The sequence below is a fragment of the Denticeps clupeoides genome, unplaced genomic scaffold, assembly GCF_900700375.1.
Source record: "Denticeps clupeoides unplaced genomic scaffold, fDenClu1.1, whole genome shotgun sequence".
NCBI classification, from domain to species: Eukaryota; Metazoa; Chordata; class Actinopteri; order Clupeiformes; family Denticipitidae; genus Denticeps; species Denticeps clupeoides.
The window spans coordinates 1,126-72,027 of NW_021629769.1; the positions used below are offsets into that span (position 1 = coordinate 1,126).

The window sequence follows — 70,902 nt, forward strand, 5'->3', positions numbered from 1 at the left end:
TCATGGGGACGTCATGGTACGTCATGGGGACGTCATGGGGACGTCATGGGCACGTCATGGTACGTCATGGGGACGTCATGGTACGTCATGGGGACGTCATGGGGACGTCATGGGCACGTCATGGTACGTCATGGGGACGTCATGGGGACGTCATGGGCACGTCATGGGGACGTCATGGGCACGTCATGGTACGTCATGGGGACGTCATGGTACGTCATGGGGACGTCATGGGCACGTTATGGTACGTCATGGTACGTCATGGGGACGTCATGGGTACGTCATGGGCACGTCATGGTACGTCATGGGGACGTCATGTGCACGTCATGGTACGTCATGGGGACGTCATGGGCACGTCATGGTACGTCATGGGCACGTCATGGGGACGTCATGGTACGTCATGGGCACGTCATGGTACAGCATGGGCACAACATGGGGACGTCATGGGGACGCCATGGGAACGTCAGGAGGACATCATGGTACGTCAGGGGCACGTCATGGGAACGTCATGGGGACATCATGGTACGTCATGGGCACGTCATGGTACGTCATGGGCAAGTCATGGGAACGTCATGGGGACGTCATAGGGACGTCATGGTACGTAAGGGGCACGTCATGGCACATCAGGGGAACATCATGGTACGTCATGGGGACGTCATGGGGACGTCATAGGCACGTCATGGGCACGTGATGGTACGTCATGGGCAGGTTATGGTACGTCATGGGCAAGTCATGGTACGTCATGGGCACGTAATGGTACGTCATGGGGACGTCAAGGTACATCATGGGCAAGCCATGGTACGTCATGGGCACGTAATGGTACGTCATGGGGACGTCAAGGTACATCATGGGGACGTCATGGTACGTCATGGGCACGTCATGGGGACGTCTTAGGTACGTCATTGGCACTTCATGGGCACGTTATGGTACGTCATGGGCACGTCATGGGCACGTCATGGTACGTCATGGGGACGTCATGGGCACGTGATGGTACGTCATGGGCAGGTTATGGTACGTCATGGGCAAGTCATGGTACGTCATGGGCACGTAATGGTACGTCATGGGGACGTCATGGTACGTCATGGTACGTCTTAGGTACGTCATGGGCACGTCATGGGGACGTCATGGGGACGTCATAGGGACGTCATGGTACGTCAGGGGCACATCAGGGGCACGTCATGGTACGTCATGGGGACGTCATGGGCACGTGATGGTACGTCATGGGCAGGTTATGGTACGTCATGGGCAAGTCATGGTACGTCATGGGCACGTAATGGTACGTAATGGGGACGTCATGGTACGTCATGGTACGTCTTAGGTACGTCATGGGCACGTCATGGGCACGTCATGGTACGTCATGGGCACGTCATGGGCACGTCATGGGGACGTCATGGTACGTCATGGGCACGTCATGGTACGTCAGGGGCACATCATGGGGACGTCAGAAGCATGTCATAGGGACGTCACAGGGACGTCACCGGACAGCACGGCATGTCACTGGCACATCACGGGCACGTCACTGGCACGTCACGGGGACGTCATGGGGACGTCATGGGCACGTCATGGGCACGTCATGGGGACTTCATGGTACGTCAGGGGCACGTCATGGCACTTCAGGGGGACGTCATGGTACGTCATGGGGACGTCATGGGCATGTCATGGTACGTCATGGGCAAGTCATGGTATGTCATGGGCACGTCAAGTGGACGTCATGGGCACGTCACAGCACGTCACGGGGATGGCATGGTACGGCATGGGCACGACATGGTACGTCATGGGCAAGTCATGGGAACGTCAGGGGGACGTCATGGTACGTCAGGGGCACGTCATGGGGACGTCATGGGGACATCATGGTACGTCATGGGCACGTCATGGTATGTCATGGGCACGTCAAGGGCACGTCATGGGGACGTCATAGGGACGTCATGGTACGTCAGGGGCATGTCATGGCACATCAGGGGTACGTCATGGTACGTCATGGGCACGTCATAGTACGTCATGGGCACGTCATGGTACGTCATGGGGATGTCATGGTACATCATGGGGACGTCATGGGCAGGTTATGGTACGTCATGGGCACGTCATAGTACGTCATGGGCACGTCATGGTACGTCATGGGGATGTCATGGTACATCATGGGGACGTCATGGGTACGTCATGGTACGTCATGGACTTGTTATGGGCACATCCTGGACTCATCTTGAGCACGTCATGGTATGTCATGGTACATCATGGTACGTCATGGGCACGTCATGGGCACATCATGAACTCATCATGAGCACGTCATGGGCATGTCGTGGGCACGTTATGGCATGCTACATGTATATTGTTGCTAGTGGGTTGTTTATTTGCTGGATAGGTTTGTATTAAAGCTCGCTGTCTTTTTACTTTACTCTTTGGTCTTATTTATGTTCTTACTGTGGAAACTGAGCCTCATAATTTTATTTTTCTCTGTCCTTGTATGTGGCATAACTGTAAATTTAAGACGTAAGAAGTTCACTTCAGAAACATTTCTGGAGTTTTATTTTTTGTAGACTAATAAAAATGCAAAAATTTCCCAGAAGCTGCATAAATGCTAAATTACCTTTTTAAAATATATTTTCTGATCTTTCATCTCTGTGTAGGAAGTGGACACCGTGTGATAAAAGATCTGCGATGGGTGGTTTTCCCTTCTGAATGTGTGTTTGTCTTGGTCTGGTGTTCTTTATGTAAGTTCTGTGATTTACTTTATAAATTATTGTATTTATGCATTATTATTTCAGATTTCATTACATTTTTGTTTCCTGTTTTTTTTACAGGTTTCTACTATTATGAGTTTAAAGAGTAAGTGTGAATTTATGAGATAATTACTTATAATTATAAAGTAATGAATACTGGCATGTAGAGGAGCCTGATGGTGGCCATCAGTCTTTAGGACGATGAAGTAAACGTGTTAATTTACTCTGCTGGACACGTACAGTAGGTGTGAGTGAGTGAAAAATTGAGGGTTTAGGGGAAGAGATGAAACAATTTTCTTTCCTTTATTTTCTCCTCAGAATTAAATTAATGGTAAAGAAATTTCAACAGATATGTGGGAGGAAGGTAAGACGCTGGAGAAATTTCGTATCAATCAAGATATTTTAATAAATCTATAAATAATGAGAAATATAATGTTTTTTTTTTACTTTTTATAAAGCGGTCTGAGCAAGTAACAGATCCTCCCAGCAGATCGAACCCTCGTCAGGTAATCACCACTGACTAATCTGGTAAAACTTTACTCTAGCGTAAAAATACAGTGTTTTACTTTGTTTTCATCATCATAAAGCAGGAATCAGATGCAGGTGAAGAGATAGCTCTTCAGCCTTCTTCTCCACAGGTAATCACCCTCACCCTGTTTCAGACTAGAAATTAGTGTCCCCACCAATAATTTGGACATGAGAACTGCCTCTGTCCCCACCAATGTCAGAAGGAAATCTACGTCCTTTATAAATAGTAGAAAGGACATTTCCCACGTCAGCTTGTACTGTTCTTGTGTGATGCAGCAACCTGTGGACGGATCAGGAACACAGACAGACCCCCCTGCACCAGCAGCAGAAGAGACAGATCAGCTTCTCAATCCAAATCAGAGCGAAGAGAAGAACCCTGCAGAGCTGAGAGCCAGAAGGAACATCTAGAGAAGAACCAAGGGAATTCTGTAAAATGTGTGTAGCCAGTGCAGCAACACTGGACTGGATTACAGGTCCATCTAGGTCTGTCTAGAAGTTTGAACTTGATGGATGCTTAAATGTCCTAAAAAGACGTAAATAGAAGGACATTTAAGTACATTTTCTTCACTACTGTAGTTTGTAGTTGATACTAAACTACTGTGAGTTGTCCCTTTCATAGTGAAAAGGTTTTCATGTCCAGCTGGTCTGGTCTGAGCTTTATAGTGGTGGACAGGTTCTTATGTTCAGTCTTGCACGGTTTTCCACGGTTAATTGTTCACATTTGTATTCTGTTGTGTCTTTTTGTGCTCTGTTGAGCTCTGGTGTTCAGCCCTTCGCTGGTGTTGTGTTGTGTGTTGCACCATGGTTCTGGAGGAACGTTCACATTTTACTGTCTACTCTGTAGCTGGTTGATTTCATGTCCATCAGACATTCTTAGAGATTCAGGAGAGGCTGCAGTTCAGGGTTTTAAATGAAGAGGATGGGATGAAGGAGATTCTTACAAATGCTTACATACCCACTAACCATCCTTAACTGCTAATTCTTTAGCATGTTCACAGCTGCTGGAGCCCACAGACACACATACACACTCACACACACTCCACACACACACACTCAGATTGTCCATGGCTTTGGACGGCAGGAGGAAATCGGAGAACCTGGTGGAAAACACGACCTTGGAGGTGTGAGGCCGGTCAACATAAAAAAACGGTGTTGTGTAATTAGCTGATGGTCTCTGTTAAACGGAATTTGTTGTAATGCATGTCGCATTGGACAAGAGCGTCTTATAAATCCCGTAAATGTAAACCCCCCGTCTTCAGTTGCCAGTTTTGACATCAACCTTCATCAAGATCCGTCTCCATTTCCACACCAGACAGGGGTTGGAAATCATTTTATTTCGCTTGATGTCATGATTGTTTCTGTATTTTGCATTTTAAGCACAAATGGAACTTTGTTGAAACTACAAGAAATTTCGTTATTATTAAAATGTTCAGGATTTGTGATAAATTGGTATTTTTTCATAATTGAAGTTGATCATGTTATTTTCATGATCATTAAGAGCTAGTAATGGACCCTTTGTTGTATAATGAGCTTTAAAATATGAATATTAAACTTGTGCCCAGTGTCCAGTGCCCAGGATGATTCACTGGAGACCTCAGCGCCCGAGTTCTCAGTTATGGTCTTTTTATTTGTACAGTAATACCAGTAAACTTCTCTCCATCAAGTGATGTAGTTTGTTTTGTCAGCCTGTGGATAAAAATGGTGAAAAACTGGATTTGAAGGTTTTGTTTCTTCCAGTTTGGATGATCTTTATCTAATAAATGCACGTCTGTTGCATGTTCTGTCAAAATCCAGTTTGTACTAAAATGTTCCTCTACTGTTAATATGATGTCACATGAAACTTCATAATCGGTCATAAACTACAGACTGTGGGCTGAAAACAACCTGACCAACAAGTCCGTACTGCTAGAGAGGTTGTTATGGGAGAGACGTTTTATGATTTCATGACTTTAGTACAGGCCGTGGTTGAGATGGGGGTGCAGTTCAGTAGAAATGGGGCGTTTTTAGGGAAAAGTCCACAGCCACACCCGGTTGTATCCTAGCAAGTTAAACTCTCACCTGTGAACCAGAAGACCCAGAAGTCCAGGTTTAAACCCCACTTACTACCATTGTGTCCCTGAGAGTGTCTCCAGGGGGACTCATCCCTGTCACTGCTGACTGTAAGGTGCTCTGGATAAGGACGTCTGGTAAATACTGTAAATGTAACTGGTGAGTAAGAAGGAGGGAATGAAGGTGAACAACCTCAATCAACATCTGATTGTCTGAGAGGAAGAAACAAGATGAAAAAAGACCCGACCTGAACCCAGGCGTGTGTGTGTGTGTTTTTACCTGACAGCTTTCCAGTAGAACTACATTTCTACAGTCATAATCAGACATTTTCTTCATTGTTCAGGTGCCAACAGGACAGGGAGACGCCCGGATGCCACCTATTGATAGTTTTACTTCAGTGAGGATCATCAGCCCCATAATTTAGAAGGTTGCCGGTTCGAATCCTGACCCGCCAAGGTGCCACTGAGCAAAGCACCGTTCCCACACACTGCTCCCTGGGTGTCTATCACAAATTTCACTGTGTACACCGTGTCCTGTGCTGCTGTATATCACAAGTGACAATCACTTTATTTATTATTTGTTTCTCTGCACCGTTCTTCATATTAGTGTATGTGCTGAAGCTCAGAATGAGTCCATTTACACTTAAACACAAGCTCCGCCCCCCAACAATAATAATCATAATAATAATTATACCTGAGCATTACAGGATGTAATTATTGTTTTTTCTTTATTCCAGTGTGTCCAGTCTTGTTGGTCTTGTTGCATGTTGCCCAGTAACTCCTTAAACTCTGTTCAGATGTTTTAACAGAACTAATAATTATAAAAAAAAAAAATAGTAAAATATATAAATGTAGATATTTTTATTTTGAATAAAGAATGGACACGCCCCCAGTCAACTGATCACTGTGTCCTGTCCTCCACACATGGCATGATGCAGCGGCGCCCCCTGCTGACTGTAACCTGTCAGCAGCCGGCCTGTAGGTGCGAGCAGGGACCTGCTGAAGACCCCAAACGTCCCTCAGTCTGGCAGCAGGTCCCGAAACGAGCCGAAGCCTGAGCCCGAGTGAATTCTGGGTATCTTCTCCATCAGCCTGGACACCGTCCTGCGGCGGAAACAGGCAGGCGCGGCCTCGAGCTGCTGGGCCACGTTGGTGTAGACGCTGTGGAACGCAGCGAGGGTCTCCTCCCAGCTGTCCCGCGCCGAGTTCAGGCCACGGGACAGGCCCTCCCCCTCCTCGCGGCTCACCATGCGGTCGAACTCCAGGTCCTTCTTATTGGCCACAATCACCACGGGCGGAGACCTTTGGGGGAAAAGAGAAATGAGGAGTCTGATTTTCAAATGCAACTCTAATTAAACAAACTGATTAACAGCTCTGGTGGGCGTGGTCTGGTAGAGCAGCCAATCAGATTTCAAGGGTGGCAGGTGGCACCCCCGTGGCCACACCCCCCACTCTTGGTGATGAAGCGCACAGCCACGGCTGGAAGGAGAAGGAAAAACTGCCATTTCATGACAATTCATCTCCTCCTCACCACCACCAGTGTCACTACACTACACGAGAGAGGGGTACTGTGGGGACCCCGGGAACCCAGCAGCACCCAGCAGGTCTCCCATCCAAGGCCAGACCAAGCCCATCCCTGCTTAGCTTTTGTACATTTTCTCACAAATTCCCATTAAGTTCATTCCTGTTCTGCCTCCTGTTGTTCTGCATGATGCTGATGCTCCATCGTGTAATAAAATAAAAATAAAAAAATTCCCAGCCACGCAGTGACCTTTTAAATGACCCGCAGTTCAAAGATCACATGACCACGACCAGAGATTCACACCTACAATTCCTGAAAAAAAAATTCCACGGTGTGACGTTCGTAGGTCTGGGGTCTCAGAAACACAACAAGGGTTTGGAGAGGAGGACGTCCTCTGTTATAAACAGGACCAAACACAGGATACAAACAGTGATTTTATATCCAGTGACCTAACAGGTAGAATAAAACAGCGGACGTAGAATAACTAACCACTCATCAGTACAGCCTAAAGGAAGGGACAGTCCAGCGGGGACAACTCAAACACACACAAAGGTTAACAAAAAAGGCACATAAAGCAAACAGGCTAACAACACAGGGTCTATCACACCACCCAACAAGACACACGCATGAGACCCCCAACGGAGCTCCTTGCAGATCTCTGTGGACCCTGGGGACCTCCAGAAAGAGTAAGAGCCTAGCAGACCCAGGGGACCTGCCAAACACCATCTGAAGTCTCTTTATATAGGTGGTGGTGACGAATAGGCAGATGGTAGGTGGAGCTTGTAGGATTTGACTCCTCCCACGAAGTCAACCTAAAAGAGACAGGACACAAAACACTGCTTACACTGGTACCTGCTCACGTTCCATTCCAGCCTCCTGCTCCAGGGCCAGTGGTGGCCTAGTGTTTAAGGAAGCGGTCCCGTAATCTGAAGGTTGCCGGTTCGAATCCTGATCCACCAAGGTGGCACTGAGAAAAAAGCACCGTCCCCACACACTGGAGACACTTGTCATGGTGCCCACTGCTCACTCAGGGTGATGGTTAAATGCAGAGGACAAATTTCACTATGTGCACCATGTGCTGTGCTGCTATTTATCAAATTTTTTTTCCTTTTCCCAACTTTCTGGCAAAAGCTGAAGCTCCTGCACCATCTTGCGGGCCCATAGTTACGGTATTCGTGTTCTGGACCAAGTCTCGCTGAATCGAGCCACTCACGGATTTTTACATCCGCATCAGAGTCACTCGCCGGATCGTCAGAAATGCTGGACGAGAGCAGATCATCAGGCAGAGCTGGAAAAAACGCTCCACAACTGAACCAGAGAATCCAGAACCCCACAGAACCCCACAGAACCCCACACGGCAATTCAAACCCGGGGCCACACGGACGCAGAAGCAGCGAATTAGTCCACAAATGATACAACACAACACAGCCACGACTCACAAAATGAATCTTGTGCTAAATTTACACATCAGGAGAATCTGGGCGCCGTTATAGATCCTGTAAATACATTAAATCCATGTAAGACGTGTAAAGGTGTTTGTTGTAAATTACATTTACTTTATTACATCGAATATATTCGGTTTGTACAATATTTCGTATGAAAGACCGCTGGGCGGCGCTATAGATCCTGAAACCGAAAGTAACGACAGACGATGTTCGCTCGTTTGTTTCGTTCGTTTTGCTTCATCTACAGACTTTAAGACGGATGAAGACGGATCTACAGGGTTCATCTGACGGGTGTCTGGTGTCTCCAGAAATGAGGTCTCTTCTCCTGGTCTTCATCTCCCTATACGTCGTGGTTGGATCTGAAGGTATCTACAGTCTACATGGCCTTCTTAATACTGAGACTTCTAGTAGATCGAATCTCATCTTGTTTACTCTGTCCGTCCCAGGTCTCCAGGTTGAGGGTCCCTCAGGTCCTCTCCAGGTCCAGCTGGGGGACTCTGTGCTGCTGCCCTGTTCTGTACGGACCCCCGTACCCCTGGAGGAGCTGGAGGTGGAGTGGAGGAGGAGTGACTCTGAGACCCTGGTGCTCCTGTTCCAGGATGGAGAAGAGCGAGGAGAGGAGCCGGAGTTCAGGAACAGAGCTCACTTCTTCACCGAGGAGATCAGCAGAGGAAACTTCTCTCTGTTCCTCACCGACGTTACACCTGCTGATGCTGGAACGTACAGATGTTCAGTTCATACAGAGAAGGAGTCTGGAGACACCACGGCTCTCATTTCTGTTGGTGAGCAGAAACAGATATTTCTCCAGTAAAAGTAGATCTTCTCACTTTAGAAATAGCAATAACTCAAAATTCCAAATCAAAGTGATTTATGGCTAATGTCCTATTATCATTTTAATAACAGGACTAAAATAAATTATAATGTCCAGTAATTAGTCCGTCAGTCAGTTTCCACCTGATGGTCCAGATGAGGGTCGGGGAGAAGAATCTGTTCTTCTGAACGATGTTTTTTTCATACTGACACGTTGTCAGTCATCCTAGTGAAGTTCCCTCAGCTGTTTCCAGCTTCACCTGAAAATGGACATTTTATGATGTTCTCTTGTTAGTATTTCAGCCATTAAAACATGAAATTTTCTTCTCAGTGCGTCTGGTGGTGAGTGGAGGAGCTCGTGCTGTTTCTGCTGGTCTGGGTGAGGATGTGATCCTCAGCTGCTCTGTGGACTCTTCTGAGCAGATTGAGGAGGTGGTCTGGAAGACAGACCAGGACATCATTGTTCTTCAGTACAAAGATGGAGAAGTTCTTCCTGATTCTTCACATGAGAGATATAGAGGCAGAGCTGAGTTCTTCCCTGCAGAAATCCACAAAGGAAACTTCTCTCTGAGGCTGAAGGAGGTCAGGACTGAAGATAAAGGGGACTTCATGTGTGAAGTTCACACCAGTCTCCTGTCGGCCAGCACCACTGTACTTCTGGAGGATCTGGGTACGTTGAAACAAGGCACATTGTGGGAAACCAGACTGTGGTTATGAAAGATTATCCTGAATTTTTAATACCTTCTAAAGTCTGGAGAGCTGATTATTAAATATCATGGCGGCACGGTGCAGGAATCGACACATTTGCACGGCCTCCTACTCAGCAGTTGTGTCTATGGAGCCATTAAAACATGTCTGGAGGTCTAACAGTCAATTTGGCTCATGGTGACATCGTCGTCTTGTTCAGTTCCAAACCCAGAAGAGTGAGAAGATGATTTACCTCCATATTACCCCATCAGGAGATCTGTATGAGATTTTTCACTGTAACTCAGAACAACTTGTTTTGTGGTGTAATACTGAATAATTATTATGCAGTCGTATCAGTTTAGAATTGTTGGAGCTGGTGCTGTAGAACGTGTGTAACGTGTGGAACGTGTCTCCACCAGGTCTCTCCTTGCTCCATGTTCTGATCCTGCTGCTCTGCATCATCGCTGCTCTTCTGGCTCTGAGTCTTTCATCCTTTATGTGTCTGAAGATGAGAGGTTAGTCAGAATCTCTGCCTGTCATTTTATTTCCCACAATTATCTACACAAATGAAAGTGAAGTGAGGAAACACAGTGAGCTGTCAGACTGTTTCTCTGTTGGTCCTCATCATGGGACATATCTTGTCTAGACTGGACAACCATGAGGATAATAATCAGGCTGGACAAGGCTGAGGTCGTTCCGAGGACAGGCGGGACACATTGAAACGAGTGCAGGATTAAAGACACTGAGATGTGTGTTTTTAGGAAGGAGGAGAAGATTCCAGACTTTCGTTCTGGTGAAGACAAAAGCAGGACGCTGGGACGGATGTTGAAAAGACGCGTCTAACAGGGAATAAATAAAGAAAATAAAATGTGTCAAATGTTCTGGGATTTTAGTTTTCATGTAAATTAGCTATTTTTTAACCTAATGACCTGGGAGACCGTGTCCACGTTCTTATGTTCTTGTCCTGCTTCTGAACCTTCTTCTTCAGGTAGAGCTCCAGCTAACCCTGAAGAACTGAATCTTCACTGCCTGTTGGTCTTTGGTCCAAATGTCCTCTTGTTCGCTGCCTTTGTGTTGTGGGGCCTGACTGAAGGTAACGGACGAATCCTGATCAGATCCTGTCTTCACGACCCCATCTGCCGTTCTTCACCTCCATCTTCTCCTGCAGGGTTTCCAGCTGAGGTGGTCTCCTGCTCTGCTCTAGTTCTCAGTCGGTTCGTCCTGCTGTTTACTGTTGCTCTGTATGTAGAGCAGCTTCCTGGTACGTACATCTCACTCCTGCAGTTTGTAGAACAAATTGTATTCTGGGTGTAAAGCACATAGATCTCAGTAATATAAAGTAATATAAAATAATAATTTTAATATTTAATAATAATAATAGTAATAATAACAGTCCTACAGTCACTGGTTGTCTGTGTTAAATTGTATCATGTGTAAATATTTAAAGTGATATTTTTGTGAATATGTGTTCTGCTTGGTTGCTTTTTACAGCATTTCTGCAGAATCTGGTCAAAAAAAGCTTCAACTTTGAAAATTCCATTGTTACAACCGTACTTTTAATAGGTAAATATAAAAGCAGACAATGACACAATTACTGTGAAAATGGGTTCAATCTTAATGTATAAGATCAAGTGTGATGGTGGAGTTGACCAGGTTCAGAAGCTAAACGGGATTTAATGTCACTCACACTGTCCAGAGTCAGGACCAGGTAGGAGACAGGAAGACCCAAACAAATGATGAACTTTACAGAACATGCAGTCATTTACACAGACAGAAGAAATCAGCACTCAGTACCTGCCAAATTAGACTGGTTTTCTGTGGCACGTACAAATAAATTATGCAGTTGTATGAAGTGTGACATATTTAATAAGACAAACCCAGTCTTCCTCCACTGTCTTACACCCATCAGGTTCTCGCTGCAGGTGTAGAAACCATGAAGAGTTTACATTTACATTTACATTTACAGCATTTATCAGACGCCCTTATCCAGAGCGACTTACAATCAGTATTACAGGGACAGTCTCCCTGGAGCAATTTAGGGTTAAGTGTCTTGCTCAGGGACACAATGGTAGTAAGTGGGATTCGAACCCGGGTCTCCTGGTTCATAGGCGAGTGTGTTACCCACTAGGCTACTACCACCCCCATTATTAAGAACATGGAGTAAATGAGGAAGTTAAACAGGTGAACAGGGCAGCAGTGCTGCATGGAGAGTGTGGAACACAAGATGATGACACCCTGGAGCAGCTCAGGGACACAGTGGTAGTAGGTGGAGGTGGGGTCCGGGTCTGTGTCCAGGTCCAGGTTTGGCTCTGGGTCTATGTCCAGATCCAGACCAAGACCCGGATCCTGGTCCAGGTCCAGGTGTCGGTCCAAGTCTGGTCCACGTTTGGTTCTGGGGCTGGATCTGGGTCTTGTTCTGGGTCCAGTTTAGGCAGAGGTGGTCAGGGATTGTTCAAAGAAATCCTTAATGTTCAGAAACTGTCATAACCAATTGACATTAATGATAATTGTATTAATTATAATTAATAATAATTGCATTTGAAGTCAAGTCATTAATTGTTTTTATTAGTAATTTAGTATCTTCTTCTGCCACAGATATTTTCAGAGATATTTGGAGGACAGACAAAGGAAATACAGCAGCACTCACCTTTACTGGCATCATGCTGGGATTTATGTTAAATATGAACGTGAAAGTATTTTTCTGGGGTACGTATTTTTATTAAGATACAGTATATTATAAATGTTAAAATATGATTTAATAAATACAGATACTGTAAATCCCAGAATCCCCGAAACTGTCTTACATTTACAACACGGGTCATGAAGTGAAATATCGATCTGAGATTTCATGAGACTGAGAAAACTGGAACTAATCAGGAATGTTTGGGGCACCAGTTTCATACACAAAAAATATGATTTAAAATGAAAATGAATGAATTTCCTTCATTTCCACAAAAGGAGTTAACACATCACATTTGAAGAACAAAAAATACTTTCTATTAAAATATATTTGACCCTTCGTGCCGCTATAAACTTCCTTCATACAGATATAACAGCTAATAGTTGTAATCGTACTAGCAGTTCACACCTGACAGATTCAAATTCTCATTACAGGAGCAGGATTTTTGACAGACTTTATGTTCATGTTTGTGCTGTTTTTCAAATCTCGACGACTGAATGAAGGTAAGTAAAAATGATTAAAAGTGAACAGAGCAGATTAATAATAGCTACACTTTATTAAATCATCGTGGTTCTGTTTCCAGCAGCAGACACGTCGTTTACAACATGCTGCTTAAAATCTGGGTTTTGGGGTGTTTTATTTAACAGGACTAGAAATGTCAAGACGTGAAAAAGACGAAATATCAGTAAATAGACAAATAAATACAAATGTCAAAAATAATACATACAGAATAAACAATCAAATAAATAATTATTAAGGGATATTTATACATTTAAATCATATTATTATATATTACTGTTTTTGCTATTATCCAGAATTCCTGTCGTTATTCCTGCCTCATTATTCCTGTCCTGGAATTATTCGTCGCATTAATTTATTTTACTGAATTTACATGAATTTATTTTAATTTATTTACTGGGTCCAGACCCAGAAGCTGCTGAGGAAGGTGTAACGTGGGTTGTGCAACTCTGCTCAAGTTCCTGATAAAGCGACGGTAGAAATGAGCGAACCGATGGACGTAGTCGATCGATGGACGTGGCCAGCGTGATTATCCTGTCCAACGTGTCGCCCCAATCGCGGTTCCCCATCTCGTCTTTAAGTGGTCAGTCCACCCACTGTCCCTCGCCAGGGTTCGGAATTCTATCGTAGCGACTTGAGCCGCAGCGACGTCGCCCGTCGTCCGGTTTCGCCCTGAAAGACGCAGTCCAGGAATGCGGGGACAGAGACGCAGACCGGGTCACGTCGTTCCACCAGCGGCGTCCCGTCAGCCCGGTAATAATGTCATCGTGGAGGTGGAAGGAGAAGACGGCACTGTGTGATAAAACCGCGACTTTTCTTGTTATTGAGCTCATTATCTGACAAGTGAAGTTCCTGCTCAGGTCACATGTCAGCAGGAGGTTTTATTCCACATCTGATGTGGGAAAAGAACCAAATGAAGGTCCATTCTGTACTAAAACCGGGTTTAAAAAAGATCCACCAGAGGACATGTAGACATGACATTATAATGGTGCTGAAACTAACAGTGAAATTCTGATTCTTCCCTTTTTCTGTTTTAGTCGTGTTTATAAGCGTGTTTGCAGTGATGATGGGATTACCGGTCATCTTTTCTATATTGTTTTTCATGGTGAAAAGATGTGGCGTCAGCTTCCCTGGTGAGTAGCAGCTTCCGTCTTCATATACACATTTCACTGGTGAGTACAGAGCACAGTACAAATAGCACAAATAGCACAACACTGATCTCTATACTGATTATGATTTGGGTTTATTTGCAGTTTTATTTTGGATTGTCTTTGATCGGCTTTGGATTCTGTCTCATCTCACAACCTTTGGAATCGTTCTGTATTACTTTTATCAGGGCCTGGAGGACGCAGGTAAAATCCTGATGATGTTCTCATTCTGTCATGAATGCTGATTGTAAATTATTCTTCTGTCTGTGTTCAGTCTGTGATGTTGCTGTGATCGGTGACGTTCTTCACGTTTTTACTGATTTATTTCATTCTGATTTTTCTGATTGCAGATGATGTTGGACTGATGACTGTGGTCGTGCTGCTTCTGATCATCTCCATGTGTGATACTTTAAATGTTTTCCACAGACCCTCATATCCAGGTAGTGAACTTATGAATATAAGATGTTACGTATTTATGGACCAGCCTGACCTGACCATGTGTGTAAAATATACTGCATGATTTTTCAGAAAGTGTAAAATGGATTATGTACATATCTGGAGCTGTGGGCCTGTGTGTGGTGAACTCCGTCACTCTGGTTGCAGAACTGGTCATGAAAACTCGTGAGTACGGTGGAGTTCATGAAGAGCAAGTGATTAGCAGTGAAGGAAATATTCTATTCTATTCTAAAATAAGACTTTATTTCAGGATCTCTTCTATCAAATGAAATTATAAATCTATGATGAAGCTGTCTGTAAAATGACCTCATAAAAAGTTCAACTTTGGTTCCAGTTGATTTATGTCAGTTTGTAAATGGGGATAAACTCACAGTCGGAGTTTTTACTAGCAGGAATATGCGTGTAGTAGAGCTGTGACCCCTGGTCTAGGTGGTTTAACCACAGGCGGGCAGACACATGAAAGATGATTTAGGGTTTTAACTGCTTTTGGTACATCATGGGGACGTCATGGGCACGTCATGGTACGTCATGGGGACGTCTTGGGGACGTCATGGGCACGTCATGGGCACGTCATGGGTACGTCATGGGTACGTCATGGGGACGTCATGGGCACGTCATGGGCACGTCATGGGGACGTCATGGGGACGTCATGGGCACGTCATGGGGACGTCATGGGGACGTCATGGGCACGTCATGGGCACGTCATGGGCACATCATGGAACATCATGGGTACGTCAAGGGCACTTCTTGGGGACGTCATGGGGACGTCATGGGCACGTCATGGGCACGTCATGGTACGTCATGGGCACGTCATGGGCACGTCATGGGCACGTCATGGGGACGTCATGGGGACGTCATGGTACGTCTTAGGTACGTCATGGGGACGTCAAGGGCACGTCATTGGGACGTAATGGGCACATCATGGGCACGTCAAAGGCACATCATGGGGACGTTATGGGGACGTCAGGGGCACGTCAAGGTACGTCATGGGCACCTCAAGGGCACTTCTTGGAGACGTCATGGGGACGTCATGGTACGTCAGGGGCATGTCATGGTACGTCATGGGGACGTCATGGGCACGTCATAGGCACATCATGGTACGTCATGGGCACGTCAAGGGCACGTCATTGGGACGTCATGGGCACGTCATGGGCACGTCAAAGGCACATCATGGTACTTCATGGGTACGTCAAGGGCACTTCTTGGGGACGTCATGGTACGTCATGGGGATGTCATGGTACGTCTTAGGACGTCATGGTACGTCAGGGGCACATCATGGGGACGTCATGGGCACGTCATGAGGACGTCATGGTACGTCTTAGATACGTCATGGGCACGTCATGGGCATGTCATGGTACGTCATGGTACGTCATGGGCACGTCATGGGGACGTCATGGTACGTCATGGGCACGTCATGGGGACGTCATGCTACGTCATGGGCACGTCATGGTACGTCTTAGGTACGTCATGGGCACGTCATGGGCACGTCATGGGCATGTCATGGTACGTCATGGGCACGTCATGGGGACGTCATGGTACGTCATGGGCACGTCATGGGGACGTCATGCTACGTCATGGGCACGTCATGGGCACGTCAAGGGCACTTCTTGGGGACGTCATGGTACGTCAGCGGCACGTCAAGCTACGTCATGGGGACGTCAAGGGCAGTTCTTGGGCACGTCATGGGGACGTTATGGGGACGTCATGGGCATGTCATGGGGACGTCAAGGGCACTTCTTGGGGACGTCATGGTACGTCAGGGGCACTCCATGGTACGTCATGGGCACGTCATGGGCACATCATGGGGACGTCATGGGGACGTCATGGGGACGTCCTGGGCACGTCATGGGGACGTCATGGGGACGTCATGGTACGTCATGGGCACGTCATGGGGACGTCATGGGGACATCATGGTACGTCAGGTGCCTGTCATGGTAAGTCTTAGGTACGTCATGGGGACGTCATGGGCACGTCATTGGGCCGTCATGGTATGTCATGGTGACGTCATGGTACGTAAGGGGCACGTCATGGTACGTCAGGGGCACGTCATGGGCACGTCATGGGCACATCATGGGGGCGTCATGGGGACATCATGGTACGTCAGGGGCACGTCATTGTACGTCAGGGACACATCATGGTACACCATGGGGGCGTCATGGGCACGTCATGGTACGTCATGGGCACGTCATGGGCACGTCATGGGCACGTCATGGGGACGTCATGGGGACGTCATGGTACCTCAGGGGCACGTCATGGTACATCATGGGGACGTCATGGGGACATCATGGGGTCATCATGGGCACGTCATGCGGACTTCATGGGGACGTCATGGGCACGTCACGGGAACTTGGTGAGCACGTCATGGGCACATCCTGGACTCATCATGAGGGACGTCATGGTACGTCATGGGCACGTCATGGTATGTCATGTTACGTCATGGGCACGTCATGGGCACGTCATGGGGACGTCAGGGGCACGTCATGGTACGTCATGGGCACGTCATGGGCAGTTCTTGGGGACGTCATGGTACGTCATGGGCACGTCAAGGGCACGTCATTGGGACGTCTTGGGGACGTCATGGTACGTCAGGGGTGTGTCATGGTACGTCAGGGGCACGTCATGGTACGTCATGGTACGTCATGGGCACGTCATGGGGACGTCATGCTACGTCATGTGCACGTCAAGGGCACTTCTTGGGGACGTCATGGGCACGTCATGGTACGTCTTAGGTACGTCATGGGGACGTCATAGGGACGTCATGGTACGTCAGGGACATGTCATGGTACGTCATGGGTACGTCATGGGCACGTCATGGGGACGTCATGGGGACGTCATGGTACGTCTTAGGTACGTCATGGGGACGTCATAGGGATGTCATGGTACGTCAGGGACATGTCATGGTACGTCATGGGGACGACATGGGCACGTCATGATACGTCAGGGGCACGTCATGGTACGTCATGGTACGTCATGGGGACGTCATGGGGACGTCATGGGGACGTCATGGGCACGTCATGGGTACGTCATAAGCACGTCATGGGCACGTCATGGGCACGTCATGGGGACGTCATGGGGACGTCATGGTACGTCTTAGGTACGTCATGGGGACGTCATAGGGATGTCATGGTACGTCAGGGACATGTCATGGTACGTCATGGGGACGACATGGGCACGTCATGATACGTCAGGGGCACGTCATGGGGACGTCATGGGGACGTCATGGGCACGTCATGGGTACGTCATAAGCACGTCATGGGCACGTCATGGGCACGTCATGGGGACGTCATGGGGATGTCATGGTACGTCTTAGGTACGTCATGGGGACGTCATAGGGATGTCATGGTACGTCAGGGACATGTCATGGTACGTCATGGGGACGACATGGGCACGTCATGATACGTCAGGGGCACGTCATGGTACGTCATGGTACGTCATGGGGACGTCATGGGGACGTCATGGGCACGTCATGGGCACATCATGGTACGTCATGGGTACGTCAAGGGCACTTTTTGGGGGCGTCATGGTACGTCATGGTACGTATTAGGTACGTCATGGGCACGTCATGGGCACGTCATGGAGACGTCATGGAGACGTCATGGTACGTCTTAGGACGTCATGGTACGTCAGGGGTACGTCATGGGGACGTCATGGGCACGTCATGGGGACGTCATCGTACGTAATGGGCACTTCTTGGGGACGTCATGGGCACGTCATAGGCACATCATGGTACGTCATGGGCACGTCAAGGGCACGTCATTGGGACGTCATGGGCACATCATGGGCACGTCAAAGGCACATCATGGGGACGTTATGGGGACGTCAGGGGCACGTCAAGGTACGTCATGGGCACCTCAAGGGCACTTCTTGGAGACGTCATGGGGACGTCATGGTACGTCAGGGGCATGTCATGGTACGTCATGGGGACGTCATGGGCACGTCATAGGCACATCATGGTACGTCATGGGCACGTCAAGGGCACGTCATTGGGACGTCATGGGCACGTCATGGGCACGTCAAAGGCACATCATGGTACTTCATGGGTACGTCAAGGGCACTTCTTGGGGATGTCATGGTACGTCAGGGGCACGTCATGGTACGTCATGGGGATGTCATGGTACGTCTTAGGACGTCATGGTACGTCAGAGGCACATCATGGGGACGTCATGGGCACGTCATGAGGACGTCATGGTACGTCTTAGATACGACATGGGCACGTCATGGGCATGTCATGGTACGTCATGGTACGTCATGGGCACGTCATGGGGACGTAATGGGCACGTCATGGGCACATTATGGTACGTCATGGGTACATCAAGGGCACTTTTTGGGGGCGTCATGGTACGTCATGGTACGTATTAGGTACGTCATGGGCACGTCATGGTACGTCATGGGCACGTCATGGAGACGTCATGGTACGTCTTAGGACGTCATGGTACGTCAGGGGTACGTCATGGGGACGTCATGGGCACGTCATGGGGACATCATCGTACGTAATGGGCACTTCTTGGGGACGTCATGGGCACGTCATAGGCACATCATGGTACGTCATGGGCACGTCAAGGGCACGTCATTGGGACGTCATAAGCACATCATGGGCACGTCAAAGGCACATCATGGGGACGTTATGGGGACGTCAGGGGCACGTCAAGGTACGTCATGGGCACCTCAAGAGCACTTCTTGGAGACGTCATGGGGACGTCATGGTACGTCAGGGGCATGTCATGGTACGTCATGGGGACGTCATGGGCACGTCATAGGCACATCATGGTACGTCATGGGCACGTCAAGGGCACGTCATTGGGACGTCATGGGCACGTCATGGGCACGTCATGGGCACGTCAAAGGCACATCATGGTACTTCATGGGTACGTCAAGGGCACTTCTTGGGGACGTCATGGTACGTCAGGGGCACGTCATGGTACGTCATGGGGATGTCATGGTACGTCTTAGGACGTCATGGTACGTCAGGGGCACATCATGGGGACGTCATGGGCATGTCATGAGGACGTCATGGTACGTCTTAGATACGTCATGGGCACGTCATGGGCATGTCATGGTACGTCATGGGCACGTCATGGGGACGTCATGGTACATCATGGGCACGTCATGGGGACGTCATGCTACGTCATGGGCACCTCAAGAGCACTTCTTGGAGACGTCATGGGGACGTCATGGTACGTCAGGGGCATGTCATGGTACGTCATGGGGACGTCATGGGCACGTCATAGGCACATCATGGTACGTCATGGGCACGTCAAGGGCACGTCATTGGGACGTCATGGGCACGTCATGGGCACGTCATGGGCACGTCAAAGGCACATCATGGTACTTCATGGGTACGTCAAGGGCACTTCTTGGGGACGTCATGGTACGTCAGGGGCACGTCATGGTACGTCATGGGGATGTCATGGTACGTCTTAGGACGTCATGGTACGTCAGGGGCACATCATGGGGACGTCATGGGCATGTCATGAGGACGTCATGGTACGTCTTAGATACGTCATGGGCACGTCAAGGGCACGTCATTGGGACGTCATGGGCACGTCATGGGCACGTCATGGGCACGTCAAAGGCACATCATGGTACTTCATCGGTACGTCAAGGGCACTTCTTGGGGACGTCATGGTACGTCAGGGGCACGTCATGGTACGTCATGGGGATGTCATGGTACGTCTTAGGACGTCATGGTACGTCAGGGGCACATCATGGGGACGTCATGGGCATGTCATGAGGACGTCATGGTACGTCTTAGATACGTCATGGGCACGTCATGGGCATGTCATGGTACGTCATGGTACGTCATGGGCACGTCATGGGCACGTCATGGGGACGTCATGGTACGTCATGGGCACGTCATGGGGACGTCATGCTACGTCATGGGCACGTCATGGTACGTCTTAGGTACGTCATGGGCACGTCATGGGCACGTCATGGGCATGTCATGGTACGTCATGGGCACGTCATGGGGATGTCATGGGCACGTCATGGGGACGTCATGCTACGTCATGGGCACGTCATGGGCACGTCAAGGGCACTTCTTGGGGACGTCATGGTACGTCAGCGGCACGTCAAGCTACGTCATGGGGACGTCAAGGGCAGTTCTTGGGCACGTCATGGGGACGTTATGGGGACGTCATGGGCATGTCATGGGGACGTCAAGGGCACTTCTTGGGGACATCATGGTACGTCAGGGGCACTCCATGGTACGTCATGGGCACGTCATGGGCACGTCATGGGGACGTCATGGGGACGTCATGGGCACGTCATGGGGACGTCATGGGGACGTCATGGTACGTCAGGTGCACGTCATGGTACGTCTTAGGTACGTCATGGGGACGTCATGGGCACGTCATGGGGCCGTCATGGTACGTCATGGTGACGTCATGGTACGTCAGGGGCACGTCAGGGGCACGTCATGGTACGTCAGGGGCACGTCATGGGGACATCATGGGCACGTCATGGGGACGTCATGGTACGTCATGGGCACGTCATGGTACGTCTTAGGTACGTCATGGGCACGTCATGGTACGTCATGGGCACGTCAAGGGCACGTCATGGGGACGTCATGGGCATGTCATGGTATGTTTTAGGTACGTCATGGGCACGTCATGGGCACGTCATGGGCATGTCATGGGCACGTCATGGTACGTCATGGGCACGTCATGGGGACGTCATGGTACGTCATGGGCACGTCATGGGATGTCATGAGGAAGTCATGGGCACGTCATGGTACATCTTAGGTACGTAATGGGCACGTCATGGGCATGTCATGGGCACGTCATGGGCACGTCATGGTACGTCATGGGCACGTAATGGGGACGTCATGGGCACGTCAAGGGCACTTCTTGGGGACGTCATGGTACGTCAGGGGCACGCCATGGTACATCATGGGCACGTCATGGGTACGTCATGGGCACATCATGGGCACGTCATGGGGACGTCATGGGCACGTCATGGTACGTCATGGGCACGTCATGGGGACGTCATGGGCACGTCATGGGCACGTCATAGGCACATCATGGTACGTCATAGGTACGTCAAGGGCACTTCTTGGGGACGTCATGGCACGTCAGGGGCACGTCATGGTACGTTATGGGGACGTCATGGGGACGTCATGGTACGTCAGGGGCATGTCATGGTATGTCATGGGGACGTCATGGTATGTCAGGGGTGTGTTATGGTACGTCAGGGGCACGCCATGGTACATCATGGGCACGTCATGGGTACGTCATGGGCACGTCATGGGCACGTCATGGGGACGTCATGGGCACGTCATGGGGATGTCATGGGGACGTCATGGGCACGTCATGGGCACGTCATGGGGACGTCATGGGCACGTCAAGGGCACTTCTTGGGGACGTCGTGGTACGTCATGGGCACGTCATGGGGACAACATGGTACGTCATGGGCACGTCATGGGCACGTCATGGGGACGTCATGGGCACGACATGGGCACATCATGGGCACGTCATGGGGACGTCAGGTGCACGTCATGGTACGTCTTAGGTACGTCATGGGGACGTCATGGGCACGTCATGGTGACGTCATGGTACGTCAGGGGCACGTCATGGGGACATCATGGGCACGTCATGGGGACGTCATGGTACGTCATAGGCACGTCATGGGGACGTCATAGTACGTCTTAGGTACGTCATGGGTACGTCATGGGGACGTCATGGGGACATCATGGGGACATCATGGGCACCTCATGCGGACTTCATGGGGACGTCATGGGCACGTCACGGGAACTTGGTGAGCACGTCATGGGTACGTCATGGTATGTCATGGGCACATCATTGTACGTCATGGACTTGTTATGGGCACATCCTGGACTCATCAGGAGGGACGTCATGGTACGTCATGGGCACGTCATGGTATGTCATGTTACGTCATGGGCACGTCAGGGGCACGTCATGGTACGTCATGGGCACATCAAGGGCATTTCTTGGGGACGTCATGGTACGTCATGGGCACGTCATGGGTACGTCCTAGGAACGTCATGGGGACGTCATGGTACTTCAAGGGCACGTCATGGTACGTCAGGGAAACGTCATGAGCACGTCATGGTACGTCTTTGGTACGTCATGGACTTGTTATGGGCACATCCTGGACTCTTCATGAGCACGTCATGGGCACTTCATGGTACGGCATGGGCACGTCATGGTACGTCATGGGCACGTCATGGGCACGTCATGGGCACGTCATGGGCACGTCATGGGGACATCATGGTACTTCAGGGGCATGTCATGGTACGTCAGGGGCACGTCATGGTACACCATGGGGACGTCATGGGCACGTCATGGTACACCATGGGGACGTCATGGGCACGTCATGGTACGTCATGGGCACGTCATGGTACGTCATGGGGACGTCATGGTACGTCAGGGGCACGTCATGGTACGTCAGGGGCACGTCATGGGGACGTCATGGGCTCGTCATGGGAACGTCATAGTACGTCATGGGCACGTCATGGGGACGTCATGGGGACGTCATGGGCACGACATGGGCACATCATGGGCACGTCATGGGGACGTCAGGTGCACGTCATGGTACGTCTTAGGTACGTCATGGGGACGTCATGGGCACGTCATGGTGACGTCATGGTACGTCAGGGGCACGTCATGGGGACATCATGGGCACGTCATGGGGACGTCATGGTACGTCATAGGCACGTCATGGGGACGTCATAGTACGTCTTAGGTACGTCATGGGTACGTCATGGGGACGTCATGGGGACATCATGGAGACATCATGGGCACCTCATGCGGACTTCATGGGGACGTCATGGGCACGTCACGGGAACTTGGTGAGCACGTCATGGGTACGTCATGGTATGTCATGGGCACATCATGGTACGTCATGGACTTGTTATGGGCACATCCTGGACTCATCAGGAGGGACGTCATGGTACGTCATGGGCACGTCATGGTATGTCATGTTACGTCATGGGCACGTCAGGGGCACGTCATGGTACGTCATGGGCACATCAAGGGCATTTCTTGGAGACGTCATGGTACGTCATGGGCACGTCATGGGTACGTCCTAGGAACGTCATGGGGACGTCATGGTACTTCAAGGGCACGTCATGGTACGTCAGGGAAACGTCATGAGCACGTCATGGTACGTCTTTGGTACGTCATGGACTTGTTATGGGCACATCCTGGACTCTTCATGAGCACGTCATGGGCACTTCATGGTACGGCATGGGGACGTCATGGTACGTCATGGGCACGTCATGGTACGTCATGGGCACGTCATGGGGACATCATGGTACTTCAGGGGCATGTCATGGTACGTCAGGGGCACGTCATGGTACACCATGGGGACGTCATGGGCACGTCATGGTACGTCATGGGCACGTCATGGTACGTCATGGGGACGTCATGGTACGTCAGGGGCACGTCATGGTACGTCAGGGGCACGTCATGGGGACGTCATGGGCTCGTCATGGGAACGTCATAGTACGTCATGGGCACGTCATGGGGACGTCATGGTACGTCATGGGCACGTCATGGGGACATCATGGGGACGTCATGGGGACATCATGGTACTTCAGGGGCATGTCATGGTACGTCAGGGGCACGTCATGGTACACCATGGGGACGTCATGGGCACGTCATGGTACGTCATGGGGACGTCATGGTACGTCAGGGGCACGTCATGGTACGTCAGGGGCACGTCATGGGGACGTCATGGGCTCGTCATGGGGACGTCATGGGGACGTCATGGTACGTCATGGGCACGTCATGGGATGTCATGAGGAAGTCATGGGCACGTCATGGTACATCTTAGGTACGTAATGGGCACGTCATGGGCATGTCATGGGCACGTCATGGGCACGTCATGGTACGTCATGGGCACGTAATGGGGACGTCATGGGCACGTCAAGGGCACTTCTTGGGGACGTCATGGTACGTCAGGGGCACGCCATGGTACATCATGGGCACGTCATGGGTACGTCATGGGCACATCATGGGCACGTCATGGGGACGTCATGGGCACGTCATGGTACGTCATGGGCACGTCATGGGGACGTCATGGGCACGTCATGGGCACGTCATGGGCACGTCATAGGCACATCATGGTACGTCATAGGTACGTCAAGGGCACTTCTTGGGGACGTCATGGCACGTCAGGGGCACGTCATGGTACGTTATGGGGACGTCATGGGGACGTCATGGTACGTCAGGGGCATGTCATGGTATGTCATGGGGACGTCATGGTATGTCAGGGGTGTGTTATGGTACGTCAGGGGCACGCCATGGTACATCATGGGCACGTCATGGGTACGTCATGGGCACGTCATGGGCACGTCATGGGGACGTCATGGGCACGTCATGGGGATGTCATGGGGACGTCATGGGCACGTCATGGGCACGTCATGGGGACGTCATGGGCACGTCAAGGGCACTTCTTGGGGACGTCGTGGTACGTCATGGGCACGTCATGGGGACAACATGGTACGTCATGGGCACGTCATGGGCACGTCATGGGGACGTCATGGGCACGACATGGGCACATCATGGGCACGTCATGGGGACGTCAGGTGCACGTCATGGTACGTCTTAGGTACGTCATGGGGACGTCATGGGCACGTCATGGTGACGTCATGGTACGTCAGGGGCACGTCATGGGGACATCATGGGCACGTCATGGGGACGTCATGGTACGTCATAGGCACGTCATGGGGACGTCATAGTACGTCTTAGGTACGTCATGGGTACGTCATGGGGACGTCATGGGGACATCATGGGGACATCATGGGCACCTCATGCGGACTTCATGGGGACGTCATGGGCACGTCACGGGAACTTGGTGAGCACGTCATGGGTACGTCATGGTATGTCATGGGCACATCATTGTACGTCATGGACTTGTTATGGGCACATCCTGGACTCATCAGGAGGGACGTCATGGTACGTCATGGGCACGTCATGGTATGTCATGTTACGTCATGGGCACGTCAGGGGCACGTCATGGTACGTCATGGGCACATCAAGGGCATTTCTTGGGGACGTCATGGTACGTCATGGGCACGTCATGGGTACGTCCTAGGAACGTCATGGGGACGTCATGGTACTTCAAGGGCACGTCATGGTACGTCAGGGAAACGTCATGAGCACGTCATGGTACGTCTTTGGTACGTCATGGACTTGTTATGGGCACATCCTGGACTCTTCATGAGCACGTCATGGGCACTTCATGGTACGGCATGGGCACGTCATGGTACGTCATGGGCACGTCATGGGCACATCATGGGCACGTCATGGGGACATCATGGTACTTCAGGGGCATGTCATGGTACGTCAGGGGCACGTCATGGTACACCATGGGGACGTCATGGGCACGTCATGGTACACCATGGGGACGTCATGGGCACGTCATGGTACGTCATGGGCACGTCATGGTACGTCATGGGGACGTCATGGTACGTCAGGGGCACGTCATGGTACGTCAGGGGCACGTCATGGGGACGTCATGGGCTCGTCATGGGAACGTCATAGTACGTCATGGGCACGTCATGGGGACGTCATGGGGACGTCATGGGCACGACATGGGCACATCATGGGCACGTCATGGGGACGTCAGGTGCACGTCATGGTACGTCTTAGGTACGTCATGGGGACGTCATGGGCACGTCATGGTGACGTCATGGTACGTCAGGGGCACGTCATGGGGACATCATGGGCACGTCATGGGGACGTCATGGTACGTCATAGGCACGTCATAGTACGTCTTAGGTACGTCATGGGTACGTCATGGGGACGTCATGGGGACATCATGGAGACATCATGGGCACCTCATGCGGACTTCATGGGGACGTCATGGGCACGTCACGGGAACTTGGTGAGCACGTCATGGGTACGTCATGGTATGTCATGGGCACATCATGGTACGTCATGGACTTGTTATGGGCACATCCTGGACTCATCAGGAGGGACGTCATGGTACGTCATGGGCACGTCATGGTATGTCATGTTACGTCATGGGCACGTCAGGGGCACGTCATGGTACGTCATGGGCACATCAAGGGCATTTCTTGGAGACGTCATGGTACGTCATGGGCACGTCATGGGTACGTCCTAGGAACGTCATGGGGACGTCATGGTACTTCAAGGGCACGTCATGGTACGTCAGGGAAACGTCATGAGCACGTCATGGTACGTCTTTGGTACGTCATGGACTTGTTATGGGCACATCCTGGACTCTTCATGAGCACGTCATGGGCACTTCATGGTACGGCATGGGGACGTCATGGTACGTCATGGGCACGTCATGGTACGTCATGGGCACGTCATGGGCACGTCATGGGGACATCATGGTACTTCAGGGGCATGTCATGGTACGTCAGGGGCACGTCATGGTACACCATGGGGACGTCATGGGCACGTCATGGTACGTCATGGGCACGTCATGGTACGTCATGGGGACGTCATGGTACGTCAGGGGCACGTCATGGTACGTCAGGGGCACGTCATGGGGACGTCATGGGCTCGTCATGGGAACGTCATAGTACGTCATGGGCACGTCATGGGGACGTCATGGTACGTCATGGGCACGTCATGGGGACATCATGGGGACGTCATGGGGACATCATGGTACTTCAGGGGCATGTCATGGTACGTCAGGGGCACGTCATGGTACACCATGGGGACGTCATGGGCACGTCATGGTACGTCATGGGGACGTCATGGTACGTCAGGGGCACGTCATGGTACGTCAGGGGCACGTCATGGGGACGTCATGGGCTCGTCATGGGGACGTCATAGTACGTCATGGGCACGTCATGGGGACGTCATGGTACGTCTTAAGTATGTCATGGGGACTTCATGGGCACGTCATGGGGACGTCATGGTACGTCATGGGCTCGTCATGGGGACATCATGGTACGTCATGGACTTGTTATGGGCACATCCTGGACTCATCATGAGCACGTCATAGGCACGTCATGGTACGGCATGGGGACGTCATGGGCACGTCATGGGTACGTCATGGGCACGTCATGGGGACGTCATGGTATGTCATGGGCACATCATGGTACGTCATGGACTTGTTATGGGCACATCCTGGACTCATCAGGAGGGACGTCATGGTACGTCATGGGCACGTCATGGTATGTCATGTTACGTCATGGGCACGTCAGGGGCACGTCATGGTACGTCATGGGCACATCAAGGGCATTTCTTGGAGACGTCATGGTACGTCATGGGCACGTCATGGGTACGTCCTAGGAACGTCATGGGGACGTCATGGTACTTCAAGGGCACGTCATGGTACGTCAGGGAAACGTCATGAGCACGTCATGGTACGTCTTTGGTACGTCATGGACTTGTTATGGGCACATCCTGGACTCTTCATGAGCACGTCATGGGCACTTCATGGTACGGCATGGGGACGTCATGGTACGTCATGGGCACGTCATGGTACGTCATGGGCACGTCATGGGCACGTCATGGGGACATCATGGTACTTCAGGGGCATGTCATGGTACGTCAGGGGCACGTCATGGTACACCATGGGGACGTCATGGGCACGTCATGGTACGTCATGGGCACGTCATGGTACGTCATGGGGACGTCATGGTACGTCAGGGGCACGTCATGGTACGTCAGGGGCACGTCATGGGACGTCATGGGCTCGTCATGGGAACGTCATAGTACGTCATGGGCACGTCATGGGGACGTCATGGTACGTCATGGGCACGTCATGGGGACATCATGGGGACGTCATGGGGACATCATGGTACTTCAGGGGCATGTCATGGTACGTCAGGGGCACGTCATGGTACACCATGGGGACGTCATGGGCACGTCATGGTACGTCATGGGGACGTCATGGTACGTCAGGGGCACGTCATGGTACGTCAGGGGCACGTCATGGGGACGTCATGGGCTCGTCATGGGGACGTCATAGTACGTCATGGGCACGTCATGGGGACGTCATGGTACGTCTTAAGTATGTCATGGGGACTTCATGGGCACGTCATGGGGACGTCATGGTACGTCATGGGCTCGTCATGGGGACATCATGGTACGTCATGGACTTGTTATGGGCACATCCTGGACTCATCATGAGCACGTCATAGGCACGTCATGGTACGGCATGGGGACGTCATGGGCACGTCATGGGTACGTCATGGGCACGTCATGGGGACGTCATGGTACATCAGGGGCATGTCATGGTACGTCATGGGGCATGTCATGGGCACGTCATGGGGACGTCATGGGGACGTCATGGTACGTCAGGGGCACGTCATGGTACGTCATGGGTACGTCATAGGGACGTCATGGGGACATCATGGGCACGTCATGGTACATCATGGGCACGTCAAGGGCACTTCTTGGGGACGTCATGGGGACGTCATGGTACGTCAGGGGCACGTCATGGTACGTCATGGGGACGTCATGGGCACGTCATGGGCACATCATGGTACGTCATGGGTACGTCAAGGGCCCGTCATGGGGACGTCATGGGGACGTCATGGTACGTCAGGGGCACTTCATGGTACGTCAGGGGCACTTCATGGTACGTCAGGGGCACGTCATGGTACGTCATGGGGACGTCAGGGGCACGTCATGGGCACATCATGGTACGTCATGGGTACGTCAAGGGCCCGTCATGGGGACGTCATGGGGACGTCATGGTACGTCAGGGGCACTTCATGGTACGTCAGGGGCACTTCATGGTACGTCAGGGGCACGTCATGGTACGTCATGGGGACGTCATGGTACGTCTTAGGTACGTCATGGGGACGTCATGGGCACGTCATGGTACGTCATGGGCACGTCATGGGGACGTCATGGTACGTCAGGTGCACGTCATGGTACATCTTAGGTACGTCATGGGGACGTCATGGGCACGTCATGGGGGCGTCATGGTGACGTCATGGTACGTCATGGGCACGTCATGGTACGTCAGGGGCACATCATGGTACGTCAGGTGCACGTCATGGTACGTCTTAGGTACGTCATAGGGACATCATGGGCACATCATGGTGACGTCATGGTACGTCAGGGGCACGTCATGGGGACATCATGGGCACGTCATGGGGACGTCATGGTACGTCATGGGCACGTCATGGGGACGTCATGGGGACGTCATGGTACGTCTTAGGCACGTCACGGGAACTTGGTGAGCACGTCATGGGCACGTCATGGGGACGTCATGGTACGTCATGGGCACGTCATGGGGACGTCATGGGCACATCATGGGGACGTCATGGGCACGTCATGGTACGTCTTAGGTACGTCATGGGGACGTCATGGGCATGTCATGGGGACGTCATGGTACGTCATGGGCACGTCATGGGGACGTCATGGGGACGTCATGGGCACATCATAGTACGTCATGGACTTGTTATGGGCATATCCTGGACTCATCATGAGCACGTGATGGTACGTCATGGGCACGTCATGGTACGTCTTAGGTACTTCATGGGGACATCATGGGCACGTCATGGTCACGTCATGGGGACGTCATGGGGACGTCATGGGCACATCATAGTACGTCATGGACTTGTTATGGGCACATGCTGGTTTTATCATGAGCACGTCATGGTACGTCATGGGCACGTCATGGATACGTCATGGGCACATCATGAACTCATCATGGGTACGTCATGGGGACGTCATGGTATGTTATGGGAACATCATGGACTCATAATGAGCACGTCATGGGCATTTCGTGGGCAAGTCATGGCATGCTACATGTATATTGTTGCTAGTGGGTTGTTTATTTGCTGGATAGGTTTGTATTAAAGCTCGCTGTCTTTTTATTTTACTCTTTGGTCTTATTTATTCTTACTGTGGAAACTGAACCTCATAATTTCATCTTTCTCTGTCCTTGTATGTGGCATAACTGTAAATTTAAGACGTTAAGTAACGTATAAAGTTCACTTCAGAAACATTTCTGGAGTTTTATTTTTTGTAGACTAATAAAAATGCAAAAATTTCCCAGAAGCTGCATAAATGCTAAATTACCTTTTTAAAATATATTTTCTGATCTTTCATCTCTGTGTAGGAAGTGGACACCGTGTGATAAAAGATCTGCGATGGGTGGTTTTCCCTTCTGAATGTGTGTTTGTCTTTGTCTGGTGTTCTTTATGTAAGTTCTGTGATTTACTTTATAAATTATTGTATTTATGCATTATTATTTCAGATTTCATTACATTGTATTTTCCTGATTTTTACAGGTTTCTACTATTATGAGTTTAAAAGGTAAGTGTTAAATCATGAGATAATTACTTATATTTATAAAGTAATGAATACTGGCATGTAGAGGAGCCTGATGGTGGCCATCAGTCTTTAGGACGATGAAGTAAACGTGTTAATTTACTCTGCTGGACACGTACAGTAGGTGTGAGTGAGTGAAAAATTGAGGGTTTAGGGGAAGAGATTAAACAATTTTCTTTCCTTTATTTTCTCCTCAGAATTAAATTTATAGTAAAGGAATTTCGACAGATATGTGGGAGGAAGGTAAGACGCTGGAGAAATTTCTTATCAATCAAGATATTTTAATAAATCTGTAAATAATGAGAAATATAATGTTTTTTTTTACATTTTAAAAAGCGGTCTGACCAAGTAACAGATCCTCCCAGCAGATCGAACCCTCGTCAGGTAATCACCACTGACTAATCTGGTAAAACTTTACTCTAGCGTAAAAATACAGTGTTTTACTTTGTTTTCATCATCATAAAGCAGGAATCAGATGCAGGTGAAGAGATACCTCTTCAGCCTTCTTCTCCACAGGTAATCACCCTCAGAATCGACTGGTTTAACCCGTTATTCATGTACTGAGCATTTTTATGTTCTCTTTGGCTTAGAAATCCTGTTTCAGACTAGAAATTAGTGTCCCCACCAATAATTTGGACATGAGAACTGCCTCTGTCCCCACCAATGTCAGAAGGAAATCTACGTCCTTTATAAATAGTAGAGAGGACATTTCTCACGTCAGCTTATACTGTTCTTGTGTGATGCAGCAACCTGTGGATGGATCAGGAACATAGACAGACCCCCCTGCACCAGCAGCAGAAGAGACAGATCAGCTTCTCAATCCAAATCAGAGCGAAGACAAGAACCCTGCAGAGCTGAGAGCCAGAAGGAACATCTAGAGAAGAACCAAGGGAATTCTGTAAAATGTGGACTGGATTACAGGTCCATCTAGGTCTGTCTAGAACTTTGAACTTGATGGACGCTTAAATGTCCTAAAAAGACATAAAAATTAGGACATTTAAATACATTTTCTTCACTACTGATGAAACGTAGTTTGTAGTTGATACTGAACTACTGTGAGTTGTCCCAGTTTTCAAAGTGAAAAGGTTTTCATGTCCAGCTGGTCTGGTCTGAGCTTTATAGTGGTGGACAGGTTCTTATGTTCAGTCTTGCACGGTTTTCCACGGTTAATTGTTCACATTTGTATTCTGTTGTGTCTTTTTGTGCTCTGTTGAGCTCTGGTGTTCAGCCCTTCGCTGGTGTTGTGTTGTGTGTTGCACCATGGTTCTGGAGGAACGTTCACATTTTACTGTCTACTCTGTAGCTGGTTGATTTCATGTCCATCAGACATTCTTAGAGATTCAGGAGAGGCTGCAGTTCAGGGTTTTAAATGAAGAGGATGGGATGAAGGAGATTCTTACAAATGCTTATATACCCACTAACCATCCTTAACTGTTTACAGTTGCTGGAGCCCACAAACACACACACACACACACACACACACACACACACACTCCACTCACACACTCAACCTGGTGGAAAACACGACCTTTGAGGTGTAAGGCTCTGATGGTCTTTGTTAAACAGAATTAGTTGTAATGTATGTCGCATTGGACAAGAGCATCTTATAAACCGGGTGGTATTTATAGGGTGGCAGTAGCCTAGTGGGAAACAGACCCAGGTTCTAATCTTGCTTACTACCATTCTGTCCCTGAGCAAGACACTTAACCCTGAGTGTCTCCAGGGGGGGACTGTCCCTGTAACTACTGATTGTAAGTCACTCTGGATAAGGACGTCTGGTAAATGCTGTAAATGTAAATAAATCCTTTAAATCCCCGACTTCAGTTGCCAGTCTGACATCAACCGCATTTTTTTGGCCTTCATCAAGATCCGTCTCCATTTCCACACCAGACAGGGGTTGGAAATCATTTTATTTCGCTTGATGTCTTGATTGTTTCTGTATTTTGCATTTTAAGCACAAATTGTTGAAACTACAAGAAACTTTGTTATTATTAAAATGTTCAGGATTTGTAATAAATTGGTATAATTTCATAACTGAATCCATCAATATAGTTGATCATGTTATTTTCATGATCATTAAGAGCTAGTAATGGACCCTTCGTTGTATAATGAGCTGTAAAATATGAATATTAACATTGTGCCCAGTGTCCCGGGATGATTCACAGGAGACCTCAGCGTCCGAGTTCTCTGTTATGGTCTTTTTATTTGTACAGTAATACCAGTAAACTTCTCTCCATCAAGTGATGTAGTTTGTTTTGTCAGCCTGTGGATAAAAATGGTGAAAAACTGGATTTGAAGGTTTTGTTTCTTCCAGTTTGGATGATCTTTATCTAATAAATGCACGTCTGTTGCATGTTCTGTCAAAATCCAGTTTGTACTAAAATGTTCCTCTACTGTTAATATGATGTCACATGAAACTTCATAATCGGTCATAAACTACAGACTGTGGGCTGAAAACCACCTGACCAACAAGTCCGTACTGCTAGAGAGGTTGTTATGGGAGAGACGTTTTATGATTTCATGACTTTAGTACAGGCCGTGGTTGAGATGGGGGTGCAGTTCAGTAGAAATGGGGCGTTTTTAGGGAAAGTCCACAGCCACACCCGGTTGTATCCTAGCAAGTTAAACTCTCACCTGTGAACCAGAAGACCCAGAAGTCCAGGTTTAAACCCCACTTACTACCATTGTGTCCCTGAGAGTGTCTCCAGGGGGACTCATCCCTGTCACTGCTGACTGTAAGGTGCTCTGGATAAGGACGTCTGGTAAATACTGTAAATGTAACTGGTGAGTAAGAAGGAGGGAATGAAGGTGAACAACCTCAATCAACATCTGATTGTCTGAGAGGAAGAAACAAGATGAAAAAAGACCCGACCTGAACCCAGGCGTGTGTGTGTGTGTTTTTACCTGACAGCTTTCCAGTAGAACTACATTTCTACAGTCATAATCAGACATTTTCTTCATTGTTCAGGTGCCAACAGGACAGGGAGACGCCCGGATGCCACCTATTGATAGTTTTACTTCAGTGAGGATCATCAGCCCCGTAATTTAGAAGGTTGCCGGTTCGAATCCTGACCCGCCAAGGTGCCACTGAGCAAAGCACCGTTCCCACACACTGCTCCCTGGGTGTCTATCACAAATTTCACTGTGTACACCGTGTCCTGTGCTGCTGTATATCACAAGTGACAATCACTTTATTTATTATTTGTTTCTCTGCACCGTTCTTCATATTAGTGTATGTGCTGAAGCTCAGAATAAGTCCATTTACACTTAAACACAAGCTCCGCCCCCCAACAATAATAATCATAATAATAATTATACCTGAGCATTACAGGATGTAATTATTGTTTTTTCTTTATTCCAGTGTGTCCAGTCTTGTTGGTCTTGTTGCATGTTGCCCAGTAACTCCTTAAACTCTGTTCAGATGTTTTAACAGAACTAATAATTATAAAAAAAATAAATAGTAAAATATATAAATGTAGATGTTTTTATTATCATTTTGAGAATTTTGAATAAAGAATGGACACGCCCCCAGTCAACTGATCACTGTGTCCTGTCCTCCACACATGGCATGATGCAGCGGCGCCCCCTGCTGACTGAAGCCTGTCAGCAGCCGGCCTGTAGGTGCGAGCAGGGACCTGCTGAAGACCCCAAACGTCCCTCAGTCTGGCAGCAGGTCCCAAAACGAGCCGAAGCCTGAGCCCGAGTGAATTCTGGGTATCTTCTCCATCAGCCTGGACACCGTCCTGCAGCGGAAGCAGGCAGGCGCGGCCTCGAGCTGCTGGGCCACGTTGGTGTAGACACTGAGGAACGCAGCGAGGGTTTCCTCCCAGCTGTCCCGCACCGAGATCTCATGGAACGGAAGCTTCAGGCCACGGGACAGGCCCTCCCCCTCCTCGCGGCTCACCATGCGGTCGAACTCCAGGTCCTTCTTATTGGCCACAATCACCACGGGCGGAGACGTTTGGGGGAAAAGAGAAATGAGGAGTCTGATTTTCAAATGCAACTCTAATTAAACAAACTGATTAACAGCTCTGGTGGGCGTGGTCTGGTAGAGCAGCCAATCAGATTTCAAGGGTGGCAGGTGGCACCCCCGTGGCCACACCCCCCACTCTTGGTGATGAAGCGCACGGCCACGGCTGGAAGGAGAAGGAAAAACTGACATTTCATGACAATTCATCTCCTCCTCACCACCACCAGTGTCACTACACTACACGAGAGAGGGGTACTGTGGGGACCCCGGGAACCCAGCAGCACCCAGCATGTCTCCCATCCAAGGCCAGACCAAGCCCATCCCTGCTTAGTTTTTGTACATTTTCTCACAAATTCCCATTAAAGTCATTCTCGTTCTGCCTCCTGTTGTTCTGCATGATGCTGATGCTCCATCGTGTAATAAAATAAAAATAAAAAAATTCCCAGACACGCAGTGACCTTTTAAATGACCCGCAGTTCAAAGATCACATGACCACGACCAGAGCTTCACACCTACAATTCCTGAAATAAAAATTCCACGGTGTGACGTTCCTAGGTCTGGGGTCTCAGAAACACAACAAGGGTTGTGTCTGAAGTCTCTTTATATAGGTGGTGGTGACGAATAGGCAGATGGTAGGTGGAGCTTGTAGGATTTGACTCCTCCCACGAAGTCAATGTAACCACTGTGAAGAATGTAACTACCCTTATAGCAGATATATACAAGCTCAGGTGATTCACCCAAGGGGGGGACCAGTGTCTAGGTTCGTGGAGGTAAATGCTGTGCTATGTGATAGCCAGGGAAAAAGATGCTCAGACCAGGGAAGACAGTTGAACTTACTAAGTATATTTAAATGGAAATAAGAAAATAAATGTACAATCTAACAGCCGGCATTCACTATAACAAAACAACAAAAACTTCTCTTATAAAACCATAACATAATAATTAACACGTAACAATTTGCAATAATTATAAAGTCTCTCTCTTTTTCCTTCTTCCCAAATTGAGTTGTTTTCTTCTTAGTCAGTGCGTTATAGTCTAGTAGGTCTTTCGTCAGTAAGTCTTAGTCAGTAGGTAACAGTCAAAGTCAAGGATGTCAGATCAAGTCCTACCACACCGGTGACCTGTGTGATGGAGAAGGAATGGAGAAGTTCCCTCTCAGATAGGTGAAGAACATCCGCTTTCCAGGTGGCTCGCCATCCCCCTCGTCAGGGAGAAATCCAGCTTTCAATTTCTTCCAAGGAAGGCTCAATAGAACAAAAAACCTAGCCTGCATAACAACAACATACAACCTTATTGTTTCAGGCATAACCTTCAAATCATTATGGCCATATCTCTGTAAAATTCGTGGTTTCTCAAAATGAAATAATCTCACAATTTGCATAGCATAGAATACCAGTATTTCTTCCATATCCCTCTATGAAGTATTGTTATATTCAATGCTACCTGAATTATATGTTTTAGGTTATCAACCATGAAATTATGATTAGTTACTCTTTTTAACCATTAATTATGATTTCAAGTGTTACCATACAATTAACATTTAACCATATGAACAAAATTATCATTCAAAATAAAACATTCCATCTCAAAACAATCTCAAGTCACAGAACATTAATTAAGTGAACTGTACTCATTTTACAATTACAATTTTACTGTAAACATAACCACACAGTATCATTTCACATAAAATTTCGCTAGCATAAGGTGCAATGCAAGTTAGCTACTTTAGCTTAGCTTAGCGTGACTCACCAAGACGATCTGTACAGAGACATTCACAGGTTCTAGGAAATTTCAGGTGCTTTGAGTGATTCAAACCACTGGTTTTGGTGGTTAAAACCACTTTTTGTCCGAACTTTTGTCTCTCGCTCTCTCTCTCGTTCGTGTGCGCTCCTCGTGGTGCTGCGTTGTACTGACTAACTTGCTAGCACAAATCAGGGCGGGACTTTCCCTCTCCTGCAATAGCGATACAGTACGGAGTGGCCCGACCAATAGCAAATAAACAAAACTTGACAGGCACCCAAATAACTTTAACTATTCATACCACGAGTGATAAGAACAAAAAAAATTACTTTTCATTAATTACCCTATCCCTATATGAAATGAGGGACTCTTTCTACTCGGTTACATCAACCTAAAAGAGACAGGACACAAAACACTGCTTACACTGGTACCTGCTCACGTTCCATTCCAGCCTCCTGCTCCAGGGCCAGTGGTGGCCTAGCGGTTAAGGAAGCGGTCCTGTAATCTGAAGGTTGCCGGGTCGAATCCCGACCTGCCAAGATGCCACCGAGCAAAGCACCGTCCCCACACACTGGGGACACTTGTCATGGTGCCCACTGCTCACTCAGGGTGATGGTTAAATGCAGAGGACAAATTTCACTGTGTGCACCATGTGCTGTGCTGCTGTTTATCACATTTTTTTCTGTTTCCCAACTTTCTGGCAAAAGCTGAAGCTCCTGCACCATCTTGCGGGCCCGTAGTTACGGTATTCGTGTTCTGGACCAAGTCTCGCTGAATCGAGCCACTCACGGATTTTTACATCCGCATCAGAGTCACTCGCCGGATCGTCAGAAATGCTGGACGAGAGCAGATCATCAGGCAGAGCTGGAAAAAACGCTCCACAACTGAACCAGAGAATCCAGAACCCCACAGAACCCCACACGGCAATTCAAACCCGGGGCCACACGGACGCAGAAGCAGCGAATTAGTCCACAAATGATACAACACAACACAGCCACGACTCACAAAATGAATCTTGTGCTAAATTTACACATCAGGAGAATCTGGGCGCCGTTATAGATCCTGTCAATACATTAAATCCATGTAAGACGTGTAAAGGTGTTTGTTGTAAATTACATTTACTTTATTACGTCGAATATTTTCGGTTTGTACAATATTTCGTATGAAAGACCGCTGGGCGGCGCTATAGATCCTGAAACCGAAAGTAACGACAGACGATGTTCGCTCGTTTGTTTCGTTCGTTTTGCTTCATCTACAGACTTTAAGACGGATGAAGACGGATCTACAGGGTTCATCTGACGGGTGTCTGGTGTCTCCAGAAATGAGGTCTCTTCTCCTGGTCTTCATCTCCCTATACGTCGTGGTTGGATCTGAAGGTATCTACAGTTTACATGGCCGTCTTAATACTGAGATTTCTAGTAGATCGAATCTCATCTTGTCTACTCTTGTCTGTCCCAGGTCTCCAGGTTGAGGGTCCCTCAGGTCCTCTCCAGGTCCAGCTGGGGGACTCTGTGCTGCTGCCCTGTTCTGTACGGACCCCCGTACCTCTGGAGGAGCTGGAGGTGGAGTGGAAGAGAACCGATCTAGAGACTGTGGTGCTCCTGTTCCAGGATGGAGAAGAGCGAGGAGAGGAGCCGGAGTTCAGGAACAGAGCTCACTTCTTCACCGAGGAGCTCAGCAGAGGAAACTTCTCTCTGTTCCTCACCAACGTTACACCTGCTGATGCTGGAACGTATAGATGTTCAGTTCATACAGAGAAGGAGTCTGGAGACACCACGGCTCTCATTTCTGTTGGTGAGCAGAAACAGATATTTCGCCAGTAAAAGTAGATCTTCTCACTTTAGAAATAGCAATAACTCAAAATTCCAAATCAAAGTGATTTATGGCTAATGTCCTATTATCATTTTAATAACAGGACTAAAATATATTATAATGTCCAGTAATTAGTCCGTCAGTCAGTTTCCACCTGATGGTCCAGATGAGGGTCGGGGAGAAGAATCTGTTCTTCTGAACGATGTTTTTTTTCATACTGACACGTTGTCAGTCATCCTAGTGAAGTTCCCTCAGCTGTTTCCAGCTTCACCTGAAAATTGACATTTTATGATGTTCTCATGTTAGTATTTCAGCCATTAAAACACGAGTTTTTCTTCTCAGTGTGTCTGGTGGTGAGTGGAGGAGCTCGTGCTGTTTCTGCTGGTCTGGGTGAGGATGTGATCCTCAGCTGCTCTGTGGACTCTTCTGAGCAGATTGAGGAGGTGGTCTGGAAGACAGACCAGGACATCATTGTTCTTCAGTACAAAGATGGAGAGGTTCTTCCTGATTCTTCACATGAGAGATATAGAGGCAGAGCTGAGTTCTTCCCTGCAGAAATCCACAAAGGAAACTTCTCTCTGAGGCTGAAGGAGGTCAGGACTGAAGATAAAGGGGACTTCATGTGTGAAGGTCACACCAGTCTCCTGTCGGCCAGCACCACTGTACTTCTGGAGGATCTGGGTACGTTGAAACAAGGCACATTGTGGGAAACCAGACTGTGGTTATGAAAGATTATCCTGAATTTTTAATACCTTCTAAAGTCTGGAGAGCTGATTATTAAATATCATGGCGGCACGGTGCAGGAATCGACACATTTGCACGGCCTCCTACTCAGCAGTTGTGTCTGTGGAGCCATTAAAACATGTCTGGAGGTCTAACAGTCAATTTGGATCGTGGTGACAAGGTTGTCTTGTCCAGTTCCAAACCCAGAAGAGTGAGAAGATGATTTACCTCCATATTACCCCATCAGGAGATCTGTATGAGATTTTTCACTGTAACTCAGAACAACTTGTTTTGTGGTGTAATACTGAATAATTATTATGCAGTCGTATCAGTTTAGAATTGTTGGAGCTGGTGCTGTAGAACGTGTGTAACGTGTGGAACGTGTCTCCACCAGGTCTCTCCTTGCTCCATGTTCTGATCCTGCTGCTCTGCATCATCGCTGCTCTTCTGGCTCTGAGTCTTTCATCCTTTATGTGTCTGAAGATGAGAGGTTAGTCAGAATCTCTGCCTGTCATTTTATTTCCCACAATTATCTACACAAATGAAAGTGAAGTGAGGAAACACAGTGAGCTGTCAGACTGTTTCTCTGTTGGTCCTCATCATGGGACATGTCTTGTCTAGACTGGACAACCATGAGGATAATAATCAGGCTGGACAAGGCTGAGGTCTTTCTGAGGACAGGCGGGACACATTGAAACGAGTGCAGGATTAAAGACACTGAGATGTGTGTATTTAGGAAGGAGGAGAAGATTCCAGACTTTTGTTCTGGTGAAGACAAAAGCAGGACGCTGGGACGGATGTTGAAAAGACGTGTCTAACAGGGAATAAATAAAGAAAATAAAATGTGTCAAATGTTCTGGGATTTTTGTTGTCATGTTAGTTATTTTTTAACCTAATGACCTGGGAGACCGTGTCCACGTTCTTATGTTCTTGTCCTGCTTCTGAACCTTCTTCTTCAGGTAGAACTCCAGCTAACCCTGAAGAACTGAATCTTCACTGCCTGTTGGTCTTTGGTCCGAATGTCCTCTTGTTCGCTGCCTTTGTGTTGTGGGGCCTGACTGAAGGTAACGGACGAATCCTGATCAGATCCTGTCTTCACGACCCCATCTGCCGTTCTTCACCTCCATCTTCTCCTGCAGGGTTTCCAGCTGAGGTGGTCTCCTGCTCTGCTCTAGTTCTCAGTCGGTTCCTCCTGCTGTTCACTGTTGCTCTGTATGTAGAGCAGCTTCCTGGTACGTACATCTCACTCCTGCAGTTTGTAGAACAAAATTGTATTCTGGGTGTAAAGCACATTGAACTCAGTAATATAAAATAATTTTTATATTTTATAATAATAATACTACAGTCACTGGTTGTCTCTGTTAAATTATTTGTATTATTTAAAGTGATTTTATGAATGTGTTCTGCTTGATGGCTTTTTACAGCATTTCTGCAGAATCTGGTCAAAAACAGCTTCCGCTTTGAAAATTCCATTGTTACAACCGTACTTTTTATAGGTAAATATAAAATCAGACAATGACAATTACTGTGAAAATGGGTTCAATCTTAACGTATAAGATCAGGTGTGATGGTGGAGTTGACCAGGTTCAGAAGCTAAACGGGATTTAATGTCACTCACACTGTCCAGAGTCAGGACCAGGTAGGAGACAGGAAGACCCAAACAAATGATGAACTTTACAGAACATGCAGTCATTTACACAGACAGAAGAAATCAGCACTCAGTACCTGCCAAATTAGACTGGTTTTCTGTGGCACATACAATTATGCAGTTGTATGAAGTGTGACATTTAATAAGACAAACCGAGTGTTAGAGTTGTACGCCGTTCCAACACTTATAAACCAGAGAAGAATGACACGAAGAAGTTGAGTTCTTTTACTTGCAAGGAGAGCGATCAGAGACGACCAATACAGCAGCCTCCAAAAAGCTCTGCCGTCTCTTCCGCTTCCTCTCTTTTTATTCAATAATAGGGCGGTACATTCATCACAGGATCACACCAAATAAGCTTATAATTTGCATGTAGGGTTGTCTCTTTGGTAGACGCTCCATCGCCAAGGTCTTCTTGTTTTTCTTGCTTCTCCGCGGCTGCAGGCCTCCTCTTATCAAGTCGCGGTCATTCTGTTCTGCAAACAGCCTTTAGCCCACCAGTTTCTGAAGAGACTTATGATTCAATGTAGTGCGCATATTAAAAAGATTAATATAGTTTAATGCATGCGAGATATATATATATGTCAAAAGGATTAATAGAGTTTAATACATGTGGGATATATATGTCAAAAAGGTAGTAAAGGTTAATAGCATGATAACTTATATACATTTTCCAACATTTCCCCCCTGTTTATCATGTATCAAACCTTCTTCCAATTCCTTTTTTTTTTCTTTTTTTCTTTTTTTCTTAATAATAACAACAATAATAATAATAATAGAAAAAATCGTGAGTATAGTGATATATATACATATATCTTTTTTTTTTTTTTTTTTTTTTTTCTTTTTTTTCTTTTTTTTTCTTAATAATAACAACAATAATAATAATAATAGGAAAACATCGTGAGTATCACACAGAGTGATAATGCCGTCCTGGACCACATAGGGACTGTAGTACGGTGCTGAGAACAGGCCACATGACGCACCGAATCGAAACCACAATGCAACCAACCAAGCATTCAAGAGAACAAAAACGTGGTGTCGCTGTTCAGGAGAGGACAGAATAAACGCTACCCTGCCGATTCAAAACGCTGCTCCTTTTTTTTTTTTTTTTTTTTCTTTGAATCAGCAGATTCAAGTCTGCTGAGAGATCCATATTCTACCATCCTATCACCATAAGTCACCATATTTCCGAACGTCGTTTCCAGCCTTATCCAAACAGCACCTTGCCTGATAAATATAGGAAGTTCAGAATTAAAACAACAAAAAGCCTGATAAATCCAGGAAATACAGAATTAAAACAACAAAAAAGCCTGATAAATTCAGGAAATTCAGAATTAAAACAACAAAAAATACATTTAAAACATAATGAGTCAAGCATATGTCCCCCAATACTCCCCCCCTGTTTATCATGTATTGAACTTTTTTTTTTTTTTTTTTCTATAGTACTTCCCTAATAACCTCTTCCGGTAGGATTTTCGACTATTAGTTCATAAACCGAGCAATACATTTACACTCAAAGGGATGTTGCTTCAATTCTCGAAGATAGATTCTCAGAACAGTTGGCTCAACTGTAAGTCACTGGGCTCCATGGACATCTCAAAGCCCTCATCGTGGACTTTATTTTCCAAGAGTGGGTATAACTGTGTGGGATCAACCTCCCTGGGTGATAAGGCCGTAGTGATGAGACGGTTCACAAGACTGCGCAGACAAGGAATACAACAACACCCACACAAGGTCAGAATTGCTGCAAATACAGCCATAGATGTTAAAACAGATTGAACTAGGGCTTTGTATTTCCCGAATACATTCATCCAGGAATCCCACATCGTAGTTTCCACCCCTGAATGCTCCTTCATCTTCCGGTTGAGGGTGCGCAGGCCGTCAATGGCCAATGTCAGACTGCCTCCTGCAGCTGTGTTGTTTGGTATGAACGAGCAGCATTGCTCTCCAAACACGGCGCAAAACCCCATTTTTCTCAGCCAAGAGCATATCAAGCGCTATTCTGTTCTGAAAAGCCATTAGGGAAGTGGCAGATAATTGCCCATGCACGGCCTCAAAACCGTCTTGTGTCCAATTTCCTAATTTCTGAACATTGTAATGGATGTAGTTGATCCTGTCTACGTTCTTATTAATCGTACACCACCAACACAAGGTTGATTCGAATCCCGCTGCTATTTGATTTGCTATTTTATATTCGTCAGGCACCCCCCTGGGAACCCCAATTGCATCTATGTAAGTTGGATCTGTTAGCTTCTCCCAGGGCGGGGTTGACCGCTTCGTCTGGTGCCAGTCTGCAGGCACCAGGCTGTCTATTTTGAATAATAGGTTACTTATTGTTGTTGGATATATGGACACTGGTAATAAAAGGGTTACTAAGACACACAACCCAGTGGTGATTGTGGGCAATCGATCAAACAACCTGATCCCAAACTTGATCCCAACTTCTGCAACGACAATCTGGTGGAGTTATAACCGCTGGTTTTACCTGTAATAATGGTCATGGCCCCATACAAAGCACGCAATCTTGTTGAGTGACATTAGCTGCTTGCTCCACTTAAAGAAGCCAATTGTTGTTTTTACCACATCAAGCATGTATCAATTTTTTTTTTTTTTTCTTAAAAATTGTAAATAATAAAAAATGAAATTAACAGTTGTCGATAAGGTAACATCCAAATTGCATCAAAAACCCGCGTAGAAACACATCCTCAGTCATGCTGAAAATCCAAGACTGCTACAGGAGTAACATCCAACATCCGTTACGCACCCGATTCGTCTTTACACAAAAATTTGCACCTCCCAAAAATAAATAAAAAAAGAATGCATGAAAAATCAGCTAAAGGACATAGTGAAGGAGAACAGAGGTGATACGGTCACAATTTTGGAGGCCTAATGTGGGTGGGGAGTCTGTTTAAAGCTAAGAGGGCCTGCTCTGCATCAGGGTTCCACAGCACCTGAGAAGACATCGATTTATAATGAGTGAGGGCAGTTAAAGGCTTGCTGAACCTTGGAAGAAATACTCAATGGTAGGAACAAAAGGCAATAAATAACAACAACTGTTTTACAGTAATGGATGTGAGGAGTTTGGATGACAGGTCCTTGTCATCTTCCACTAATAATGTGACCCAGAAACAGAAATGTAACAGCAAAAATGCAACTGAAATCCAAACCAAAACTGAGACAATAACCCTATTGCTGTGAATAACAATAATAATAATTATTCTCTAAATGCTCTCGGTCTGGGTTCAAGGAAACAAAAAGTGCACAGCGCAAGTTATAACCAGAATAATGTAGTCATCCCAATGCTACCATTTAAATAAAAAACAATACAGCATCATATCGGTCATCGGTCATTCAACACAATGAAATGAAATAAAATCCACAGTACAATATAAATGTGAAGCCTTTTTTTTTTTTTTTCCAGTCTTCCACTGTGCTTCTTTTACATGGCTGCACTAGAATCAACAATGAGAAAAGAAAAAATTCACTTGTCAGAGGGATGCGTATCAGTGTGTTATGTCTTCGTATTCAGCGTGAGTGTCAGTGTAGGTCAGTGTAGGTGTGATGGACCTTATTCAAAGACACAGTAACAGAGGCAAACAGTGCAGCCGTTGGGAAATCTCCCTTCTTAAATAAAATAAAACAACACAAAACCCAGAAAAAAATAACCCAAAGTGTACATACAACAGTACAATATTCATTTAAAATTGCACAGTTTAGATGTAATGTATATATTTTCCCCAGCTTTTCACAAACTTAATTTTAAAACTCTCAGAAAGAAAAGAAAACAAACAAACAAAATACACAAAATGTAAATTCAAAAAATTTCCCATATTCCCTTTAAATCTGAATAAGGTGGAGACCTGTTGTAAATCGCTGTTCTGATGCCCAGACGGTAAAATCTATTGCTAAGAGTTCCAAAACAAAACGAGAGAGAGAGATAGATAGGCCCCACACACACACACACACACACATACCAGAGAGATAAGGTCTGCCAATGCGTGTAGACGCACACACCCACACACAGAGGCTGGAGTGTCTCATCAGAACTCCTGTCCTGCACTTGTATTTTCCTGTAGATGTAACCATTCCCCTATTCCGCCAGTACTGAGCAAATGTATATTGGCTATCAGTATATATAGTAACATCTTTCCCTTTCATTAATTTACAAGCCTCAGTTAGAGCAATTATTTTGGTTGCTTGCGCTGAAAAAGTCGATGGTAAGTTGTCAGCTTTAATCACTGCTGTCACCATGGCGTAGCCCGTTTATGTTTTTTCCAAATAATTTTTCTTTGAAGAGCCATCGATGAATATTACCTCACCCTGAGGCAAGGTTGGTTACTTAAATCTAATCTAGATTTAGCTGTGTGTTCGTGTTATTCTCCGTCATCGGGTAAAGGTAACAATGTGGCTGGGTTAAATGTGGTGCATCGTTTGATAGTGAGATGTGGCTGTGACAGCAACGTGGCCATGCAGGAGAGGTGCCTTGCAGGTGATAAAAAGATCATATTGGTTTGCAGTAGTAAAGCAGCCACTGCATGTGGGACCTTAAGGGTCAATGGGTGGAATAAAACTATTCCGGCACTTGCTTCTACTGCCATGGACGCCGCTATCACCGCCCTCACACAGTGTGGTAATGCGCGGGCTACATTATCTAATTTAGATGAAAAATAAGCTATCGGTCTCAGTTTGTCTCCATGTTGTCGGCCTAGGACAGAAGTCATATATTTGTCTTTGCAGTCCACCATTTGTATAAACGGTTTACTATAATTTAGCAAGGCTAGAGCTAAATTGGAGGTCAGCGCCTGTTTAATATCACAAAAGCTTTTTCTGCTTCTGACGTCCAATTTAGCGGTGATGTCATTTTCAGGTCTTCATTGTAAATTAAAGCCGTGAGTGGGGAAGTAATCTCAGCGTAATTTGGTACCCAACTTCTACAATAATTAGTTAATCCTAAGAATGACATCATTTGTTTTTTATTAATTGGTTTTGGCGCCTGTAGGACCGCTGTTTTCCGTTCTTCTAGAATAGTTCTGCCGCCTGCACTGAGGTGGTGACCCAGGTATTTGACTTGTGGATTCCACAATTGCAATTTGTTTTTACTAACTTTGTGCCCCTCTATAGCTAGGTGATTTAAGAGGGCCACAGTGTCGTTTTTACATGCATCTAGACTCGGAGAAGCCACTAATATATCATCAACGTAAAGTAGAATCTGACTTCCCCCCGGTGGTTGAAATTTGGACATGCTGGCATGCATGGCTTGGGAATATATAGTAGGGCTTTCGCAATAGCCCTGGGGAAGCCTAGTATAGGTGTATCGTTTCCCCTTAAATGTAAAAGCGAACCAAAATTGGCTGTCTGGGTCTATGGGAATGGAGAAAAAGGCATTACTAATGTCGACCACAGTAAATATTTGCGCATCTGGTCTTTAGAATTTGGAATTTAGTAATGTGTGTGGGTCAGGCACACACGGAGCTCGCTGTACTACTGCAGCATTTACTGCCTGCAGATCCTGCACCATTCTCCATCCCACCGAGGGAGCTTGCTTTTTCACCGGAAATATAGGTATATTGCAGGGGGAATAATCTCTCTCTATAATAACCCCTGCTTGCTGTAAGTCACGTATCACTGGTGTTTTGCCTTTTAGGGTGTCAGGTTTAAGCGGATATTGCCTTATGCAAGGCCGATATTCTGTTTTGGGTCTGACTTGTACCGGCAAAATTCCTTTTATCAGTCCTACATCAGACGGTCCTTGTGACCACAATGATTGAGGGATTTGTGCTAGTTCATCTTCATCTTCTTCAGTGAGCAGAAAATGTCACTGGTTTCTGGATGTACTCCAGTCTTGGTCTGTATTGTCCAATACAGCCATTTCCAAATTATGCCCTAATTTGTCCCACATGTCTGCCCAAATCCGTTGCGCTGTCACCTTCTTGAACTATGGTGCCCAACGACTTCCAACTCCTCTCTCTGTTTTTATACAGTGAGATGTGCGATACCAACCCGGAGCATTGCTAGGTAAAGCGACCCCCGCCACCACGTTACCTTGCCCGTCCGAGTAAACATAAAGAATGACTATGGTTGTTGGCGTGAGTCGTGACAATTTCTTTTCGTATATTGGATCAGGTCAAGGAGAGTTTTTATACCACATGGTAACATGTAGTTCGTCAGAGGGCATGAGCTCCACACCTGTTACGGAGTGGAGACGAGTGCCAAACCTAATTTAAGTAAGCCGTCTCTTCCCAGCAAATTAACAGGGCATTCTGGGATAAAAAGGATGGACACGTTTTACATGATGTTCCTTTGGGGTCTCTCACCCAAACTGGTTTAGAAGCAGTGACTATTGTTGTACCCCCGTTTACTGATCTCCCTACTACTCCCTACTAATTCTTCTCCTCCAGTCATGCCGTGTTATCTCCCGGCCCTGCTAGACAGTCTCTGGCTATGTGTCCAGCCTTCCCACAGGACCAGCAGCCTGCTCTCCATTGGCCCTGTGTGTTCCACCCTCGTCCTTGGACACCCCCTCTTCTTCTTCCCCTGCGTCCTCCCTGTCTCCCTCTGCCTCCGCCTCCATGGTAAAATGTGTCTGTATGTGTAAAATGTGTTTTCCCAAAAGGTGTCAATTTTTTTAGAGGTTTGTCTTTTCCTTTTAGTTCTTATCAGTTTGTCTATGTGCATGGCGTGGATATGCCATATCCCATATCCAGATACAGGGGAGGAGCTGCAGGCACAGAGGGAAGCGCTGGTGGCTGCACCAGCGGCCCCCATTGCCCCCTCCTCCCCTACTCCTTCCTCGTCAGCCCTACGCACCCCTTCCCTCTGACTTCCCCTACTTCCAGTTTCTTCATTATCTTCTTTGCGGAGAAACAGAATAGTTTTCTCCACTTCCATCAATTTAACTGCCTGATCCTCTCTCTCCCTTTCCTCCTCACGTGCTGCATTCTCTCTAGCCTGTCTTATCTTCCTCTCCCCTTCTTCTCTCTTTCCTGCTATCTTTATCCACTGTGTTAAAGCCTCAACCCCTTCTCGCTTCATTTGCTTCTCCTTATTTTTACATGTATGTTTTATGGCTCCCTGTAACTCAATTAGACGTTTTAATCTCAGTTGTCCATCAAACCCGTATTTTGTTATCCATTTATCTAACGGATTCATCTTTTGTCTTTTCCCTTTTTAGTTCTTCTTTCGGATCTGGTTTACTGGATCTCTTACCCATTTTGACCTAAATTTGGGCCAGTGTGTTGTACCTGGGGTATCCTAAAACACTGGTATTTGTTCACAGGACAGCGTATCAAAATTCCTCTCGTGGTGTATTTCACTTCTACCTCAAATCATTTGGGGTGGAAATACCTTGCCTCTGCGTCCACGAGGGGTTGCTGTTTCCTTCCCTGTGAGGTTTTGTATGGAGTGTCCGTCTAGTGACTTTCACCCCCACTCATCCACACACTCACACCCGCGCGCACTCTCATACACCTGTATGAGTTTTAAATCACTTATTTTACTATTGAACGTTCCTTTTCACTGACAGAGGAGTCCGTCCTCCCCGCGGATTTTAACCCTTTACGGGAGGGGTCCGCCCCCCCCACGGAATTTAACTGTCTTTGTTACCTGCCAGAGTCTAGAATACCCAGGGTTTGTTTCCTTTAAGTAACCTCTTGTTACTCTTGTTACCTCTTGTAACCTCTTGTTACCATTCATTCCATTTCTTTTAAACAGAAGTCAACTTACCCCCGTGCCTTCTCTCACTCGTAAGATTCCGTCAACCTCCAGATCCCAACCGACGGGTCGGCCTCCCAGTCCCCAAAGGGGTCTGTCTCTGACCCCTACTAAGGAGTCAGCCTTGGCCAAGGATTTCCTGGTATCCGTCCCGTCCGCTGGAGTCCTTTGGTGTCTTGGAATCCGGCTCGAAGGACCAATAAAATGTTAGAGTTGTACGCCGTTCCAACACTTATAAACCAGAGAAGAATGACACGAAGAAGTTGAGTTCTTTTACTTGCAAGGAGAGCGATCAGAGACGACCAATACAGCAGCCTCCAAAAAGCTCTGCCGTCTCTTCCGCTTCCTCTCTTTTTATTCAATAATAGGGCGGTACATTCATCACAGGATCACACCAAATAAGCTTATAATTTGCATGTAGGGTTGTCTCTTTGGTAGACGCTCCATCGCCAAGGTCTTCTTGTTTTTCTTGCTTCTCCGCGGCTGCAGGCCTCCTCTTATCAAGTCGCGGTCATTCTGTTCTGCAAACAGCCTTTAGCCCACCAGTTTCTGAAGAGACTTATGATTCAATGTAGTGCGCATAGTAAAAAGATTAATATAGTTTAATGCATGCGAGATATATATATATATGTCAAAAGGATTAATAGAGTTTAATACATGTGGGATATATATGTCAAAAAGGTAGTAAAGGTTAATAGCATGATAACTTATATACATTTTCCAACACCGAGTCTTCCTCCACTGTCTTACACCCATCAGGTTCTCGCTGCAGGTGTAGAAACCATGAAGAGTTTATTAAGAACATGGAGTAAATGAGGAAGTAAAACAGGTGAACAGGGCAGCAGCTCTGCATGGAGAGTGTGGAACACAAGATGATGACACCCTGGACCAGCTCAGGGACACAGTGGTAGTAGGTGGAGGTGGAGTCCGGGTCTGTGTCCAGGTCTTGTTCGGGTTTGGGTTCATGTTCTGGGTCCAGGTCCGGTTCTTGGTCTGTCGTGACCGTAAGGTTACTTGAATCTCCCAGTTTGTGCACCCCAGACACAGGCAACACGCAAAGTACAATTTAAACTGCCCGGAGCTGTTACACATCACTAGTACTGCAGAGTTGATGCCACCCTCCCCGATACACACAGCAAACTGTGACAAAGTTCAGAGCACATGTACAAACCCACAATTCATCAAAATTGGAGATCACTCCAAACACGTTTAAAAACCGCAAGTAAAGCACCACAAATTCACATTCTTAGAGGGTTGGGTGGGTAATAAAATCAGTATAGTAACATACCAGGCTTCTTATATTAACCCCTACACACACACAACTTTCCTAAATAGTCAAACATATACCTATATAAAAAAAAAAAACCTATTTAATAAGAAACAAACAATCTGAAAAACAGTCAATACTGGTCCGCTCCCCCTCCGACCAGTATAACAACTAGTCTACCCAAACACGCGAACCAATGGTCACACAAATTGTCAAACCGGAATTGTGCACACGTCGGTCTCCAAGCGTTCCACTCCGCAGCTGCGCCGAATCGTGCAGTCCAGAATCCTGCGAACATGCCCAAATCTCTCTCCGGAATGCCCGGCAACAAACTCCGCCCAGTTCCCGGCCAGGCCATATGAATGGAAACGTAACAAGAGTAGGCGCTGTTCCACTCTGTCCAAAATTCCTTCTGGTGTCGCTCGCCGTCGCTATACGACAATCCCGCCGTAACACAAACACAGTCGGGCTACTAGATAGAATGGTTCAGGTCCGCAGACAATAACGCGTCAACCGGAATTTACAACTCCGATGTCCCTTGAGGGGTACTTAGCTTGCGTTGTCTGTCACTGGCTGTAGCGCCGCTGCCCGCTCCGCCCTCCTCTACGGCACTGTCGGTGATGTCACGAGTTCCGGTTCCGGTTCCGGTTCCGGTTCCGGTTCCGGTTCCGGTTCCGGTTCCGGTTCCGGTTCCTCGTCACTGCTCTCTCCCCCTCCCCATGACTTAAGGTGGGCCCTATTTATAAGAGATACCAACCTACCCACGACCAATACCCAGTCTTCACCAATTAGTCCATCAGAGTAATTGAAAACCAGGCTGATGCAACACACCAGTCCCTGATAGGAACATAGCCGGTTATTATTAGTGTTCATTTAGTCCCGGACCCATTAATGAGCACCAGTCAGTAAAACCAAAAACACATCACAGAAATTAACACGTACTACAAGCCACTGTACTTGACAGGTCCAGTTCCGGGTCTGGGTCTGGGTCCAGTTTAGGCAGAGGTGGTCAGGGATTGTTCAAAGAACTCCTTAATGTTCAGAAACTGTGATAATTTTACAATTACTAAATGACATTAATGATAATTGTATTAATTATAATTAATAATAATTGCTTTTGAAGTCACGTCATTGTTTTTATTAGTAATTTAGTATCTTCTTCTGCCACAGATATTTTCAGAGACATTTGGAGGACAGACAAAGGAAATACAACAGAACTCACCTTTACTGGCATCATGGTGGCATTTATATTAAATATGAACATGAAAGTTTTTTTCCGGGGTACGTATTTCTATTAATCCCACTTGTGTGTTCTAGGTACAGTATATTATAAATGATAAAATATGATTTAAAAAATATTGATACTTTAAATCCCAGAATCCCTGAAACTGTCTTACATTTACAACACGGGTCATGAAGTGAAATATCGATCTGAGATTTCATGAGACTGTGAAAACTGGAACTAATCAGGAATGTTTGGGGCACCAGTTCCAAAATGAATGAATTTCCTTCATTTACACAAAAGGAGTTAACACATCACATTAAAAAAAGACTAAAAAAATACTTTCTATTAAAATATATTTGACCCTTCGTGCCACTATAAACTCCCTTCATACAGATATAACAGCTAATAGTTGTAGTCGTACTAGCAGTTCACACTTCAAATTGTCATTACAGGAAGAGGAGGATTTTTTACAGACTTTATGTACATGTTTGTGGTGATTTTCAAAACTGGAGGACGGAATGAAGGTAAGTAAAAGTCATTCAAAGTGAACAGAGCAGTTTAATAACAGCTACACTTTATAATTTAATAATAATCAATAATCAAGATGCCACTGAGGTGCCACTGAGTAAAGCACCGTCTCCACACACTGCTCCCCGGCATTTATCCGACGATCTTATCCAGACCAACTTACAGTACTTACAGGGACAGTCCCCCCCTGGAGACACTCAGGGTTAAGTGTCTTGCTCCTCCTGACCCTGCCCATGTCCAGAGGCAGGAATCAGGGCAGGTTGGGTCCCTGACAGTGGAGTGATGAAGTGAAGTTCCTGCTCAGGTCACATGTCAGCAGGAGTTTTTATTCCGCATCTGATGTGGGAAAAGAACCAAATGAAGGTCCATTCTGCACTAAAACCAGATTTAAAAAAGATCCACCAGAGGACATGTGGACATGACATTATAATGGTGCTGAAACTAACAGTGAAATTCTGATTCATCCCTTTTTCTGTTTTAGTCGTGTTTAAAAGTGTGTTTTCAGTGGGGATGGTATTACCGTTGCTCTATGCTGTATTGGATTTCATGGAGAAAAGATGTGGCGTCAGCTTCCCTGGTGAGTAGCAGTTTCCATCTTCATATACACATTTCACTGGTGAGTACAGAGCACAGTACAAATAGCACAAATAGCACAACACTGATCTCTATACTGATTATGATTTTGGTTTATTTGCAGTTTTATTTTGGATTATCTTTAATCGACTTTGGATTCTGTTTCGTCTCACAACCTTTGGAATCGTTCTGTATTACTTTTATCTAAAGGACGCAGGTAAAATCCTGATGATGTTCTCATTCTTTCATGAATAGTAATTGTAAATTATTCTTCTGTCTGTGTTCAGTCTGTGATGTTGCTGTGATCAGTGACGTTCTTCACGTTTTTACTGATTTATTTCATTCTGATTTTTCTGATTGCAGATGATGTTGGACTGATGACTGTGGTCGTGCTGCTTCTGATCGTCTCTCTGTGTTATACTTTAAATGTTTTCCACTCACCCTCATATCCAGGTAGTGAACATATGAATATAAGATGTTACGTATTTACGGACCAGCCTGACCTGACCATGTGTGTAAAATATACTGCATGATTTTTCAGAAAGTGTAAAATGGATTATGTACATATCTGGAGCTGTGGGTCTGTGTGTGGTGAACTCCGTCACTCTGGTTGCAGAACTGGTCATGAAAACCCGTGAGTACGGTGGAGTTCATGAAGAGCAAGTGATTAGCAGTGAAGGAAATATTTTATTTTATTCTATTCTAAAATCAGACTTTATTTTAGGATCTCTTCTATCAAATTAAATTATAAAACTACATCTATGATGAAGCTGTCTGTAAAATGACCTCATAAAAAGTTCAACTCCATTCCAGTTGATTTATGTCAGTTTGTAAATGGGGATAAACTCACAGTCTGAGTTTTTACTAGCAGGAATATGCGTGTAGTAGAGCTGTGACCCCTGGTCTAGGTGGTTTAACCACAGGCGGCCAGCAACATTGTGGGCACGTCATGACATGCTACATGCATATTGTTGCTAGTGGGTTTTTTTCCATCCCCAGTTTATTAGCTGGATAAGTTTGTATTAAAGCTCGCTGTCTTTTTATTGCACTCTTTATTTATTGGTCTTATTTGTGTTCTCACTGTTTAAATTGAGCTGCATAATTTCATCTTTCTCTGTCCTTGTATATAACAGTAAATTTAAGAAGTTATGTAACGTTTAAGTAAAGTTCACTTCAGAAATATTTCTAAAATATTTTCTATTTTTTGGAAACTAATAAAAATGCCAAAATTTCCCAGAAATTTTTTTATGTAGAATTTGCATAAATGATAAATTACTTTTTAAAATATATTTTCTGATCTTTCATCTCTGTGTAGGAAGTGGACAACGTGTGATAAAAGATCTGCGATGGGCGGTTTTCCCTTCTGAATGTGTGTTTGTCTTTGTCTGGTGTTCTTTATGTAAGTTCTGTGATTTACTTTATAAATTATTGTATTTATGTATTATTGTTTCAGATTTCATTACATTTTAGTTTCCTGTTTTTTTACAGGTTTCTACTATTATGAGTTTAAAGTGTAAGTGTTAATTCATGAGATAATTACTTATAATTATAAAGTAATGAATACTGGCATGTAGAGGAGCCTGATGGTGGCCATCAGTCTTTAGGACGATGAAGTAAACGTGTTAATTTACTCTGCTGGACACGTACAGTAGGTGTGAGTGAGTGAAAAATTGAGGGTTTAGGGGAAGAGATGAAACAATTTTCTTTCCTTTATTTTCTCCTCAGAATTAAATTAATGGTAAAGAAATTTCGACAGATATGTGGGAGGAGGGTAAGACGCTGGAGAAATTCGTATCAATCAAGATATTTTAATAAATCTGTAAATAATGAGAAATATAATGTTTTTTTTTTACTTTTTAAAAAGCGGTCTGACCAAGTAACAGATCCTCCCAGCAGATCGAACCCTCGTCAGGTAATCACCACTGACTAATCTGGAAAAACTTTACTCGAGCATAAAAATACAGTGTTTTACTTTGTTTTCATCATCATAAAGCAGGAATCAGCTGCAGGTGAAGAGATACTTCTTCAGCCTTCTTCTCCACAGGTAATCACCCTCAGAATCGACTGGTTTAACCCGTTATTCATGTACTGAGCATTTTTATGTTCTCTTTGGCTTAGATATCCTGTTTCAGACTAGAAATTAGTGTCCCCACCAATAATTTGGACATGAGAACTGCCTCTGTCCCCACCAATGTCAGAAGGAAATCTACGTCCTTTATAAATAGTAGAGAGGACATTTCCCACATCAGCTTGTACTGTTCTTGTGTGATGCAGCAACCTGTGGACGGATCAGGAACACAGACAGACCCCCCTGCACCAGCAGCAGAAGAGACAGATCAGCTTCTCAATCCAAATCAGAGCGAATAGAAGAACCCTGCAGAGCTGAGAGCCAGAAGGAACATCTAGAGAAGAACCAAGGGAATTCTGTAAAATGTGTGTAGCCAGTGCAGCAACACTGGACTGGATTACAGGTCCATCTAGGTCTGTCTAGAACTTTGAACTTGATGGATGCTTAAATGTCCTAAAAAGACAAAAAAATGAAATACATTTTCTTCACTACTGATGAACGGTAGTTTGTAGTTGATACTGAACTACTGTGAGTTGTCCCAGTTTTCAAAGTGAAAAGGTTTTCATGTCCAGCTGGTCTGGTCTGAGCTTTATAGTGGTGGACAGGTTCTTATGTTCAGTTTTGCACGGTTAATTGTTCACATTTGTATTCTGTTGTGTCTTTTTGTGCCCGTCTTCAGTTGCCAGTCTGACATCAACCGCATTTTTTTTGGCCTTCATCAAGATCCGTCTCCATTTCCACACCAGACAGGGGTTGGAAATCATTTTATGATGTCATGATTGTTTCTGTATTTTGCATTTTAAGCACAAATGGAACTTTGTTGAAACTACAAAAAACTTTGTTATTCTTAAAATGTTTAGGATTTGTAATAAATTGGTATAATTTCATAACTGAATCCATCAATATAGTTGATCATGTTATTTTCATGATCATTAAGAGCTAGTAATGGACCCTTCGTTGTATAATGAGCTGTAAAATATGAATATTAACATTGTGCCCAGTGTCCCGGGATGATTCACAGGAGACCTCAGCGTCCGAGTTCTCTGTTATGGTCTTTTTATTTGTACAGTAATACCAGTAAACTTCTCTCCATCAAGTGATGTAGTTTGTTTTGTCAGCCTGTGGATAAAAATGGTGAAAAACTGGATTTGAAGGTTTTGTTTCTTCCAGTTTGGATGATCTTTATCTAATAAATGCACGTCTGTTGCATGTTCTGTCAAAATCCAGTTTGTACTAAAATGTTCCTCTACTGTTAATATGATGTCACATGAAACTTCATAATCGGTCATAAACTACAGACTGTGGGCTGAAAACCACCTGACCAACAAGTCCGTACTGCTAGAGAGGTTGTTATGGGAGAGACATTTTATGATTTCATGACTTCAGTACAGGCCGTGGTTGAGATGGGGGTGCAGTTCAGTAGAAATGGGGCGTTTTTAGGGAAAAGTCCACAGCCACACCCGGTTGTATCCTAGCAGGTTAAACTCTCACCTGTGAACCAGAAGACCCAGAAGTCCAGGTTTAAACCCCACTTCCTACCATTGTGTCCCTGAGAGTGTCTCCAGGGGGACTGATTCCCTGTCACTGCTGACTGTAAGGTGCTCTGGATAAGGACGTCTGGTAAATACTGTAAATGTAACTGGTGAGTAAGAAGGTGGGAATGAAGGTGAACAACCTCAATCAACATCTGAATGTCTGAGAGGAAGAAACAAGATGAAACACGACCCGACCTGAACCCAGGTTTGGGTGTGTGTGTGTGTGTGTGTGTGTTGTTACCTGACAGCTTTCCAGTAGAACTACATTTCCTGGTACTGAGTCATAATCTGAAATTTCCTTCATTCTTCAGGTCCCAACAGGACTGGGACACGCCCGGATGCCACCTACTGATAGTTTTACCTCAGTGAGGATCATCTCTTCTCTGCCCACAGCCATGTTGTAGTGGCACCGTTCTTCATATTAGTGTATGTGGTGAAGCTCAGAATGAATCCATTTACACACAAACACAAGCTCCGCCCCTTAATAATAATAATAATCATAATTATACCTGAGCATTACAGGATGTAATTATTGTTATTTCTTTATTCCAGTGTGTCCAGTCTTGTTGGTCTTGTTGCATGTTGCCCAATAACTCCTTAAACTCTGTTCAGATGTTTTAACAGAACAAATAATTATAAAAAATAAATAGTACAATATATAAATGTAGATATTTTTATTATCATTTTGAGAATTTTGAATAAAGAATGGACACGCCCCCAGTCAACTGATCACTGTGTCCTGTCCTCCACACATGGCATGATGCAGCGGCGCCCCCTGCTGACTGTAGCCTGTCAGCAGCCGGCCTGTAGGTGCGAGCAGGGACCTGCTGAAGACCCCAAATGTCCCTCAGTCTGGCAGCAGGTCCCGAAACGAGCCGAAGCCTGAGCCCGAGTGAATTCTGGGTATCTTCTCCATCAGCCTGGACACCGTCCTGCGGCGGAAGCAGGCAGGCGCGGCCTCGAGCTGCTGGGCCACGTTGGTGTAGACGCTGTGGAACGCAGCGAGGGTCTCCTCCCAGCTGTCCCGCGCCGAGATCTCATGGAACGGAAGCTTCAGGCCACGGGACAGGCCCTCCCCCTCCTCGCGGCTCACCATGCGGTCGAACTCCAGGTCCTTCTTATTGGCCACAATCACCACGGGTGGCGGCTCCGTGCCGCCACGCCTCCCTCCTGCAGAGTGGATGTGGTTGACCAGGAAACACAGACGCATGACCTCGTCAAAGCTGCACCTGTCCGTCACAGAGTAGACGATGAGGAAGCCGTCCCCCCACCGAATCTTCTCCTCCATCAGCAGGGCGTTCTCCTCCTGAGGGGAACACGGCCATGAGACTAGACGTGTTTTTACCCAATACTGATTTATTAATCAATACGTTGTAATGTGATGGTGAAGACTGTGTAGAAGGGTGGAAACTTCATTAAAACGGCCTGATTGTAACTTGCTCTGGATAAATGGCAGAAAAATGTAAATGTTTTCCACGTGAGCGCCGTTTTTTACGCCCTCATACAGAACGACTTAGAACGTGCTGATAAATGCCATAAATGTAAATGTGCTTCCATGTTACCATCAATAAAGTGATCAGTTCTGGTTCACTAGGACCCCAACCATGAATACGGTAATTTTATTTCACTCTGTTGTAGTTTTTACTTCTATAATTCAGACGATAAGAAGCTTACAAGTTCATCTAAGTTTTCTCTAAAGAGGAAGGTCTTGAGCTGCCGTTTGAAAGTACTCAGTGACTGAGCTGTTCTGACCTCGAGGGGCCAAGACGGAGGGGGGGTGGGAGGTCAGCTACTGGGATCCAGTGGAGGCAACGTAGCAGTGTGGTGGTGTGGAGAAGTTGGGAAGGTCCTGCTGTGTTCTGTATTAGTTGTAGAGGCCGGTTGGAGCTGATTTTGGGATCCAGTGGAGGGATCCAGTGGAGGTAACTTAGCAGTGTGGTGGTGTGGAGAAGTTGGGAAGGTGCTGCTGTGTGGTGTATTAGTTGTAGAGGTCAGATGGAGCTGATTTTGGGATCCAGTGGAGGGATCCAGTGGAGGTAACTTAGCAGTGTGGTGGTGTGGAGAAGTTGGGAAGGTGCTGCTGTGTGGTGTATTAGTTGTAGAGGTCAGATGGAGCTGATTTTGGGATCCAGTGGAGGGATCCAGTGGAGGGAGCGTAGCAGTGTGGTGGTGTGGAGAAGTTGGGAAGGTGCTGCTGTGTTCTGTATTAGTTGTAGAGGCCGGATGGAGCTGATTCTGGGTTTTTGGGATCCAGCAGAGGTAACGTAGCAGTGTGGTGGTGTGGAGAAGTTGGGAAGGTGCTGCTGTGTTCTGTATTAGTTGTAGAGGCCGGATGGAGCTGATTCTGGGTTTTTGGGATCCAGCAGAGGTAACGTAGCAGTGTGGTGGTGTGGAGAAGTTGGGAAGGTGCTGCTGTGTTCTGTATTAGTTGTAGAGGCCGGATGGAGCTGATTCTGGGTTTTTGGGATCCAGCAGAGGTAACGTAGCAGTGTGGTGGTGTGGAGAATTTGAGAAGCTGCTGCTGTGTTCTGTATTAGTTGTAGAGGCTGGATGGCCTTCAGAGGTAGACCAGCTAGAAGGTAGTTACAGTGACCCAGTCGTGAGGTTACTAGGGACTGAACAGGGATCTGGGTGGCCTGTGATGGTAGATAAGGGCGGATTTGTTCTGATATTATTACCAGCATCAATCGGCGTGTAGGAAGCTGATGACGTGATGAATGTTTAATCACCAGGACAAAATCTCGGCCAGAGACGTTCGGGGAAAAGAGAAATGATTTTCAAACGCAACTCTAATTAAACAAACTGATTAACAGCTCGGGTGGGCGTGGCCTGGAGGATTGGCCAATCAGATTTCAAGGGTGCCACCGCTGTGGCCACGCCCCCTGTTTGAAGCGTGGAACGTAGTGATGTATCTCAGGACGAGCAGAACAGGAAGTTCCTCCACACAGACGCCTCTGTTCCCGTCTGCTGAACTAATTAAAACAGGAGCTGCGTTCATCTCATTAGATGAACTGGCCCTGATTTGGTGGCAGTAATTACTGTGGAGTCTGGGCTCAGGTTCCCTGTAACGTTACACAACTTGTTCTGGGCTTTGATGATCAGATCGGGGCGTCTGTACCCCGAAAAAAGCGGGACGGGCGTCTGGTCTGAAGCGGTGATCAGAGTCTCATCATTAAAACCTCGGGAAGAACAGAGACCCCACCTGTCCCGCTGTGTCCAGGATCTCGAAGTTCACCACGTCCCCGCCCATCATCATCTCATGCCTGTAGATGGTCTCTGTGTGAGAAGAGAAGCGGTCAGGCCAGTGCAGTGCAGTACCCGGGCGTGAGCTGGTGGGGTGTGGACGTACCGAGGGTCGGGTCGTACTCGCCAATGAACCTCTTGGTGATGAAGCGCACGGCCACGGCTGGAAGGAGAAGGAAAAACTGCCATTTCATGACAATTCATCTCCTCCTCACCACCACCAGTGTGACTACACTACACGAGAAGGGGTACGGTGGGACCCCGGGGAGCCCAGCAGCACCCAGAGTCAGGTCTCCCATCCAAGGCCAGACCAGGCCCAGCCCTGCTTAGCTTTCATACATTTTCTAACAAATTCCCATTAAATTCATTCCCATTCTGCCTCCCGTCGTTCTGCCTGACGCTGATGCTCCATCGTGTTATAAAATAAGAATAAAAAAAACTTCCCAGACACGCAATGACCTTTTAAATGACCCGCAGTTCAAAGATCACATGACCACGACCAGAGCTTCACACCTACAATTCCTGAAATAAAAAATCCCACGACCCCGCATTTAAACCGTACATTATAATTATTCGCATATCGTGCGATTCTGTATAAAAACACTGTTTAAAAAAATGAAAAAAATATAAATACAAGTTAGATGGTGCCATAATAAAAAAAAAGCCAGTTAACAGAATATGAAATATTGACGCGTACTGTATTAATTACGGTATTCTTGAAAATTTAGCTACTGTTTCTACTTCCTGCTTGAGAGCTCCATACCCTGAAAAACAGATTATTATAATGAAGTTATTATTATAATAAAAGTCTGTTATTATAATAAACTCAAATTTAACATGAAGCACAAAAAAAGCGCAAACTTTCCATCCGGAGCAGTTTATTCCGGCGCGACGTTCTGTACCCGTTTTCCCGACGGCGGCTTGTCCCAGGATGACGATCCGGACGCTCCGCGGGGAAGACGAGCTGCCGGTCCGCCGCAGACCCCGCTGCAGCCCGCGCTGGGCTGAACTCATCCTGCCGCTGCAGGAGCCCCGAGTTCCACATCAACCTCAGATGGAGAAGAGCAGAGACACGCAGAGGGCGGGGAGAGCGACTCCACCACCTCCAACCGACCAATACAGACCACCAGCAGCTCTCTACAGACTCCACCACCTCCAACCGACCAATATGGACCATTACAGACCACCAGCTGCTCCACACAAACATCTCCAAACTCCACCACCTCCAACCAACCGATATAGACCGATACAGACCACCAGCAGCTCTCTACAGACTCCACCACCTCCAACCGACCGATATAGACCAATACAGACTCCACTACCTCCAACAGACCAATATAGACCATTACAGACCACCAACTGCTCCACACAAACATCTCCAAACTCCACCACCTCCAACCGACCGATATAGACCAATACAGACCACCAGCTGCTCCACACAGGGGATACTTTGCTCTGATTACTGCTTTGCACACTCTTGGCATTCTCTCGATGAGCTTCAAGAGGTCGTCACCTGAAATGCTTCTCCAACAAGGAGTTCCCAGAGGTGTTTAGCACTTGTTGGTCCAGCTCACCCCAAACCATCTGGATTGGGTTCAGGTCCGGTGACTGTGGAGGTCAGGTCTCCACTTTTTGTTAAGTACATAACTCCACGTGTTCATTCATAGTTTTGATGCCTTCAGTAAGAATCTACCAACGTAAATGGTCATGAAGATAAAGAAAACACGTTGAATGAGAAGGTCCAGACTTTTGGCCTGTCGCCACAAACTCGTACCAGTTCCATTAAGACCAATATAGACCCTGACGAGCTCTATGCAGGTCTCCACAGATCACCTCCTAGACACCACCACCTGCTCCAAAAACAGCACCATGACCCCCGACTACCTCCCTACCTACAGACCGTGGAGATTTAACTCCGCCTCCTTACAAAGTGCTTCAGTAGAAAGCTCAAGAGGAAGAAGAAACGAGTCGTGATGGATGAATTCGGTGTAAAACTTTATTTGCCGGTGACGCCGTATCGTCACCGTGAGGGGACGTCGTCACGGAAACGCAGCGCGGCGTCAGCTCAGCCTCGGGGCGACTTGGATGGAGTTGATCCGCAGGACCGTCTGGGGCTGGACGATTACTACAATCAGGAGAGAGAGAAGAACTGATCACCCGCTTCACTTCAAATAAACTGCAACACGCTAAATTTAGCCGAAACGGGCAGCCGGACGCGCAGGAATGCGGCGTATAAACACGAGCCGACTTCCCAGACCAACAAGGAAATGCACACAGTACTTTACAGGAAACGTTAAAAGGACAGAACGACTAAACTGCTTCTTTTTTTAAATATATAACTCACAAAATAAATATATAACTCCAGATCACAATTGATTTTTCTCATTATGCTCAACATGAGTTTCCCCCGCGGGGCAACATCTGAAATGTTGATCTCGCATGGAATCGAGTGCGAGAAACTTCCGTTTTTCTTGATCCCAAGATAATTAAGATAACATGATGTAAAAAAAAAAAGAGAAATTAATTCTTCCGTACAAATATGAACTTAAAAGACTGTTAAAGAAACTTATTATGCATGCACACGAAGAGAGAAAGTGGATTTTTAATCGCTGGATTTCATTATAAAACCGTAAAAAAATGTTGCGTTTCATCTCTATTTTTTTGAAGCAGCGGCCTGAATTCTGGAAGGTTCTGTTCCAGGTCCGATGTGAAGTTCAGAATCACCGGACAGAACCGCGAGGTTACAACCTTCATGCCAACTTGGATCAAACCGCTTATCAATATTATTAAATATATGAAGAAAATTAATCAAAATCGATAAAATGGCTTCGTGCTTTTAAAGGTGATTTGCGGACGTACTTTTCTTCCTCTGGTATCGGTGTCTTTTCCAGAACCTCATGTGAACCATGGGCCACGACTCCGTCTTCTCGATGACGGTGGCCTCCACCCGGACCAGATCGCGCCTGGGTGTGAAGAGAGAAGAAAGCGCCCCGTCAGCACGACCCACAAAGGTCCTCCTGTTCAACCGAGGCGCCGGTGAGCGAGTTCGGAGGGAGTCAGATACCCAAGAAGCGGCCGCCCGACGAGCGTGAAGTTCTCTCCACCCAGGAGCAGCACCTGGACACAAACACCACCCGTCAGCCAGCGGACGGACAAACGCGGCCGCCGTGTTGTCCGGGACAGATTTTACTGAGACCTTCTCCATCCGTATCCTGTCGCCACACTCGGCGTCGATGTGGTTCTCGATGAGGATCAGGTCTTCGTTGGTGACCTTCCACTGGCGGCTGGCGAAGTGAACCACCGCGAACAGGCGCCCGTAATCCCCCGTCCCCAGCAGACCGTTCACCGTCTTCACCACGGCTGCAGGGCAGAAAACCTGTCAGGGGGGGTGGCAGCCTGGCGGGTAACACACTCGCCTATGAACCAGAAGACCCAGGTTCAAATCCCACTTACTACCATCGTGTCCCTGAGCAAGACACTTAACCCTGAGTGTCTCCAGGGGGGGACTGTCCCTGTAACTACTGAGTGTAAGGCGCTCTGGATAAGGACGTCTGGTAAATGCTGTAGATGTAAATGTAAAGTCAGCATTTTAATATGAAAGTCATGCTGACTGAGTTATAAAGATATGATATTTGTAGCAGATTTATTTATCGAATGTGCATATAGGTTCATGTTGCAACAGAACGGTGTTTTTTTAAAAACCACTTAATAATAAATCTGTGCTTTTTTTATTTTTTTTTTAACCGAGGTCGGTGTAAAAACTTATCTTTTTAGTACTCTAACGATCTGTCCTGTGTGCTTCACTGTCAGGACCACAATACTCCTTCTACTCCTGTTTTATGCTCCTTAACAGTCCAGCAGTACAGCAATATCATGAAAAATTATTGCCTTATCGTTTAAGCACTTAAAACCATGGGAGACGTTCACTAGGTGCCACATGCTTATTATATGACGAAAAGAGTTTCATACACGCATATTTATTCACTAGATATTAAGAAACAGTTCAAATCATTAAACACGCGTACATAAAAGTTTGGACACCTTCTCATTCGACGTGTTTTCTTTATCTTCATGACCATTTATGTTGGTAGATTCTCACTGAAGGCACCAAAACTATGAATGAACACATGTGGAGTTACGTACTTAACAAAAAGTGGAGACCTGACCTCCACAGTCACCGGACCTGAACCCAATCCAGATGGTTTGGGGTGAGCTGGACCAACAAGTGCTAAACACCTCTGGGAACTCCTTCAAGACTGTTGGAGAACCATTTCAGGTGACGACCTCTTGAAGCTCATCGAGAGAATGCCAAGAGTGTGTAAAGCAGTAACCAGAGCAAAGAAACTAGAATATAAAACATGTTTTCACTTATTTCACCTTTTTTTGTTAAGTACAGAACTCCACATGTTCATTCATAGTTTTGGTGCCTTGGGTTACTGGTATATGAACTAAACTGGGTTACTAAAATATGAACGCTGTAAAGTCGGCCCGGATAACGCAGCCCTGATTTCCTTACACACCTCCAAACACAAAACACCCAGAATTCACCTTGATGGCGTCTGTATTGTTCCTCGGGATCGAGGACAGACACCTCAGGCCAGGGGGGTCTGGACAGCGACGTCTCGGGTACGTAACTGTAAAGAAGACGAGAGGAAATGCGCCACGTCACTCACCAACGTGTCTTCTTATACGACTGGACAGAGCGGATCCCGTAGACACTCGGCGGTGTAAAACTCCTACCTCGGGGGATACTGGATGCTTTGGGAACTTTGGTGACGCAACCAAGAGGGGCACAGACAACCTGTAACACACACACACACACACACACACTTTTAATGCCTCCTCGAAACATGACCGCGTGTAGCAGCATCCTACATCTTACATTTACAGCATTTACCAGACGCCCTTATCCAGAGCGACTTAAAGTCAGTAGTTACAGGGACAGTCCCCCCCTGGAGACACTCAGTGTCCTGCTCAGGGACACGATGGTAGTAAGTGGGATTTGAACCTTCTATCATCAAGCGACGGTGATCATGGGCACACCAGAAGACCCAGGTTCGAACCCCACTTACTACCATCGTGTCCCTGAGCAAGACACTTAACCCCGAGTGTCTCCTGGGGGGGGGGCTGTCCCTGTAAATACCGACGCTGGCATAAATGTGCCCACGATCACCAGGAAATGGACGGACACACACAGACCGACGTGACCGCTGAAACCGACCTGCGAGTCTCCGGCCGGTCCGGAGCAGATCTACACCGGCGCTCCTCAAAGTCACCGCCATCTTCACCACGGCCGTCGGGCGGAAACACGTGGTCGTGTTGTGGAGCGTCAGGAAATGTTTCCCCAAAGAAACAATCAGACGAGAAACAAACGTTCCGACTTTAATTACGCGTCGGCTCAATTAAAATGACAAACCAACTCTGGACGGATATTTGTTTCCTGATTTTATTGATAAATATGGAACACACACCATATTAATATACACGCCTAATATCATGTTTAATATAAATTCTAAATGTGTTGTTTCTTTCACCAGAACTGTTTCATATTGTATATTTCACTACAGATTCAAACTCCATTCAGGAGCATCTAACAGAAACCACAAATTCCTTATTTCTTTTAATCACAACCAATTACATTGATGAGTTTTCCATTTATTTAATATTGATCACACTTATTTCTGTGCACAAAATACATTTTGTGTAACCAAATGAACTGATTAATACAATGAAATCAGCGTACACCTTGCTGCATTTTGGAAGGATTGAACCCCTTCGCATTTAGTACATTAAAAGGAAGTCCCACAAAATGCATTTTGTCAACAGAAAGTCATTATGTTGAATGGCGTTAAGCATTCTGCAGACACGTGAATGTCTGCTTCATTAGATCCATTCAGATCACAGTCAACAGTCAATAGCACTAAAGAGATGAAAATTCTACAGACTATTAAAATATACAAATGCAATAAAAGGTGAAAGTGAAGATTGTCATTGTGACGGAAGCACAGCACACAGTGACATGGTGAAACGTGTCCTCAGTATTTAACCATCATCCTTGGTGAGCAGTGGGCACCATGACAGGCGCCTGGGGAGCAGTGTGTGGTATCAAGGGGACCTCGGTGGCATATTAAATTATATATAATATTGTAGTATTGTAATGTGTATGATCCTGCCGTGGGTATAAGAACTCCCTGCAGACTCCTCTGTCTCGCTGTGAAACGGTCTGGAAGTTGACAGTGGAATGTGGCACTTTCATGCAGACATGAGTGGAAGCCAAGTGGTCACAGTGTGACTCCTACTCAGCGTTGTGAGATCCTGCAGAGGAGAACATCATTACTCTGCTTTATCCACGCAGCAGGCGGGTCAGAAAGGTCAGAGGTCAGTGGAAGCTTGCACAGTGTGTGTTGTGTTCAGACCATCAGGAAAGTTTTGGCCTGACAAGTTGTGTTGAAAATGCTGACAGAACGAGATCTTCAGATCTGTGGCAAATTTGAAAAATGTTTTTCACAAGCTTCAAGCGAGATGCGTTGCTAAGAACCCACGAAAAATGAAAAGAATTAAATGGTTTGGTGCAATCGATTTTTGCTATTGCGCCCTCTTTTGGTGTGTTTGCACATGACATGAAGTGTTGCTCCACAGGGAGCCTGAGTTGCTGCTGAGACCACAAGGAACGTCGAAAGAGGAGCAGAATGATAGAATCACAACTGGATGTGATTCAGACTTCAGAAGTTATGTTGTGGGCCAATAAAGTTCTGAAAAAATCTGTTCCTTCTTGAACACGTTGAAGGACTTGATCATCCTGTGTTCAGCCTGAAGCAGGGCAGCTTCCCCACCCGGTGGAGGTGGAGCAGAGGTTGGGTGAAGCTTGTGGCCATCATGATTGAAAAAACTATGGCTATGCCAATTATTACCTCAGTGCTTGTTAGGCGGTTTCCACTTGACAGGACAACGAGAATGAAAACCGGGCTGTACGTCACCAGCTCATACACCAGGATGACCAGGACGATCTTGAACGCCTTCATCTTGGCCTGATTGGAGCTGCTTCTCTTCGGCCCCGCTCCGGGTCCAGGCTTTTTCAGAGCTCTGAGGATGGCCAGACAGCAGAACATCTTCACGGCGCACAGCGGCAGACTCATCATAGCCAAGATGAACATTATCATGAAGCCTACAAGGGTGGCACAAATAAGGCTGATGCTGAAGATCACAAGCCAGATCACGGCCGAGCACATCAGCCGGTATCTCAGCGGCCGAGACCTGAGGAAGATGATGGGGTGGAGCACAGCCAGGTGGTGTTCCAGACAGATGCAGCACTGGAACATTGGCCGAGCACAAGCCACCGCCCCCAATACGAAACATGCAACTTTGCCCAGAAGATCTGATGGCATGAAGCAGAAAGAACGTAACAGTACTGATCCAACACAGAAGAACATCTCACACACTGCCAGGTTGAGGGAGAAGATCTCAGAAGCGACACCACTTCCCGTCCCTGAGACGATGAGCCACATAACGTAACTGTTCAGGGGAAAGCTGAGCAGGAAGTTGATGCCTACAGTAGTTGTGGCCATGCCTTGCATGGTGATGGTCATGTTGGACAGGGTGGAGACACTAAAATTGTATCCATCCATGTTTCAGGAGCTGCTGCCTCTGGAAAACAAAACCAGATCAAATTTATCAGCAGAGTTCTCCAAATTGCAGACATTTTTCCAGAGTTAAGACCATCACAGTCTCAATTATGCTAACTTATCTAACCAGATGAGCTTCTACAACTCTGCTCACACCCATCATGGACGTCTATCACGATCTGGACAAGTGATTGTCATTGTAAAATACTGCAGCACAGTACACGGTGACACGGTGAAATGTGTCCTCTGTATTTAACCATCACCCTTGGTGAGCTAGGCCACCACTGCCCCTCCAGGTACTCTGGACCAGGGCTTCATGTTTGCCTGGTCTTGTCTTTCCTGATTATTTCCTTCTGATTATTATAAATGTATAAATGTATAAATGTGTCCTGTCCTCGTGTGGTCATTTGGCTTTTTTCCTGGATTCATGTGTAGGGTCTGTATGAGGGTTCCTGCGCCCCATTTTATTTATCGTTAAATACCCGTGTTTATCACTCGAGCGTTTGCGCAGAGCACAGGTAATAAAGGCAAATGCTAAAGGCACCATCCATCCAGGGGGCGCCACAAAATGGAGAAATGAAAAAGTTTCTTAAAACATGTTGGTATTAATGTTTTTTTACGTGAAAATAACAAGCCCACGTGAATTTACCTGCGTAGCAAATCCTATTTATTAGTAATTGTATTAATAATAATGATATGTGATGTTCTTATGAGACCACCACAGTGCACCCTCCCCTTCCGCTACGGCAAAGCAACAGGGCCAAAAAACGCCAGGTTTACAACGCGGTCTTAAAGTTATTTTGTTGCAAGAAAACAGGGTAAAAAAAACGGTACTCAACCCCCATGAGAGTTTTTATGGCACTTAGTGGTAAAATGCCCTCAGCCGTTCATGTCCAAGCCCCGTTGAACCACCTCATCGTTGTTTTTAAAGTACATTTACATTTACGGCATTTGGCAGACGCCCTTATCCAGAGCGGCTTACAACGTGCTTAAGTTACCATCGATGAAGTATTGACCAAGACGGCATTCTGGGGCGCCACCTATAATCTTCTCAGCAGTGGATGCCATTTTCAAACTCACACCATTTGATGAACAAAGTGTAAAAACACAACATGTTTGTCTCTGGCTTTGCTTAATTGCCAATTTACACATTTTAATTTATTCCTATTTTAAAAGTTAACCTTGTCTGAATCGTGCCGTTTTAGTGGCTATTAGCGAAGCTCATGGCTGCAGTGAAGTCATTAAAAGTGAAGAAGCTGCATTTACGCTGCTGGTTTTGGGGTTGTGGTGGAAACCAGTTAGAAAACCTCTTTTCCAAATTCCCAAGTTACATTAGAGTGCAGCATTTATTAATGAGCATAAAACAATCAAACCATCATTACCTAAAAGCACACCAGCGCGTCTATTATTAAGTGTTCCCTAATCGAGCCTTAATTCATGCAATGAATGAATAAGATGCTACTTATCCAGATGCGGCCATCTGTGTCTGTGCCCTGCTGCCTCTGGCCAAGTTCTCCTGTCTAGCAGAGCTGAAGATGAATTCTGCCATCGCCTGACATGCAAATCCTCAGCGCGCAAGTGTGGGGTCACTTGACGCGCTGTGATGCTTGATGAAAGACTGCGTGACAGAGGTGTGTTCTCTGGAGTGACGAATCGTGCTTCTGTGCCTGGCAATCCGATGGAGGAGAGCGGTGTTTTCTCGGCTGCATTGTAAAGTTTGGTTTGGGGGATTATGCGCAGCATTTTGGCTGAAAAGTTCCAGTGAAAACATGATCCCAACTTTGTTCGGGGTGCAGGAAGAAGTGCAACAGAAATGTTTTTTCTTTCATGGTTTATGGTACTTTCCATATTCTGTGTTGTACGATGATCCCAGTTGGGATGTTTATTTCGGAATCGGCATTGTTACCAGTGCCAAACAGACATCGTCTCGCACCAGTCAGGCTGGGGTCGCACCTTCCTCTGACGCCGCCAAGTCACGGTGATGTGTGAGGAGCAGTATTACCTCAGTTGGAACGCGGTACTGAAATTAGATGAGTAAAAATATCGATGCCAATGTGCTAGTATCGATCTGATACTGATAGTAACTTTCGATATTTTGGATCAATCTGCACATCCTACTAGGGTGGTAGTAGCCTACTTGTTTACACACTCGGCTATGAACCAGAAGACCCAGGTTCAAACCCCACTTACTACCATTGTGTCCCTGAGCAAGACACTTAACCCCAAGCGTCCCCAGGGGGGGACTGTCCCTCTAACTACTGACTGTAAGTCGCTCTGGATAAGTGCGTCTGGTAAATGCTGTAAATGTAAATCTAATGTTGACATCCCTACTGATTGCTGGACAAAAAGTTTGGTTACATCGAACTCTACTCATAGTCAGTTACAAGACTGCTCTGACACTTTTACACTTTACAAGCTCTGTTGCACTACATTGTTTACGTGGTTTGCACTATCCACCATGTGCCCTTACTTGTATATTGTGTTTTTAAATATTATAGATTATGCTTATTTTTATACCCTTGTATTTAATGTTTTTGTTGTATTTAATGTTATTGTTGTATTTAATGTTACTGTTTGTGTTTAATGTTACTTGTATGCACCATGGGTCTGAGAGTAACGCAATTTCAATGCTCTGTATGTCCTGTACATGTGGCAAAATTGACAATAAAGTTGACTTTGACTTTGACTTGAACTACAGCAGGTTAACCAGTGGGAGAATTCACTGAGACATGGCTGCAAAAAACATTGTGGACTCTGCCGTCCAGCTGGACGGACTGACCGGTTTCCTGAGGATTGCACAACACTTTTCACCGCAGATCAAGGTCTTATTGGCAAGGTGCCTGCCATTCTACCTGCTGAGGAAGTACAGCCGCGAGCTGGTGGTCGCTGTGGACCTCCCTCCTACTGATAATGCTCACCAGTCACCAGCCGAGTCCTGCCGTGTCATCAGCAAACTTCACGATGGTGTTGGAGCAGCGAGTGGCCATACAATCATGGGTGTAGAGCACAATGGCTTACTGTTCTTGGGTATTGGGCATAACTTGACTGAAGTTTGCTTTATTAAAGACCCCTGTCACAATGAGAGCTGTGTCCAGGTCTCAGATAAAGCCAAACCCGAGTCCACAGGAGTAGGAATTTAGACCACAGTGGTCATGACCGAGTTGAACTCACAATGCTGGTACATTTACATTTACATTTACATTTACATTTACTGCATTTATCAGACGCCCTTATCCAGAGGGACTTACAATCAGTAGTTACAGGGACAGTCCCCCCCTGGAGACACTCAGGGTTAAGTGTCTTGCTCAGGAACACAATGGTAGTAAGTGGGGTTTGAACCTGGGCCTTCTGGTTCATGGGTGAGTGTGTTACCCCACTAGGGTACTACCACCCTGTGTGTTACCCACTACCAGGTAAAATGGTTGGCACTTAATGCCGAGATATTCCAGGTGAGGCGAGCAGCGACTGGAGAGAGTAGAAATACTCCAGGCATCGCAACCATGAAACAGACTCTCCTGCCTTTAGCTCTGTTAGACGCCGTGCATGTCCATGCAAAACACGCAGAAAGAATCAGCACTGTCCGGCATGGTGGGGGTCATCCATGTCTCAGTAAAGCACCGAATGTGGCCCGTCTGGGTGGACTGTGTGGTGGGAGACGGGGAATTTTTTTTCACCTGTTCTTGTTGTATGGGGTAGGGGGTTTAGCCTTGTGTTCATGTTTATCCACTTTTGTGTGGGTTTTATATGTCCTTGTGGTTTGGATTTGATTTTGGATTTTTGTGAAGCTCCTGACATTGTGTGTAAGCGTTTGGCCCTGATTTGGGGGGGGGGTTGTCTTTCTATCTGGGTGTTTGGGGAGAGCGATGTGGGACCTACCAAGAAGGGAATGTGAACGTGTGAAATATAATAAAAACCTTGAGCTTCTTATGTTGTCCTTCCTCTGTGCTTCAGTGGGTTCAGAACATGTGGAGGGGGTCCAAAATCGCTCCGTCGCCTCAAACCGACCTGCGGCCGTTACACCCCGGCAATAATAAATTAGCCAACAAATCAGTTTATATATGTTCCTGGAAGGGTTTTAATATGAATTTGTTCACACACAGACTTCAGACTCAGTAACATCTAACAGGGACAGTAATTTGCAGTATATTATTATATATATATTAATTAGTATATTAATTTTAAGAGCATTACATTTACATTTATGGCATTTATCAGACTTTCTTATCCAGAGCGACTTACAATCAGTAGTTACATGGACAGTCCCCCTGGAGCAATTTAGGGTTAAGTGTCTTGCTCAGGGACACGATGGTAGTAAGTGGGATTTGAACCTGTGACTCTGTAGTCTTCTGGTTCATAGGCAAGTGTGTTACCCACTAGGCTACTACCATCATTAAAAGCATTAAACACATAGGGCAACTTTCTCACGTCTAGCACAAGTGAGATGAAAAATCT

At 46.6% G+C, this 70,902-nt stretch overlaps 5 protein-coding genes and 2 long non-coding RNA genes across 11 annotated transcripts; 3 read left to right on the top strand and 4 right to left on the bottom strand.

Annotated features, from left to right (window-relative positions):
• Positions 1-2,602: 2,602 nt before the first annotated feature.
• LOC114773765 (uncharacterized) lies at positions 2,603-4,395 on the top strand. Its single transcript, XR_003744472.1, has 6 exons — positions 2,603-2,705; positions 2,796-2,820; positions 3,033-3,078; positions 3,173-3,220; positions 3,302-3,352; positions 3,519-4,395. It is a non-coding gene; the product is annotated as an uncharacterized LOC114773765 (long non-coding RNA).
• A 4,019-nt stretch (positions 4,396-8,414) lies between these two features.
• LOC114773762 (uncharacterized) lies at positions 8,415-33,142 on the top strand. Of its 2 annotated transcripts, none has more exons than XM_028965933.1 (19): positions 8,415-8,622; positions 8,704-9,039; positions 9,399-9,737; positions 10,174-10,269; positions 10,743-10,847; positions 10,923-11,015; positions 11,246-11,317; positions 12,350-12,460; positions 12,869-12,937; positions 13,991-14,086; positions 14,207-14,305; positions 14,452-14,541; positions 14,630-14,722; positions 30,578-30,661; positions 30,750-30,774; positions 30,987-31,032; positions 31,126-31,173; positions 31,255-31,305; positions 31,536-33,142. In XM_028965933.1, exons 1-19 carry the CDS (start codon positions 8,517-8,519, stop codon positions 31,560-31,562), a joined length of 1,986 nt encoding a protein of 661 aa, XP_028821766.1. In that variant the 5' UTR covers positions 8,415-8,516; the 3' UTR covers positions 31,563-33,142. The 2 variants fall into 2 exon arrangements, with proteins under 2 accessions (XP_028821766.1, XP_028821768.1); XM_028965935.1 differs by having other exon boundaries at positions 31,258-31,305.
• A 980-nt stretch (positions 33,143-34,122) lies between these two features.
• Positions 34,123-36,678, bottom strand: LOC114773764 (uncharacterized). Its single transcript, XR_003744471.1, has 2 exons — positions 36,509-36,678; positions 34,123-36,026 (listed from the first exon to the last, which is right to left on the bottom strand). It is a non-coding gene; the product is annotated as an uncharacterized LOC114773764 (long non-coding RNA).
• A 994-nt stretch (positions 36,679-37,672) lies between these two features.
• On the top strand, positions 37,673-55,259 carry LOC114773763 (coxsackievirus and adenovirus receptor-like). Of its 3 annotated transcripts, none has more exons than XM_028965936.1 (18): positions 37,673-37,875; positions 37,958-38,293; positions 38,654-38,992; positions 39,429-39,524; positions 39,994-40,098; positions 40,174-40,266; positions 40,459-40,530; positions 50,827-50,937; positions 51,334-51,986; positions 52,107-52,199; positions 52,346-52,435; positions 52,524-52,616; positions 53,298-53,381; positions 53,471-53,495; positions 53,708-53,753; positions 53,847-53,894; positions 53,976-54,026; positions 54,257-55,259. In XM_028965936.1, exons 1-9 carry the CDS (start codon positions 37,770-37,772, stop codon positions 51,411-51,413), a joined length of 1,338 nt encoding a protein of 445 aa, XP_028821769.1. In that variant the 5' UTR covers positions 37,673-37,769; the 3' UTR covers positions 51,414-51,986; positions 52,107-52,199; positions 52,346-52,435; positions 52,524-52,616; positions 53,298-53,381; positions 53,471-53,495; positions 53,708-53,753; positions 53,847-53,894; positions 53,976-54,026; positions 54,257-55,259. The 3 variants fall into 3 exon arrangements, with proteins under 3 accessions (XP_028821769.1, XP_028821770.1, XP_028821771.1); XM_028965937.1 differs by having other exon boundaries at positions 53,979-54,026; XM_028965938.1 differs by lacking the exon at positions 40,459-40,530.
• Positions 55,260-56,303: 1,044 nt separating this feature from the next.
• On the bottom strand, positions 56,304-60,356 carry LOC114773766 (ras-related and estrogen-regulated growth inhibitor-like). 2 transcript variants are annotated; one of them, XM_028965940.1, is made up of 5 exons: positions 60,112-60,356; positions 59,731-60,051; positions 58,935-58,991; positions 58,788-58,861; positions 56,304-56,891 (listed from the first exon to the last, which is right to left on the bottom strand). In XM_028965940.1, exons 2-5 carry the CDS (start codon positions 59,840-59,842, stop codon positions 56,433-56,435), a joined length of 702 nt encoding a protein of 233 aa, XP_028821773.1. In that variant the 5' UTR covers positions 59,843-60,051; positions 60,112-60,356; the 3' UTR covers positions 56,304-56,432. The 2 variants fall into 2 exon arrangements, with proteins under 2 accessions (XP_028821773.1, XP_028821772.1); XM_028965939.1 differs by having other exon boundaries at positions 59,731-60,356.
• Positions 60,357-60,806: 450 nt separating this feature from the next.
• Positions 60,807-64,161, bottom strand: LOC114773767 (39S ribosomal protein L21, mitochondrial-like). Its single transcript, XM_028965941.1, has 7 exons — positions 64,050-64,161; positions 63,569-63,629; positions 63,377-63,462; positions 62,025-62,188; positions 61,893-61,945; positions 61,688-61,791; positions 60,807-60,953 (listed from the first exon to the last, which is right to left on the bottom strand). The coding sequence occupies exons 1-7, from the start codon at positions 64,108-64,110 to the stop codon at positions 60,889-60,891; spliced, it is 594 nt and encodes a 197-aa protein (XP_028821774.1). The 5' UTR covers positions 64,111-64,161; the 3' UTR covers positions 60,807-60,888.
• Positions 64,162-65,622: 1,461 nt separating this feature from the next.
• Positions 65,623-66,453, bottom strand: LOC114773769 (allatostatin-A receptor-like). The gene has a single exon (XM_028965942.1). It carries the CDS (start codon positions 66,451-66,453, stop codon positions 65,623-65,625), a length of 831 nt encoding a protein of 276 aa, XP_028821775.1.
• Positions 66,454-70,902: the final 4,449 nt, after the last annotated feature.

Bases quoted from the DNA above. Each gene is read 5' to 3' on its own strand.
- LOC114773769 (XM_028965942.1), bottom strand. From the start codon at position 66,453: ATGGATGGATACAATTTTAGTGTCTCCACCCTGTCCAACATGACCATC.
- LOC114773763 (XM_028965936.1), top strand. From the start codon at position 37,770: ATGAAGACGGATCTACAGGGTTCATCTGACGGGTGTCTGGTGTCTCCA. The intron at 40,531-50,826 runs GTAAATATAAAA...CTTCTGCCACAG, and splicing joins TACAACCGTACTTTTTATAG to ATATTTTCAGAGACATTTGG. The intron at 50,938-51,333 runs GTACGTATTTCT...TTGTCATTACAG, and splicing joins CATGAAAGTTTTTTTCCGGG to GAAGAGGAGGATTTTTTACA.
- LOC114773767 (XM_028965941.1), bottom strand. From the start codon at position 64,110: ATGGCGGTGACTTTGAGGAGCGCCGGTGTAGATCTGCTCCGGACCGGC. The intron at 63,463-63,568 runs GTAGGAGTTTTA...TCTTCTTTACAG, and splicing joins AGCATCCAGTATCCCCCGAG to TTACGTACCCGAGACGTCGC. The intron at 62,189-63,376 runs GTGAATTCTGGG...TCTGCCCTGCAG, and splicing joins ACAATACAGACGCCATCAAG to CCGTGGTGAAGACGGTGAAC.
- LOC114773762 (XM_028965933.1), top strand. From the start codon at position 8,517: ATGAAGACGGATCTACAGGGTTCATCTGACGGGTGTCTGGTGTCTCCA. The intron at 12,461-12,868 runs GTACGTATTTTT...TTCTCATTACAG, and splicing joins CGTGAAAGTATTTTTCTGGG to GAGCAGGATTTTTGACAGAC. The intron at 12,938-13,990 runs GTAAGTAAAAAT...TTTCTGTTTTAG, and splicing joins ATCTCGACGACTGAATGAAG to TCGTGTTTATAAGCGTGTTT.
- LOC114773766 (XM_028965940.1), bottom strand. From the start codon at position 59,842: ATGAGTTCAGCCCAGCGCGGGCTGCAGCGGGGTCTGCGGCGGACCGGC. The intron at 58,992-59,730 runs GTACAGAACGTC...TTCTCCTTCCAG, and splicing joins AGCCGCCGTCGGGAAAACGG to CCGTGGCCGTGCGCTTCATC. The intron at 56,892-58,787 runs GTGGGGTCTCTG...TGTTCCCCTCAG, and splicing joins TCCTGGACACAGCGGGACAG to GAGGAGAACGCCCTGCTGAT.